The 72,089-nt window shown below is 41.3% G+C and overlaps 1 protein-coding gene across 1 annotated transcript; it reads right to left on the bottom strand.

The window, feature by feature from the left end:
- Positions 1–42,933: 42,933 nt before the first annotated feature.
- LOC104628305 (V-type proton ATPase subunit G 3-like) lies at positions 42,934–54,195 on the bottom strand. Its single transcript, XM_010296841.1, has 3 exons — positions 54,114–54,195; positions 46,337–46,437; positions 42,934–43,107 (listed from the first exon to the last, which is right to left on the bottom strand). Exons 1-3 carry the CDS (start codon positions 54,193–54,195, stop codon positions 42,934–42,936), a joined length of 357 nt encoding a protein of 118 aa, XP_010295143.1.
- Between the last annotated feature and the right edge of the window lie 17,894 nt (positions 54,196–72,089).

Raw genomic sequence — 72,089 nt, 5'->3', positions numbered from 1 at the left:
TCAGATTTGTCTTAAATAATCAAAGATCTTGAATATTGTACTGGAAAACGAGTCCTATCTGAGGGTCAGGTCCAAGCAATTGGGACCAAAAAGCAGAAACTGAGTTGGGACAAGTCAAGGTCTTTTAATTTACCCAGTATTTGTTTTGAGGGCTGCTACATTATGAATATATTTTAAAACTTGTAACATTAATATTATATCCAAGTTGATCATTTGGTGAATGTTTTAGAGAAAAACTTCTTAACCTCTCTGACATGAATGCTTGTAAAATTCTGGTCACACCATGAACGCATGGCTCAATTTGTCCCTGGTCCCTGTGTCTGGGTCTCGAAGGCTACCCACCACATCAGTATTTTGCCTTCAGTCTGCCATTAGCTGTGGTTCATGATGCTCTTCCATTTTCCAGTTCTGACTGTATGATTAAGCTGAAAACTGAACCTTTCAAAGGGGTGTTTCCCACGTCCAGCCCCTGCCAAAAAGGCATATTCCCTTTTAAAAAGATAAAGTTTCTCTCTGTTCATAATTTGGCTGTGCATCAGTGGCTCTGCTGTAAAAACAATTAATTGAGAGGTTGATGCGAGAGTTAGGCCAAGCCCTAGCACTGCCTGCCCATGCATGAGTAATAAGTTGAAATATTCTTTGTGAATTATATGTTTCTGTCTGAGAAAGAGGGTTGTGTTTCTGAGACATGGTGCCTCCAGTTGGTGCTCTTCAGTCTGGGTCCTGCTTTGCTGTCTCCTTATTTAGCTCCATTTGGAAGAACTAAGATTTGGCCTAATACTAGCAATGATTTGCTGGAGACTGCATGCCAAATTAAAGGGGAAAAATAAAAAGAAAATTCATTTGGAGAGGACGTGTTTGTTTGAGAGACCATGCAGTTTTTGTTTTTGCTGAGGACATGGTAATATGAGATAGTAAGAGCCTAAGGTTTTAATGATATTATGCACCTAAGATATTAAAGAGTCTGTAAAAGTGTGTCCAGCTCTATAAAGTAATTTTCTTGGTGAAGCTGGTACCAAGATAAATGACAGCCTCAAGTGCTTGTCAGCTCTGTGGGCTCAGTCCTCTGGAGTGCAGCTGGAACTGCCGCACCAGGAGGTTGATTATTGCCAATAGTCTCTGCTGTGCATCTGCTTTTTTTGGTGGTTGTTGCTTTTTTAGTTTTGTGGGTTGTTTTTTTTTTTTCTTTTTCCCTTGGTTAGGTCAGTGACTGCCTTTTTGTCTCCTCCTTTCTCTGTTTCTCATTTGTGTGCCGCAGGGATACATATTGAATGAACTGAGGAAAAATAAGGAAGAAAATCAGTAATCCTGACTAATATCCCCAGAGTATCCCCAACAGGTTAGACGACTTCTGTGTTGAGATTTTAGGAAGTTATTGTTAACTGGTTGCTCATATATACCCTTTTTTTTTTTTTTTAAGTTGGATTAAAAGTAAATATGAAGAATAACAGTCATTGTTTTTATTTCGGGGAGGGTTCACCAATTCAGCTTCTTAAGAGCAAAAAATGAGTTTGGTTAGAGCGTAGAAAGCCTTTTGTTGCAAGCTTCCTACGAGTAGGTCAGTAATACCACCCATAGGCTAAACCAAAAGCATCGTGCTACTTGCTTAATTAAATGAGCTCCTCGTTTCAGTTGCAGTATCTACCATAAGCTAAATGCAGGGAGCCCACCAGCTGTGTACTTGCTCGCAGAAAGTTACTGCTATGATGTACTGAATTTCTCCCAGTCATCCCAGTCTTATTAATGCCTCAGTGTGGCATAAAGCTTCATTCATTATTCATAATAATCCAGTCAGAGGGCACTCTGAGACCTGATAAATTCTCACCTAAATGACAACAGCTGACAGGGCCTAGGGTTTTATAGCCTTTCTCTTGCCATAGCAAGGTGCTGTGGGCAAAGGTCCAGAATGATCCTCTACTAATGACCAGTGTGATATATGAGCAGCTGCTGATTTTCTGACATGAAGTCTACTCTGCTGAGCATCCAACCCGCCAGCAGTGAGTATTGGATGAATATCTGACAGGCGATATACTTCAAGAACAGGTCACGAAAAAATTCTGTCTCAGGTGGGAGGGAATAAAAGGGTTAATCCTGTGCTGGAGCACTGCAACATCAACAACAACAAAAATATCCTGGGGGCAAAAAAAAAAAAAAAAAAAAAATCAGAAGTCTGTAAATTCTGGCCATGCTGATGTGGAAATGAGAATACGATTCCTACTTTTGAGAACTCTTCCTTTCTGGCACCCAGAGGGTTGAATAATCATGACTTTAGAAGCCTGTAAACTGCTTTATAAAAATCAATAATAATCTGCTGAAGGATATTAATTGCACTTTTCCACAAAGGGAAAAAGCTTCATAATATTTTACTTGTTTTTAACGGGCTCTTTGATACCACAGGAGGTAAGTGAAAAGCCTCTTTCTTTTGTTCAGGCACAGACTGAACCTTTCAAAGGATTGTGTGTACCTATTCGAGTTTTAACTTCTCCCTTGTGTTGTGGGTTCAAATTAAAAGCAGGTGGAGTCCTTTTATTTAGCCCTTCTGTTTTACTTTCAACAATGATTGAGTCTCTATTATATCATCTTACCTTTCCCGAAGTTATACTGATAAACGTATGTCTTTTCCTGTGTCTCATTGCCATGCAAATTTAGGGCTTAATTCTAGAAGTTTGACTTTACTGAGATATAGTAGAAAAATGAAGCTCCATGTGCTTCAGAAAGATTCAGGACTGACAGGGCCAAGTCTGGTATCTTTTGCTTGTTAAAATAAGTATAGTGAGTACTCAGTTTTCAGCACACCTCTTCCTTGCTTTGGAAGAGTGAGCCTTGAGGCACTTCAAGGATGCCATTATTGCATTTTCCACATCCACAGCATGTTGGGTCTCTAGGCCAGGAGGACAAGCGGTTGTTCTGTGTATGGGCTTTGCTCAATACGAATTTCTGTCCACTCCATTTAGCACCACTCAAGTGGCAACAACAGGCTATTCTGGCCTGAAATCGTAGAGAGCTGGAGGTGAAAAGGTGGTGACTGAAGTTGAAGGCCGGAAATTATGTTTGTTCAATGCTGTGTTTTGACCCTAATCTTTCCAGGTTTTGTGTCACAGCAACAAAGAGATACACAAGATCGATGAGAATGTTTTCCTCTCTTCCCTCCTACTGGTGCTGCCTTGTTAGTTAATGGAGAAATGGACTCTACCTGGTTCCCAAATTGAACTAGTAGATAAGATACCACCTGGCAAAAGTCATGTTAGTGCAGATGGGTCCAGTCCTGCAGTGATTCTGATGCCCACGTTATGTGTGATACATTGTGGCTGTCGGAATAATTCAGGACTCAACCACTGACAGCTACTTCCATTGTTCTAGTGCTGCAGTGCTGGGACTTGCTTTTTGGACCAGACTTTGAGGGCTGAAGGCCGCAGAAATTCACCACCTACTGAAATTATGGGAAGGCTTGGTTTTCCTGACTGAAGTCATTCTGACAGCCTTATTTGGACTTGTTTTGAGAACAAGTATTTCAATTAAAAGTGACACAGACTATTTACAAATGAGGTGTGCCTGAACTATATGAAACCTAAACATATTTCAGACAAGTTTAGGCTTTGTTATGTGCAAGAGCTGGGTGAAAGCATTCCTGGAATCTCCCATGGTTGCCAGAGCGACCTGCAACTGTAACCAAAACATTCATCACTCTTGCTGGGTTCCTCTGTTGGCCTCCTCAGACACTTCTTCCTTCTTTCCATTATTTTCCTGTAGAAATAAACAAAATATGTCATTTGCTGAATGTCAGAATATGGGTTTGTTGAACACAGCCTGACGTGCAATTTGTCAGGGCAAGGTGTTGGGTTTCGTAGTTGTCCTCTGTTGTCTTCACCAGCGTCTTGGTTCCTTCTTCTTCTTGCTGCTCCCCTGGGTGAACACAGTTGCCCAATGGGTTCTTTGCTTTGAGCATTAGGAAGGTGATGGGAAAATGTTCTAGTGGGTGTGGTAGACCAAGGAAGACTTTTACTTTTATTTTTTCTTGTTGAGATAGAATAGAAAGATATGTCATTAATACTCATGGACATGGTGAATCACCTGTATGACTTTTGTTGACTGTGCAGGTCCGATTGCCCCTCATGTGGCAATCCCTCACTCAAGTGTCCATCATTCAATATCTCCTAAGTTTCCAACAGCCCCCCTTTTTGTCTCGGGATTTACCAGTACAATTTTTCAAATGTTTTTCTACCAGTGTGAAAATGGTGGCTTTCTTTGTGTTTTTGTTTGTGGGTTTTTTTGGTTTAGTTTGGTTTTCTTTTTTTGGTAGAACATGCATGTTCCATTCAATCAGCTTGAAGGACCCAGAAGTAACTTTTGTTTCGTTAACTCAAAATTTCCTGCTTCCATAAAAGCAAGGGCAGACAAAACATGGAATGGTTCTACAAAATACTCTAAAAAGAAGCTAAAAAGCATTGCAAGGATAACTTTAATAGAAGATAAAGCTGTGTTTTTAAATCCAGTAATTGCAGCCTATGCTTTTGAAAACCAAGCTGTGTATTTAAGTGTGAACGTTCAGTTTCCTATAATTGAAAACTTAAGATCTTTTGTCCAAAGATCTTAAGTTTTCATATGAAGTAATTTAATAAAAATTAATGAAGCGGAGCAAGAGAGGAGAGGAACCTACACCCAACAAAGGTGTACTCAGAGGGAGAAGACAGTTCCATCTTTAATGCTCCCTTCAGGGTGAAGATTTTTGTCCCATCTTGCAGGCATTGTGTCTACCATGGTGCAGGAAATAACTGACTTCAATCCTCTTGTTCTTTAATTCCTGACTTATGGTAGGAGTCCCTGCAGAGATTTAATGGTAAATATTTAACAAGGGGAACTCCCCTTTCCTGCTATGATCTCATATTTTGTAAACTGATTAATCTAATAAGGAAAACAACGTTTCCCTTTGGTTAAAGCCCTCAGTTCCTCACAACTGGGAGTTCTGTTCCTCAGCTGTTTCCATTGCAGGGCTCTCCCAGTAGGCAGTTTCGTTTGTCTCTGAGTGGAAAACAAACCATTTATTTGACAGGAAGGAAGTCTCACAACTAGTCCTCTCACAATTGGGACAAAAAGGGCTATTTTAACAAGCTGTAAACAGTATTTTTACTTTTGATCAGTTGTAGAGCTCCTGCAAGACTCGGCCATCTAATGTGGTTCTGCAGTGTGCCCATGGAATTAACTGTGTTACACCGTGGTTCCCACCTTGATGGGAAAAGGCAGTAAAGGCCATCTAATGTGGTTCTGCAGTGTGCCCATGGAATTAACTGTGTTACACCGTGGTTCCCACCTTGATGTGTTGGCAGTAAACCTGAGCAAATGTCGTGCAGGCCCCCATAGCATTACACCACTATTCATCTTCATTTAAATTGAAACATTTGAGTCAGGTTGCCATAGCGTCAGAGAGATCAAGTGTTTCTGGGATGTCCCCGGGTATCCCTTTCCCTGTATGGACTCTCCATGTGGCTTTTTGTGTGAGTGTTTTTTAGGAGCCTCTCATGTTGCCATCCCAAGCACAGTCTGCTGGGAAAGACATTGTTTTCGTTGCTTCAGGTTTTTCCTCTCGGTAGTTAGGAGCTGTAGCTAGTTAAGGGAGCAGAGAAATTTCTGGCGCTCATGGGTGGGCTACTGCCATTTAAATGAGCACCTGTGCATGTGTGTGCATTTTTTTTGTTGTTTTCTGGGAAGCCATTGCACAACCTTCATGCACGAGCTCTGCTGAAGCTGAGCATTTTAAGTACATGACAAACATGATGTCGCTTCCAGCTGGTCGTGGTGTGCAAGCACTAGCCCTTACTCTCAGTCGGTGTGGACCCATGGGTCCCGGCGCATAGAGAGCTTACACCAGAGTGAGCTGAAGCTACAACGGGTGAACAAACTGATCACACACAGTTAAAGCATTGTTCGCATATGGGTCACAATATACTTAGCAAATACCATATTCTTCTCTACTGTATAGAAGAAAATATGGAGTAAAAATTGAAGTTAGTGGAATTGCCCTGGATTGACACCTGGTCAATCCGAATGGGCGCTTCTCTGGCTCTTGGTCATTACCAGAGATGGGATTGCTTAAAGTTAGGCTCTTCGATATCACAGTGTGTGACAGCATATAGCTGGGCAATTGGATACACTAGTGTCTCCCTTTGGTGCTTTTTGAGGGGAGCTGCTTGCCTTGTTTCTGTGGCGTGGTACTGCAGAGTGCTGTGATTGCTGAGCCGTATTTTTTGTGCTGTGAGTGAATGGGGACTTTCCATTTTGATTTCAAGATTCTGGGAGATAAAAAGGAGAGTGTTTTTTTGACAATTCTGTGGTTTATCTCTAGGCCCATTGGGCACCTATTTTCATTCCAGTATATCAAGGCAATTGTCTGCACTACAATCCAAACAGAAATTCCTGCAACAACAAACCACTAATATCACATATAGTTCCAGTTGTTCACACTTTCTTATGCTCCGTCTTTCCGTGAAATCTCACTTCCCCAACCTACTGCCTTGGGCTAATAGTTTGTAACAAAGCTCAATCTCTAAAATGTCCTATATAAATGGAGAAGGGAAGGTCATAAAAGAGAAAGATGAAAACATTTACCACTCCAGCTCCCACACTCCGAGTCTCTCTTGAGTTTCCTGATTCATCAGCCGGTTAGGAGGGCACGCAGTCACCCATGCTGCCTGGCTTCTGTTGCTCTCTCCAATGCTACTGGGTACCATTCATCACAGACTGCTAGCTGAAGGATACGGTGTCAATGCTGGCAATTGATCCAAGAAAACCTGCACATGTTATTGTATCTCACTAAGGGCCCTCTTCCTTTTCTGCTTTTCCCTGTAACTGAAAAATTAACCCGTGAGGTTTTTTTGTTGAGATTGGAACAGTAAAAATAGTACCTGTAGAGGGAGGAAACATTCTCTGCTCATCCCATCTCTATGTCCTAATCATTATTTGAGGCTGTAAATTAGGGTAAAAAAAAAAAGTACTTGCTCTCTTCTAGCGTATCTGATTTAGAAGAAAGGAGATCTGTGGGGATTATCAGCTTGTAACTGTATATATTCATATGATGAAACTGAATTACTCAGAAGACGAAAGAAACACTTGAGATACAGCATTCATCTTTTGTACCACTGTGTGCATTCATGTGTTACACCTTGGGGCAAATCCCAGGCAAGTGCTGTTTGGGGAGGGGTGTGTGTGGAAATCTTGCTTTTTCTAGATCAGCAATCCTAGATGTAATTATTGTTCACAATAATGTACTGTGCAGCAAGACCACTCATTCAGACCCATAAGCGTCTTCATGAAATAAGGTACTATTAAATAGGGGCTCACACTTTGACTCTGACTACAGCTGCATTTGGAAGTCTGTGAGTGAGAAAGGTAATTTGGTTGGTAATTTGGACTCCCTTGGAGAGGAACGGGAAATATGGAAGCAGACAGTCTATGGGGCAACAATTTAAGTCCATCCCAGTCAACCATATCAATACATGCTTTGGTGTCCATTGGCTTGGGTATATGCTTACTTCCAAGTAATTTGCTGAATCAGGACTGTAAGCAGTGTCCAGCCACTGGTACCATAATTATGGTACAATACCAAAGCAGGAAGTTAGGCAATTTTGAGGGGTTTTCTTTATAGGGAACTTTACATTTTTATAGGGCTTTTCATTTAAAAATCTCAGCAAGCTAAGCTACAGTGATTAATTAAATTTTACAGCTACCCTGTGCATTAAGTAAATACTGCATTATTATTTTTTGCTTTAATAAAGAGCAAATGCAGGATGCAGAAAAGAAAGGATTTTGAAGTGTGTCCAGTCAGCTGGGGCAGCTCCTTCCCTCGTTTGTAATCCCCACCTCTGACATATAGTAGGATCAGTATTGCTCTTTTTGATAACTAGAATCAGATGGACAGTTTCACCTTCAGCATGCTGTAAATCAGTAAGAGTAAATTCCTGAAAGACAACCGGAACAGATATAAATCCAACCCAAAGAAGAGCGAAGTCCCATTGCAAATTTAAAGAAGTATTTTGCTTAGTTTTTTTAGTCCTTTTAGTTCTTTTCTCCCTAAAATGAACAGATTTGTAATCAGCATGACTGTTTAGCCCCAAGGATACAGGCCTGAATAGCAGATGTTGGGGAAGCCTTTGTGCCTTACTGGATGTAGACTGTACCTAAATATTATAATCTATCCTTGTAGCTATTAAGAAGAACAGGGATGTTGTTTTCTTGCCTGCCTGTGTTCAGGCATGAAAGGTGCATGAGAGCGAGCTCCCATGTAACATCTGTCAAAGAGAGGGGAGACACAGGGCTTCTTTTGGCTCAGCAGATTCTGTGTGTAGAAGTCCTCAAATAGGGTATGCTTCTGCCATCCTGGAGAGAATACAGGAGAATTAAAAAACAAACAAACAAACAACAAAAGGAGGTTATTGAACATTTCAGAAATAGAAATGTTTTCTTTATAGTCTTTTGTAATAAGACAAGTGTACAAGGTGAGAAAACTGTTCTAGGTGTGGGAACAGTTCCTGTACTTTGTGCTATTTTGTATGATTAGTTAGGAAAACAGCAGATATTCTAAATGAGCATCATGATTCTGGTATGAGTGGGTATCTAGTGGTGGGTGTCAAAAGTTTGCATGGACTCAGAAGAGGCTGAGCACAATGTTGGAAGAAAGGTTCGCTAAAGGCTCTTAAATTAAAGGGCACAAAGGCCACTTACAGAAAAAGAGAGGTCAGCTTCTCATCTAACCAGATACAGTTGCTCTTTATGTACATAGATAATATCTGGTACCTTGTAACGGAGTCTGTAAAGCTCTTGCCTCCATGAGGAAAGAGTTGTATTTTTAGTGTATTTTAGTCGTTGCAAAGAACAACTTGAGCTGAACTTGCAAGATAGGGAGTGGCCAGTCTAGAGGAGCTGCTTTACTTTTTATTTGCTAGCTGCCATCCCCTCCTGCAGACTCTGTATGAGATGATGAAAATGGAAGAAAAGCAAGCTTCTGCCCCAACACATGCTCTTGCCTCAGCTGTAGCGACCTTTTGATTGACTTTAGTCTTCAAGGAAGCAAACACCTAGGCAGACATAACCAGCTCTCATCGAGGGACTTTTTTCCGAAGTCTGTGCAGCAAACTGTCACTACTAACGCTGTTTGTGGGACATTCGTGCTCTGCAGATGGCGTTTTCCTCTGTCAGCCAAAGGGAAACCTCTCCCGGCTGAGCCAGCAGAGCCGCATGAAGCGTGTCATGGCTGGAAGCTGTTCTTGGCATTATGTACATTTAGCTCATTGAAATAGCATACCTGTCATCAGGGGTGGTTTCTGTGAAACTCTCTATTGTGTCTGTTCATAACCAGGCCAGCCTGGCCTCTCCAGAACCACTCCTTTCTTCCACTGTGCCTGCAAGGGTTTTTTTGCCTTGTTTGTTGGACTTTGATGTCTTTCCAGAAAGCCCTGTGTGCCATGCCAGAGAAGAGCATGGAAAGATACAAAGGGATTTCGTAGAGCACAAGAAAGGTAAGTCCTTTATCACAGTTGAATGCAGCTTTGTCAGTGTGTGGGAAATTGGTTGTATTCTGAGTTTTGGCAACTCTTAATGGTTGCACGTTAATTGAGGTAGTGGAAATGTATAGGGTATGGCACTGGTTCAAATAAAGAGCCTGGAGGTGCAGCCATCTTTCAGCCAGGCTGGGGACAGAGGGAAGGAGGATGGCTGCCGCTGGCTGTGAGCAAGGGGCTTGCAGGCATGACTGCTGGGGAGAGAGGCAACAAGGAGTAAAGATCTGGAGTCAGATCCCAGTTTCCATGGGGTGCAGGTGTGCACAGGGGCCCAGTCCTGCTTGCTTTTTTCTGCAGCAGAAGTGAGGGGTGGGTGGGATCATGGGCACAGGGACGAGCATCCCCCAGATGGCGAAGGACCAAGTGATACTGAAAGTGGGAGCAGTTGGTAGCATCATATTGGAATTACAAGTCTCATTTGTCAGAGCCCTGTGGGTGAACTGCTGGAATTCAGAATGACTGTGGAAAAGCAGACTCTAAAGTCTGCACAGAGAGGATTGGAAAATGCAAAGCCCAGTCATCGGGTTTGACTAGCCAGACTGCTTTTTGGGAGGGTAGAGCATTTTTCAAATAGGAAATTGCCACTGAGGTCATTCTGGCCACCCTTTAATATCTCAAGCTTACCTAACTGAAATTTTATTTTCCATTTTAGTTGGTTATGCTCTTATTCATTCACTGTCTTAATAAGTGTTTGAGGCTGATTTTTACTAAGATGTGGCCCCAAGCTGACTGGCGCTTAGGACTAAATAGAGTGAGTGAGTCCTTTCAGTAGGAAATTTGAGAGCATTAATTCTTTAAATCTGGAAAAAGCCACAGAAATGCATATTAAAAGTTGTTTATGAAGAGAAAGATGGTTCTAAAAGTGGTGCTAGTGTCTCCTGTTCATCTTCTGTGCCAGTGCTGCTTTGGGGATGTGACTACCCATAAGAGTCTCGCTGCTTGCAGGGCACTGCAGGGCTGAACCTGGAGAGGTGTGTTTGCTATCACGAGGCCGTGGGATCTCTGTGATTTTTTGGAGCCAGGTTTCCTGGGCAGCTTTGGGAATGCCACGCCAAACCTTTTTACTTGTCTTGAATTGGCTTTGGCTGCTCAGAGCCTGGTATGTGGTACCATCTGCCCGGCTTATTGAATGCGTGAGGGTGTATAGCTGCTCTGGGAAAAAGGGACATATGGAAAATGATAGTTGGTGAATCCCAAGAAAGAAAAGTCACGGGAAACCACCTAATTACCAAGGCTTAATAGCCAGTGAATCGACAGTAAGGAGCTTGGTCGTGAGGTCCTGTGGCATAAATGCGTGATTACGTTAATGCCCCACTGCTACCGGGATACTTTTGTGTTTATAGGGCTTTCTCCGTTATTGCTAGAGGCCTTCAAATCCCAGATAGTCAAAATCTCTATTCAGTGCTGCCTGCTGGGCGTTTAACAAGGGTCCTTGTAACGGGACCCAGTACAAGTACAAACATGAATGAAGAGTGCAGGGGCCGCCGCGGCTCCGCGGGCTGCCAGGTAGCCAAATGGAGGCAGCCGCAGAAAAGCAGGATAAAGTAGACAATGACCCTCAGTGCCTCAAGGCATTGCTTCAAAAGGTGTCAACACCAATTAAATTGTAAAGGCTCTGTCAGCTTCTGAAAAGTTATCTAGGCAGGGACAGAAAGTACGGAATCAAAGGGCCTGCAACGCGGTTTTGTGTCGCTCAGCAGAGCGGGTGTACACATGCTCCTGACAGTGTGGGATCCGGCCGGCAGCTCCCAAGGGCAGGGCCATGCTTGGAGGGGAAAAGAGGCAAGATAGCTAGTGTGGGGTCTCCTGCACCGCTGGTTCTTGTCAATGGCGGGGGGTGTTTAATGGCACAAAACCCAGGGTTGGTTAAAGAAAAAGCTGAACGTTTCTCCCCAGTCTCTGTTAGGGGTTAATACAATTGAGAACTGGATGCAACGTCTTCCCCAATAACTTTGCTTTCTGTGTGCTATGAGCATTTTTAATTTCCTTGTTATAAATAGCCCCTCTCAAGTTTATTTTATTCATTGCTGTATAAAATTGCTCATTAGAAAAGCAAGTGGTGTTTTAGCAGCTAATTTCTGCTGTGGCTAGATATGTATACCTATTAAATTCTTGTCCTGTCTTTACCCTTTACTCGTGGGACTGTGACAGTCTCATCCTGTTCTTTAAAATGGTTGGAGGTTCAGGGTGAAGGTACACGGAGGCATTACTCTGCGCCTCATTGGCAAGGCTGTTGTTGATGCACGCAAACGCAGCTTTTTGGTGCGACAGTCGAGCTGTGGAGTCTAATGCAGAATGAAAGGGGGTGAATACTGAGTTTGGTGCTTGGGGGGGGCAGGGGGGGAAGAAGCATGTGTCTTCTGTGTGTAGGGCCTAAATTTCTATGCAAGAAGGTAAAATGCTTCATATATAAAATAGATTAAATGGTCGTGCTAGAAGAAAGCTTCTAACTATAATATTTATTCTCCTCTGTGGCTTATAAACTGCAAAAAGGAGTTTTTACTCTTTTTTTAAAACCAGCTTAAAAAGCTAATTAAAACAAGGAATTCAAACTGTTGCTTTTAATCTTATAGTTTGCTTACAAAGGATTGTTATGGCAATTCAAATGGATGAGTGATGTTGATATTAAGTCATCTTTGTAGGTATACACAGCAAATCAAAGAGACGGTTCATGGTTTTTGTACAGTGAGTCCTAAATACGGTATTTTACCAAATCCCCCTTGGTATTGTAACAAATCATTTAATGAAAAATTGGTTTGGGAGGAGGAATCTGAGCTGAAAGGTTTGGGAAAGCTGTTTAAATGAAAAGATGGAAAACTAATAGTGTATTGCTGCTTTTTTTAAAGCCTTTTCCAGAAAAGTAGGCAATTTGGTTGTCCATAATGTAAAAGCAACAATCAAAATTGCTGGAATACACTCATCTATCTACAGATAATTTTTTTTCTCAGACTAAGTTTAGACAGTGTTTATTTTTCATTGTCTGTTTATTATTTTGAAATTCATCATTCTTAGATGTCCTGATACCATGAGAAACCAAAAAGCACTTTCTGACAAAGTTGAAGGACATGTTGAAATATTCTGAGTCTCTCTGTCTGAGTAGCTGCTCTCTTTAGCATATACAATTTTCTCAAACACTAGAGCAGAAGTACTTTAAGGGGGTGGTGGTGGAAGTCAGGCTGCACGTGGCGGTGTTAAGCAAACGGCAAAGCAAGGGTGCTGAGGATCCCCGTCTCTGGCCTTGCCAAGACCACACACTCCCTGGCATCTGAGGGGACAGCAGGTGTGTTTTGTACCGCCCGTGAAGATGATTTCACAAGTGGTTTTGGGCAGCGAGCCGTGCCCCGTGGCTGTCTCAGCCGTGCCAGTGGTGAGCAGCAGCCAGCTGGTCCGGCCGAGCAGCCGGGTGGGCTTTGGCAGGAATACCCGGCTGGTCTCAGAAAACCATCAGGGAGCCGCCTGGAGCGAGGGGAAGAGCCCGTGTCTTTTCCTGCGCTAGGGAAGAGCTGGCAGGGGGGCTGGCCTCGGCGGCAGGTTCCTCTCTGTGCGTGAGGATTCCCAGGCTTTGAATGGGAGTCAGGGCAAGCTTCTGGGACGGGCACCGTGGTGCGCCTGAGGTCCTGGTCCTGGAAGCAGCTGATATTGTCTGTAGTCCGGCTCAGCTGCCATGCGCAGTGAGCAAGAGCGTGAGTACACGTGTGTGTCCAGCAAGGAGGTTGGGAGGAAAACAGGAGCATGCTTGGACAGATGCTGATTGGTATTTCTCCACAGATGATGATGAAAGACCGGACTGTGGCTGTGCTTTGTATTGGGAATGGAAGAGAGCAAATGTGCTGGAGCTGCCACGTCTGCCCTCCTCAGAGGTGCTGCTGGTGTGATGCTCCCCACAGGTGTAACTCGATCAGCAGTGATAGGGAAGGGGGGTAATTGCGTGAGCCATAGCACAGTACCAATTTCATCCTGTGCATTTGTTAACTGTCGCTAGGCAGCTGCCTGGTGGGAGTGGGGAAGTGAGATTCCCCCCCCACACCCTTAAAATGGCTTATTGCAAATTGCTGTCCTCCTGTGCCAATGGGCAGAATACCTCCCAGCGCTGCCCTGCCACCGGCCTGAAGAAAGGGTGTATGCGAGTGCGGCAGTGCTCCTGAGAGCCTCCATGCGTGGGAGGCGGCACCGGTGTGTTCGAACTGCCCGTAAACAGCTCTGGCTTCTCCAATTTAGAGGAGAAAGGAATCAGTGTGCAGAAGACCACTCTCCTGATTATGGCAGGAAAGTAAAAATTGGTAGGGTTTTGCTATGGTTTGGGGCAGGGTTCCTCAATCTAATGCTGGCTTGTTTTTCATGGATTCATTTTTCATGTGGAACAAAAGAACTCAAAAAGAAGATACCATTTCTGTGTTGCGTTTTGCTCTATAAAGCAAAAGCATTGGAGAATGGTGAGAGTATTGTTTCTGTCAGTAAATAACAACAAAATCAGCAGTGCAATTTTTGCCCTTCTGTGTGCATCAAAAAAAATTGTGCAAATAGATTGTGAATTTACCCCAAAGAAAAAAGTACTTTTGCTCTTTAAAGAAATGTCACAGTGCAGGTATTCCTCAAGATTTAGCAAAATTCATACAGTTCTTTCTGGCCAGCGAGAGGAGAAGCTTGACTGCGTGCTGTCCTGCAGCCGGCGAGTGAGTAGGCACTCATCGGCGTCTGAGGGGTGCTTTGACCCTGCCCTGTCTTTGTGCGGGCGTAAAACACAGAGGACATTTTACATGGCTGAATGCATTGTAAACTCTGTCACTTCAGGGTGTCGCCCACTTAAACAACATCCTCATCATTTTTCTTAGGAAATGATCTGAGACAAAATATTGAATTATTTAGAGTACCGCTGGGAGAGGGAATTGATTCCATGCTGTATCAGAGAGAAGTAGCTGCTCTTTTGAGGCTTGATCCAAAGCCTGGAGAAGTCAATGAGAGTCTTTCCATTGATTTCAATAGGCTTTAGATCATGCTCGTATTCACTCATCAACTATTTTCTCTTTAGAACAAAACAATGCATCCTTTCATTGCAAGATACTCAGTTTGCTGTACCTAAGAGAAATACATTCTGTCCCATTCTGCTGAATATAAAATCACTTATGGCCTGCTGAAATAAGTAGCAAACAGCTTCTTAACATCACTGAAAGTTAGATTTAGTCCCTATGCATTTGAAATTCTTGTAACATGTGCACAGCTACTTGCATATGTGCATTTTAAACTCAATATATGAACTTGTCATGCTGTCTCTTTTCTTTGCAAGTAATTCTTCTTGTTCAGAATGAAAAGATGCATCCTACTGTTTTTTAGGCTTTCAGATGCGTTCAGCCTCTTTGCTGCCAAAGGGAAAAGTATGGTACGCTTTCATCAGTTACCAAGTCCTATTCTGTTCCTGGGAAAGTCAAGATGCAGCAGCTATGTTGGACAGCACTGAAATTCCCGTTTTGACACTGAGTCTGAAAGGAGTAGGGCTGGGCAGGGCTCCTGCAACTGCCAGCAGCTTTTCCAACAACTTCTTTTAAAAAGAGATGCAAAAGTTATTTTCTTGAATGTCTGACTTGCATCTTCTTTTTCCTTGTGCCATGCGTGTTTAAACAAAATTTAGCCATGTGTGAACAACACTACTATGTGTGCATTCCAAAGGAGCCTGAGAGCAGATCAATAATCCAGTCTCAGCTTGGCATCTTTATAAAATGACTCAAAAATGGACCTAACACAAAATATAATAGGAAAAGAAATAAAAGTGAGTGCCACACTCAAATTTTGACTTTTTGCGTTGCGTTTGAGTCAGGAGCAAGGTAGATTCATTGCTCATCACGTACAGTGCGCCTGCTTCTGAGCTCAGGCTGCAGAGTACACCTGATGGCTCTTCTGGAGCGGATGGAAATAGAGCGCAGTGTAATTTAGATTAAAAGAAGATGACACTCCTGATAAGTGGCTCAGCACAGACCCTGTAGGGATTGCGTGTAGGTACCAGTTTGTAATACTTCAGACTTTAACGCATTGTGGAGCAGCCTCTGCTGCTGACCTCGTGGTGTGCCGTAGTCAGCCGCGGAGGGCCTGTGCCGGAGACAGAGCCGCCGTGCCCCGCGTGCTACGCTCGCGGCCTGCGGTGATTGCAGAACGCTTGCGCACTTCCCGACGCAATCTTTAACCCGAGAGAGGGGTCGACAACTCTGTCCAGCATGGGCTTTGCGGCAAGAGACATGTATTACAGAATTACATTCACTGCATAATTCAGTGGTACATTACAAACGTGCCATGTAACTTCCTGTCAGATAGGTTTTCTTGTCATGCCCTGTTTTTCAGTACAGCAATTTTTTCACTTTAATAATTTAATATTTTCAGTACATTTTGCTTCTTATCTCGAAGGAAATATTTTCAGCTATGTAATTATTAAGTCATCCACAGGGACTTCCAAACAGCAGATTTATAGTACTCCCAATAACGTTGTTCAGAAAATGGGTTGTATCAAATTGTAAACTTTTCAAAATGTTAGGAAATGATGAAAGGTTATCACAGCAGGGACAGGGACAGCGTGTTACAGCACCATCTGTGAAGTCTCCTGCTTTTGGAAGCTATCTCCACAGTCAAAGGCTGGTGAAGAGTTATGGACCCCTAAAAGAAAAAAATGGAGATATTGTCTATATTACTCCATGATTCCTACCTACGATTAGTGGAAAGGCCAGACTGGGTTGAGGTTATTTTTGTTCTTAAGATGACTGAGGCAAGAGTTGAAAGAGCAGCAGAGTGTGGTTTCAGAAAAATGCCACTCAATTTTCATAGCCATAGGGCTTCTGTCAGGGAAAAGGAGAAATAATAGCTTACATAAAATTCTGAAATTTTATAAATATTTACTAATACCAAAATATCCACCAGAATCAATCACAGAATCAGTAACAGGAGCACATTTAAGTCTTGGTACAATTCTACTGAAGGCAGTCTGATTGCTTGCATTGATTTTTGGGAAGAATGAGAGTGATCAAGATTTTGTGAAAGATTTTGCAAAAGAAACCAACAGATTCCAGCTAGCAACCCTTCCAGCTCTAGAGTCACGGGGCAAAGCACAAAGGCTATCATATCAGGAGACCTTGCTGAGAAATTCTGGTAGCCATTTTGGGGTGAATTTATGAGCTCCCTTTGTCAGTGAACTTCATCCCTCAGCTAAGAGTTAGCAGAGAGCTCATTTTATATATCAAATATGATTTTTACTGCAAAGACTGGATTATAGCCTACTAGTAGGTTATAAGCATGTTGGCATCTTATCAGTTTACCAACATGAAGGGAAAGTGTTCTTGAGGCAAATGAATTATCTTTGGATAGGCTAATTAATCCTTGAAAACCTAAACTTGCCAGGATATGATTATTTAGGTGAGTGAAGCAGGCAGGATATAAATTGTTAAACAGCACAGTAATACAATAGAATGCTTAATTTTCTATGTTTTTAATTAAAATAACTCTGAAGTAAAGACTTCATTTTTTTGTTGTTTTTTGTTTTTTAAATTCTTTAGCATTTGAGAAGATGGTTACTTCTAATCAGAACTCTACACACTTTCTGAAAACGGTTTAAATTTGGAACTTACTGACAGGAATCTTATTGATTTTTGTAGTTGCTTAAATCTACTTTCTGTTTAAGTAGGTGCTAGTTTAGAAGATCCATAAGAGACAGAATTTCTTTCCCAGAGCAAGGGTGAGCAGTTATTCCACAGAGTGGTGGGTTTATTTTCGTGCCCCATTCCTGTAAGGTGTCTCCTTCCTCTTGCTTGCTCCCCTCACATTGCAGTAGAGATAAAGGAAAGCAGAACAGCTTTTAAAACAAGCTGAAGAACCTGGTCTCAAAAGCAGGCTGCTTTTATTCTTATTTTCCACCAATTAATTGTCTTTTATTAAGAATTTTCTGTTGATGCTGATGACTAAAATTTACAGTATTTGAATAACCATTCTACCTGGATACATAAGCAGACTGAATTTGGAAAAAAAGGCTTTATTATTAATCTTGATTTATTATTTCCTTGAAATATGAGGATAACAAGAAGATTACAAGACCTAAAAATTTGGAGATGTGCATGTGTGTGTGGATTACTAGTAAAGAGTCAAACTGAATTTACTGGGAATCATCAGGGTTGGCTGAGACTGAGTAAGCTCGGTGCTACCAGCTCTGCTGAGATTTCCTCTTTGGATAAGAGCTTGTGGGGCCCGGGTAGTTCTTAATTCTCTTGACGGCACAAAGCCGGTCTGTGATTCATCTGCTTGTAAAATTTCTCCTTCCAAAATAAAAAGTTCAGAGCATTCGGTGGAATTAAAAAATTTGTCAGTGACTGATATTTTTGTAAGTATGGAAAAAAACAAAGATAATATTAGACTCAGAGACACATTTTGTGTTAATTTTTTTCCTTTATTTTAATCTGGCTGTATTCTAAACTTTAGTAAAACTGTGATTAGCCCTGGCTATTTGCTTATCCTGACGACTATAGATAGATACTTTGTTATCCATTTGTAAGTTTAAAACATTTAATAAATGAGCTGAAAATTAGATGTTTATGTTACTAATGCCTACTATACATTTGTAATTGGTTAGGTGGAAAGCTATCTGGGTTTTATTACTTATATTTTTAGGTAAGTGTTCCTCCCCGCATTTGTAGAAATTAACTTTTGTGGTTACCATTCCAATTTTAGAAGGAACTCTTATTAGACAGAAATTTTGATAGGGATACAATTACCTTTAGTTCCTTCCTTCCCATATAGAGTTAAATTTTACTAGCATGAATGTTCTCTTAAAGATGTAAATACCTCTCTATAGCAGAGAGAGCCATTCTGATTTAATGATGTTATTTTTTTGCATATAGAAAAGAAATTGTATGGGGAAGGTTTAAAAAACCTCATTGAATAGATATTTGATGCTTCACAATTAACAGCCGTGATTTTACCTGTGAACAATGGTTAGTGTTGTGAATTGTGATTGTTGTTATTAGAATAATTTTTGCTTAATTGTCTGTTTCCTTTTGTTGTCTTATATGCAATCATTGTCATTAGAATCTAGAAGTAAGCAATGAGTTTGCTGAGTTGAGATGACTTGGTCTTGGAAAATGTTTCATAATTACAAATAAGCATATATTCTTCCCCCCATCTTTGGCAAGCTCAGCTTAAAAATTTTCATCATTATTTGTTGATGAAAAATAGTCAGATTAGGTGGGGTCAACAGTGCTGATTTGAACCCACTGCAGTCTTGAAAAATACAACTATGAATTTTTTGCTGCTGGAGTCCTTTTCTGGAAAGACAATGAAATCATTAGCTGGCGGGAAATGGCATAGTTACATTGAAAACAATTTTCACTAATTGATTATCTGGCTGATTCCATTTCCAGTCTTGGCTCTCACTTGCACCAGATGCAATATTATCTCTCAATATAACTCATGGTTAAATTTTACTGAAATTATATCCCTACGAAATTTCTGTTTGTGCAACAGACTTCATATCTATCTATCTATCTTTTTAAAATCTAAAATAAATTGGGGCAATCCCATTCCACATTCAGGAAAGTGTCCTATTTTTGGTCTCCATGCCAACTCTCTGGAGAAGTGTCTACTATTTTGTACCATCATTATGAGTACATTCTCTTGTTACAGATAATAAACCTGCTTTCCTTTCTATCGCCCTAGTCTATTCATTTAAAAATTGTTTCATTTTTACAACACTAATGTTATTCTCACCAGCTTGGTAACCCTGGGATAATAGCATAAATCAATGAATTATTATTTTTGTTTAAGGCATTTCTAATTTTTAATTAAAAAGAGAAGTCAGACTCTTGCTGATCACCTACAGGATTGTGACTCTCCATGGTTACCTGTCACTCAAAGAGATCTAGCTCTGAGGAATGCTAATTAGCACTGTTAAAGCACTGGTAATTGAACTGTGAAGACAGCCTGCAGAAGGAGGTTGTTTGCATTCAGCACTGCTTTGCCATTTAAATGGACTTGTACAGTCATGAAGGTATGGTGGATAAAAGCGAAAAAAAGCACTCAGGCTGTAATTTTTCATTTTGACTTCAAAGTTGTTTACCAAAGTGTTTCCTAGAAACGAGTGCCCGCACCAAAAAAGTGTCATGCGTAGCTACTTCACTGACAACCCACACCTAGAAAGTGCACAATGCCCTTCATCTCTTACTTTGCTTGTTGCCTGGAACAGCCACTTGTAGCAGTGGAGCTCAAGATGGTGCCTTGGATGACCCACGCCGCTCCCCATTCAGTGCTGGGATTCCAAGCAAGAGATTAAAAATTAAGGAAGCACCAAATTTAAAACAAGCTGAAGAAAAACCCTAAAGGAAACTAGTGTTAATGCTGCAGTTGATGACTGACTCTTTTCCAGATATTTATATGACTCCCAGTGCTGTGATACCCACATGCCCTGAAATACTGCACCTTCCGTCATAGTATTTTACAGGTTTGCTGAGGTGAGGCAGAACATCTCTTGGCACAGTAGAAGTGAAACCCAAGTTTTCTATTGCAAGGGCAGGCTTCTTGTCTGGCACCGTCAGATGGGCTTCATTTTTCTGTGAAGGTAAATATTCAGCATCTCCTGAAGATCTAATACTTTTAAGTAAAGTACCCCAAAAGTGAGATAGCCATGTCACACTGATCTAACATGTCTTTGTCATCTCTTTGATTGCTCATGAGCTCTCTTTTCCCATTATACAGCTTCATGTCTCAAATTATTCTCCATGCCTTCAAAGAGTTGCATATTTGTTTAGTTAGAAAATGAGTAATCTTCTTCACAGGTATGAAGTTGAACACTTACCTTGGTCCTTAGATTGTGATGTGATGCATATACAAGGCATACATTTAGTTCCTCTTGAGAATAATAAATACTGATTTTAAACTCTGTCCATCAGCTAATAGATGAAATGTGGATTTTTTTCTGTTGATCAGATAAGTGTGTGCACATTTTAGTACCTGCAAGATCATCAATTGATCGTTTGATCATGTAAAATGAATATTTGCAGCATGACAGCTATACTTTAGTAAGCTGTGAATATTTGAGCCAGATGCTAGCTTAAGCTTTTGGGATAGTATCCTCATCCTTAAGCATGAGGATACTGATAACTTTTGTCTTAAAATGCAAAGGTATGATAATGCAGAAAGTGTCCAAGAGTTATCTTCACTGGTGAGTTAAATTGAAATCCCTTTTCTCTTACGTGTAATGCTATTACACCTATTCTCAATGGATAAAACTGACTCCAAATCTCAACGAGTCCAGGACTTCATGCAGACATTTCCGTGTGTGAGACTAAGTGTTAGATGGGCAGCATGCAAGCACTATCTTTATGTATCGCCACCTTACTGTTTGTTTAGCCAAAGCTATTCCTGTGCAAGATATTCTCAATTTTTTTGTTCTTACTGCTTTGTGGAGAACAGTATAATGGAAATTTTCCATGTTATGAGGAAAAAAAACCCCAGTAGTTTCATGTTACTGAAAGATTATGATGGCAGTTGAAATTTAACACTTTCCTGATCATATTATATCTGGAGAATAGTAAGGCTGACCTGAAGGACTGTGTGCTAGCACGTTTCTGCCTTGCTCCATTCTTTCTAATGGGATGCATTGACATGTTCACCACATTTTGTTTCTCACGGGCGCTTCACAGGATGTGTCATCTCTTTTAGCCTCCTGACCGTGGCCTGTGCTGGTTAGGTGGAGAAGGATCCACATACCTTTTCATGTGACTTACACTTTGTTATTCGAAAATACTGGGGGAAAAATTTATATCCCAAGGTGTGCTCAGGAGTATAATAGCACATCATCGGCTTTTAATCTGAATCATCTCAGACGATTGCCTTGGGAGCACTGGCTTTTTTCACTTATTTGCAGGTTGGGTTAGAAGGGGTACCGTCTTTCTCTCGTTTATGTCAAGCTGTTATCTTCATGTTGCTTGTGACTTTGTCTTTGAAATGCTTCCTGAATGCCGGGACTCATGTGCAACACAGGCAGAGTGCAGTGTGTAGTCGGTGTAGGGCATCATGCAGGGTCCAGACCCGAAGTGGAGGACAGAGGGCAGCCGTGCTCTTGACAGGGCCCTTGCAATGTGGCATGGTGCCCCCAGCATGGTGGAGACATGGCTTTGATGTCAGGCTCTCCTGTCCCCACTGTGGAGCTCCCTGCCCAGCATGCCTCACAGGAGCCATGGAGAGGGAGGGATGATGGCTTTTCTGCTCCTCACTGGGGCTGGGTACCTACCTGCTGGAGACTCCAGCGTCTGTGCCCCCATCCCTGTGTGCTGGCAGGTACCTGAAAATAAGAAGAAAGATTGTCCCTAGCTCCCACCTGTCAGTTAAGCAAGCAAAGAAAATCAACCTCAGAAAAGATGGCTCTGACTTAGCTACCCCAAAGGAAGCCTGGAGTCATTTTGACAGTCCAGGCATCATCCAGCCCTCAAATACGTGACATTATTGATCCCCTAAATTTGAAATCCCACTAGTTAGGGCCTGCACAGTATGCTGAAGAGCGAAGGGCAGCACACTAGAGCGGTTTCTTCCCCTCGTAGCTGACCATATTTTTGCTTTTCTGCCACAGGCAAGGTGGCCCATCCCAGACAAGCAGACTGCTATGCTGCACCCGCTTGATGCTAATGGAGCCTGAGAGAGGGCCTAAGGAGAAGCACCTCAGACTGGTGCCTACAGAGACCACATAAAGCCTTTACTGGGAGCGGGGAGCCATGGCAGAGGCTGATAAATGAGTGGGAGATGCTGTATTAGGGTCTTCGGAGGCACGTGGGCTCCCGTGACCCTGTGCCTGGCGGGGAGGTGCCGCTGTTTCTGCAGCAACCCATCATGCTCTGGAGCAGTGTGACAGCACAGCTCTATAGTTGTCTTTTAAATACACAAGTGTGGGTTTTGAGACTAAACCAGCACTGACCTATCAGCAAATAAACTTTAAGGTCATTTAAATGAAGTAGTGGACCTACTGTGTATTCTGTTTGTTTAGCAGGGCAAAATAGAGTTGTAGAATCTATTTTTGGACATCTGAGACAGCAGTCACCGCAGTACATCTCTGCAGCACTGCAGGTAAAACACCACGCTGAAACAAAGAACTTCTCCTTCCTCTGTGGCTTCAGAGGAAGTTTATTCAAATGTGTCTTGGCTCTTCCTCACCTGTCTCGAGAATTACACCAGTTAAATTCACACAGAAGAGCTCAGTTTTGAGCTCGGATGGTTGTTTCTGAATGTGCAAACCTTTTGCAAGTGTTGGGACCAAATACATTGAACAGAGGAGTCGTATTTGTGTGGGGACCGTGGTAAGGTGGAATGCCGGGGCAATAGATGTTTTGGTTTATTTTAGTCAATGTTAAGAAGAAAAAGTATCAGAGTTGGGGAAATTAAACACTGACTACCTTAAACTGTCATTTCTTCTCTGACTTGCCAGAAAAAATACCGGTGTTACCAACAAACCTAAAGTCAAGAACAGGTGGCTTACCTGGTGTCACTCAACATGTGAAAACCAGAGATGAGACACTAGTTGTCTTGAACCTGTGCCCCCTTCGTTAGCCCAAGCTGCCTGACACGCAGGCTGCTAACAGACACACAGATAATCACAGGAAGAAAGAAGCTGATGATAAATTATTTGTATCGTCCTAGTCTTTGCCAGGGCAGAAAAGCCTTTCACTTCTTAGAAGCTGTCTGCAAAGGGATATTTCCTCGTATAATTATGCCAGTATAATAATTATATTGCATCCAAAGCAATTTGGTCTGAACTGCAAATAAGTACTTTCGTATTGGGGAGTTGCATCAGCGTGACTACGGAGGTTCAGTGCTCGGTTACAGCAGTGTAATCGCCTCAGTAAATCTCCCCTATGTAGACAAACCCTTAGACAAGCAGAGTAGTACAGATTTCCTGTAAGTAGACACGTCTCAGAGCACCAGCTTGTCCCCAGTGCCGATGACATTTAGATTGGGATTTTTGGAGCAGTGGTACATGCAGACGCGCTCAAAGCAGCACGTGGCTGAATTTCATACCCGCTATGCTGTGTACGGTCAGGTGCATTGTTTATGAGTTGGGCCAAGAAAATGCGTGCAATATGCTCAACAAAAATCTAGTACAAAGGCACGGCTGGTTTTGAACCAGCAGTGTTTTTTCAGTACTTTTTATACCAGGCTACGCTCTTTTAGACTAAAGGTTGCGGTGTGTCCACTCTAATTTGAAAACACAGAGGAGCCTGGATGCTGGATCCTCTGCTCATGTAAATTAGCATTGCGCCATTCTCTTCGGTGCAAGTGACTTATGGCATCGCCTAATAACATTTGTTTTACTTCTGTGGCAACAGAGCTATAAAAGCCATCCACTTTTGCAAGTGAATAGTAAGTAACCATACCAATCAAAAATAGCTGCTTAAAAACACTAAGAAACCTTTCTCTGCTAATTGTAAACAAATCTAGGTTTGCTTACGTATATTGTGAGTATATTTATATTCTCTTTTTGTTGGAAACAGTTTGAGATGAACTGGATTTCAGTGTCTGTACAGGCCACGCTTAGCTGCTGGATGGCAGTGATACCGCACAGGTACACCTGAGTGTCTGTGTCTCATCCTGCTGACACCCGCCGGGCTCCGGCGAGGCGCGCGCCTCCGAGCGTGGAGGGTTATTGCCTTACGTGCCAGCCTGATGTAACTCATTGCCCTGTTCTAACTGAGTCTGCTCCAGCAGCGAGAAGGAAAGCACAATATGTAGGGGTGCCACGTCTCTTAAACTACTGCTCTTTGGGGTCTTCGTGCGATGGGAAAATGTTCCCTGGTGAATAATCTTGCTGGAGACTGTTGGGCAGCCAGAGTTTATTGCGGTGTGCTGGGGGTTGCGTGCTGCAGCAGGGGTGCTGCTCCCCTCGTGCATCGCCCACAGCAGCGTGTGGTGCTGCGTGGGCTGCCCGTGGTGTGCCGGGAGAGGGATGCCAGCCCCAGCCCCCTGGTTCTCGGACCCCCAGGAGCTCCCCTATGGCCTTGTTCCCCCACCAGCGTCAGCAGGCAGAACCGCGTGACTTCAGCAGGCGCTGGACCATGCACAGCCGCTCTGCGCTAGGCTGTTTGCATTTCATTCTTCCTTCTGTGCTATCAGAGCAGGTCTCGCCCCATCACCTTTAATTCTGAAAAATTTAGCCGTTTGATTTGAATATCACATTTCCTTTTCTGATTGTTAAACCGTTCATAAAATAGACTTGGGAACCAATTTGCAGTTTTGTCCCTGGAGCTCTCACACTGGTAGTGGGACAAGGGGCTTTGTGTCAAAGAAAGGTGTCTACCTCCAGCACCGGGCTCGAATAAAAAATGATAATAAAACACTTTTAAGAATGCATTTCACAGTTTATCCTTAGTGTGAATTGCTTCTTACACTGTGAACTTTTCGGACTGTAGGGCTGAGAATTTTCCTTCCAGTCTGTCCTGGGTTACAACCAATAAAGGTCTGGGAGCAGTGATGGCAAACCTTCTGCTCCGAACTTCAGAGAACGTGAAAATGGAGCTCTAATGAGAATGTCTGTCCTGTGACAGCTTTCCCAGCAAAACAACAAACTGGCCGTACTCTTGTTGAGCACCAGAAACCCTTAGGGGATGCTAATGTGGCGTGTACTCACTTCCTGATTAACTATACCTGCTGAAAAAGCTTTTTTGTTCTCAGGATCTTATGAATTGCTCCAGTCTGAAGGATTACATTACAGAGCAGTTCATGAGCATGGCATTTCCTGGAACATATTTAAAGAAATATGGTACAAGTGCATATATTGGCATACAGTCTTCAACCTTCCTGTAAATGAAATATTACCAAACCCAGAAAACAACCTCCACCAATTAAAAAAACCCCCAAACTATTAAGGGCCTTTGAGGCATCTAAAACTAGATGTGGACTATGTCATAAAGTGCATTTTGTCAGTATAATATTTTCAGCTTGCTTCTGAAATCTGAGTTGAGATTGCTGTTATAGAGCTACACATTTCTAGGTTAATGCTGATGAGGAGTTAGATGCTTCTTTGCAGCAAAATGCAAAATTGAGACAGAAGATTATCCACAGCACCGTGGTTTCAGCGTTTGAAATTGTCCACACCTATCGGGTTGAATTCACCAGGCTCTGGTACTAATCTGAGGTAGAGCACCTATGGTTTTGTGAATACACGTCAAACTTCTGGCTGCTCCACAGCCCAGGTACACTTTGAAGATTATTTTTGTTTTACTAGCAGATGGATGCGAAGCCTGCCAAGGCTGGGGGGATTTGTTTCCATCATCATCTGCAGCTGGTGGGATGCAGTCAGGCCTGGATCTGCTGCCAGGTGACTTCTTTCCTCCCGTGCCTTGCGGAGTCCTGCAAGGGGAGGTCCAGAAAAGCACGGGCGACGGCAGTGGCAAGAGGCGTGTGAGGTGAGAAGGGCCCTGGAGGGACCGTGTGTTTCAGAGTAGGGAATGTGAGACGGAGAACTTAAAGGAAAACTTAGCTACAAATCAAAATATGTAATTAAGTTCTTGAGAGAAGGTCTGGTAACTTTAAACAGTGAGTGAATTGAACAGAAATGTGGACTGGGTGTAAGAGCCATGTTGTTTATCACCAGAGGTGATGGTTAAATTGCAATACATATCTGATTAATTTGCCTTGTTTTCTTCATGTGAGAGAATAATAAAAATTCACACATATTGTATTTACGTTCGTCAAATAAAATTCTCCCTGAATTACTTAGCTCCACTTATAAGAGCTGAACGGCAGTGCTTACAGTGAAAATACTCCTTCAGGCTTAAGATCAGTCATTGCTACCCTGTAATAATATAAAAGTTGTCTAAACAGCAACCGTCTGCAGGTATGCAGAAAGTTTGAAATATCAGCAGTTATAGAAACCACGGAGTGGAGCTAAAGGCACGTCATTCTGTGGTAAGGGAGGTGGGGTGGCAGGGGATGGCAGAAGGACAGTGCCAGCCTCACGGCTGCCCTGTAGGAGCAGCAGGCATGCACCCTGGGCATCTTAAAGGTGCCTTTTGGTCGCTAGCGTGAACATATTCGTTCTGGATAACTGGAATTCCTAATGATATCCTACTAATACACCGTGGCACAAATAATGTTAATTTTCCTAAGCCATGCTGGAGAGAATAGTTTTCTCCTTTTAAGCAGCTAGTTTAAAAAGGATTTTATCCAACTTGAAGCTGGGAGAAAATTGCATAGAAAATGCTGTTTTGCAAGGAGAGAAATATATAGGAAAGAATCCCACACTGATAACAAGTGTGAATAACTACGTAAATATGTTAATATTGTTGCTGTCCACTTTCTTCTTGCTATTGAATTGTGTAGCATTAACTCCCCCTTTTTTTGTTTGTTTGAGCAGAGCAGCAGGTTGCTGTTTTTCAGATTGACCACCAAGCAGGTAGTGGCTCTTGTTTCATAACTTACTCTTCTGTTATAAGCAGGCACCAGGAGAGACTGGTTTGGTGAAGACATTGCGAATGGCCTGTAGACACTTTGGCACCTATTAAGGATCATGTCTAGCACTGGTGGGGGTTAGAGGCCTCAGGTTTTAATTAAGACCCCACAGCCCTTGATATCATGCAAACATAAGCTAGTGTCTTGCTGTTGCGTGGGCACAGCCCTGTATCCATGGAGAGCATCAGTGGCATGGAGGAACCTGCTTGCGAGCTCAGAGGTTTGGCAATGGGACGCTGGCAACAGGACTATGCTAATTGCATCCTTTCCTGCCCTGATGTTTTTAATCTAAATAAATAACAAGGAGACGCAGGACAATAAATAACAAGGAGACGCAGGACAATGGATTCATTGTACCTGAAGCTCTTTGGAAAATGGGGCACAGGGAGACTGCCCATGAATGCAGTGAGTTTTTCTAGTTTGAAGTAGTTATTGTCACTCCCATTTTACAGGCAGGAGATGGAAAAACTAAGTAAAAATTCCAGATTAAAGTTACAATGTCTCTGACAGAGCTCAGAGCTGACCACAAGATTTCTGAGCTTTGTACCAACTCAAGGGATGGTCAGAAGAGGCAGGGGAGTGGTGGCCGCACACCAGCGGGAAGAAGCATACAGATCTGTAAGTGAGCAGTGTCCATTGTCCCCATGTATTACTGCATCAAAAGTAACAAGGGACTTCCCAAATGTACAGCCTGCCTGGAACATTACTCCCCAGAAGTACGTATTTCTTATTTGCTATAATGGAACAGTAAGTTGCTATAACTGGATTTTGACCTTGTTTACCAAGACTTTGAAATGTTGCTGTTCACTCTTGCACAAGCTTTTAGACTGCTGCCAGCACAAATCTGGGAAAGAGTATCAAGGTTGAAGTTTTCTGTCTGACTCAGACCAGGGGTTTGAGCAAAGTTGTCTCCACGTTGGCTTGGGAGGATACGGTAGCTATCAAGCTGCTACGGACTGAGCTGGTCGGTTCTGGTTTCCCTGTTCAAGCTCCTTCCCTGTCTGTGGAAAACTTAACTCTTCCCTGGCACTAGAGCTGGAGCTGAGATTGTGTCTATCAGGTGAAAATCCTGAATCTCTTGTTACCATCTTCCCAGACAAAAAATGTTTTCCTGGTTTGTGTCAGCTGGAAGACCATCCAGACAAAAAGATGCTCAGGCACAGTGTACCCTGCTGCGGCGATTTGGGCACACCGTTGAAAGGGCAGGTGTGGGTTCAGGGTCCCTCCCATCCCTCAGCAGAATGGCATAATTACCAAGTTAACAGTGTGCAAGTGGCCTACATAACCTCCTTCGATTTATAGCAAGCAATTATTTTCCTTTCTTATTACAACCACTTGGAAGCAAACTACACTACTGCAGCAGGAGGGCAGGCAGGAGTTATGCTCCTGTGTAGAGAGAAAGAGTAAAAAAAAAGTTGGACTTGAAGCAATCCTACTGTTGTTCTCCAGTCCAGATTTCAGATTGGAAAACAGGCCGAAAAGTGAGTGTGCAGGTGGACGTGAAGCTGCACGGCCCATGATTTTTAGAAGAGCTGCAACGGATTTTGCAGGTTTTCCCTAAGTGTGTTGGTACAGGCAGCGAGACCCCTGCGGGGACTCGCCCCAGGTCCTCCCCTGTGCCTCTGGCAGGTGTTGTGGGGAAGCCTGGAATATCTGAGCCTCAGGGGTGATTTAATTCCGTGATTCTGCACTGTCATTTAATCTCCATTGTTCTGCCTTTTCCCTGCGAATATGGCTTCTGACAGTACGTTCACTGCCTTCTCCATCAAGCTCACTTGTGCCTTGCTCTAGGGACAAGTGACATAAAGCCCTTCTTGCTCAACAAAGCGAGGCCCCTTGTGCTGCCATTACAGAGTTCTGTCTGAATGCAAAACCCAAGCTGGTATTGCTCATACTTAATCAATTGTGTCACTGCTGATGGTATTGGTAATTCCTGAGTTGTGTCTGCTAGGCAGGCTGAGAAAATAATAAGTAATGGCCAGGAAGAAAAAAAATACTTTGCAACAACCAGACGTGCAGAGCCAGAAATGGCAAAAAATGTACAGCATCTCCTCCTTGGGCCTGAGACGAGATGACTCCATGCAATGCAAGGTAAGCTCATCTTTCTACTGCTGTGCCGCTTTCCTCTCTAAATTTTGAAAGCCAGTGATTTCACTTTTGGCCATGGTTGAAACTGTTGCTTGAACTCTCTCTTCTGTCGGCAAAGTTTCTGTGCTTCGTGTGGTAGAGCTATTGCTTCTCGGAGCAATACTTTTGTTACTGCAGGTTTTAATTCCGCTCATTGAGAATGAGATAAATGGTGTTTGAAGTCCATAGCGTTAAAGCTGTCCATAGACAACCTAACTGTGCCTGTTACTGTGCTTAGATGATGTCAGCAGCATACTATTTATTTAACCTATAAATGTCACTGATGTTATTTGTGCCGCTGCAGAAGATTTGGGGAGAAGTTCTAACACGCAGCAAAAGAAAGAAACCTTTAAGGAACAGATGGACAGCCAGGATTTTCACACTCACTGTTCATATGTAAGAGCATGGAGAGCCCCTATTTAAGGCAGCAGATTTTTGCTGGGGGTGAGCACATCTTTGCACATCACTTGGCATGCGCGCAGGAACGCGCCTTCTCTCTGCGCTTCACACCTGCCAGTGAAGCCCTGCGGCAGCCCGATGGGCGTCCAGAGGTGCCGGATGGGTGCCAGCTCCGTGCCTGTCAAAACAGTTATCCTACCGGTGAGGGCAGGATGAGCGCGGCTGGGCTGCGAGAAGAGTGAACACCCCGCTATGCCGAATCGCTCCTTTGGCCGGAGCTTGCCTCCTGGCAAGCACCCGCGGCAGGCAGCAAGGCTGTGCCGCGGAGCTGCTGGCTCACGCCGTGCTCCATCAGGGGTGCAGGGCGCTGGGGAGGGAGGGGGTGAGGCTGCCTCTGCCAGCCTTCAGATCCCAAGTAGAAATTTTGGTATTTGGGTGGAAGAAAAAAAAGTCTCAGACTCTTCTCCACCTGTCTGCTCTTGGCCTTGAAGTTGCCAACAGCCTGCGGTTGGACCCACGGACCCCCTGCACGCTTTTGTACACATCTGCAGCATCAGAGCCGGGGGGGTTCGCCGGTGGGGCCGAAGCCCCAGGCGAGGCTTTCCAAAGGCCAGCTCGACCCCTGGGGCTGGACCTCCCCCCTGCCTGCCAGCCTCTCCGAGCTCCCTGTGGGCTGCCCGGCCCGGGGCAGGCCGCCTCCTCCCGAGATGCCGCGGTGCAGAGCAAGGGGAGGGCAGAGGAAAAGGGGTTTGTTGGTTGTTTGTTTGTTTTTTAATTCCACAGGAGGTCATGAGACAATGTAGGTCAGTGACAGGGCAAGGCTGGGGACATTTTACGTATAGCTGCTGCTTGTGCATCGGGGTGTAACACAGCGTGCTCCAGAGCTGATTTTATTTTTGAGTGGGTGGAATGGGGAGCAAGTTACACCCTCTGGATTTAATTCTCGATTTATGTTTGTCAAGTTGGGTGTATGCTTTTTTCCCTCTTTTTTTTCTTTATTTTCTTTCTTGTTCTTATACTCTTCCTGGTGTCCAGCCTGTTTGATGAATTCATGGTGCCATCTACTGATTAGAGATGGAAATAGCACTGAGTTCTGGCCGGGGATAGCATTCTGCACTGTATTTTAAAATAAAATTGAATTATGTGATAAAACAACAGCTTTAAACATGGAAAGCACCAAATACCTCTGATTTTTTTTTTTTCCACCAGAAGAGCTCAGCATCTCTAAATCAGCCTGACTACTTTGGGATACTTGCCTGTCTCTGTAGGAGGCTGAATAAGGGCAGTACTTTAGAAATCTCATCCCAAATGTACAGCAGAGCCCAAAGGGTTTCTCCTTCCCTGTATGCTCAGAGCAGTTGTATGCCTCTGCCGCTGCTCTGCCCCTCAAAACGAGAAACAGTTTTCAAAAACATTTTGAGCTTTTTGGAAAATGAGAAGATTATGTTTTTTTTTTTCTTTTTAAAAAAACAGCAGTAACCAAAACCAGATCAAAATGTTGGGTTTTGAGTTTGTTTGTGGAGCAAAAAAATTCTTTCCCCTTTTATCTGGAATCAGCGATGTTACACAATCTGATCACACAGCCAAATCTGTAATTTGAAAAAAACCTAAAAAACTACCAGTGAGAGGGGAAAAATTGATCTCGGCTGTCTTTACAGATGATATTTCTGAATTTCAGATTTTAAAAAGCCCCAAACATTTAGATTGGAAAATAAATAAATAAATAAATTGGTAAATAATTTACTGGTTCTACCTGACGGTACTTGAACAAGGATGAGCTTTGCTCCTGCAGATCTCTCCTCCGTTTTTAACTACTGTCTCATGTTATTATTGTCTCTTTCGTGCTGACTGCTTTTTCTCTCCCAAACTATCCATTTCTCCCGAAGCATCCTGCTCTTCAGGAGTCTGTTTCCCATCCCCAGGCAGATGCCAACAGCATCGCCAACCGAAGAACCTGTCAGTCGACCTGGAAACAGGGTATGGGGCTAGAGTTAGAGATCCAGGACATCTTCATCCCCAGGTAGCTCTTGCCTTTTGAAGGACTCGTTATGAGGAGTGAGCAACAGAAAACGTATGGAAAAAATATAAGCAAGTAGGAACATCTTTAAAAAAAATATGAGTACTTCACCGAATTAAAAGATGCTGAGGGGCTTAATTGAGATACATTGGCTTTGCTTCTGAAATATCTAGTTCTTTTTCCTTTAGGAGAAAATGCAAAATATATCCTAAATGGCAAACAATTTCCACATACACCTTTAAAGCACAGCCCCTTTTGTGTAAGCACAGTGATAGCCCATAATAGCTTGCCAGTGTTCCTAAGGTTAATAGATAAAATAGATAAGAGATAATAGTGTTCCATGTAGTGGTGCTTTAGGGAATACTGTGAATATTGAGGTAATTGGGAAGTCTGTAAGGGTGTGTGTGTGGGGTCACCAAAGAGGAGTCAATGTAAGATTAGAAAAGATGAGCTGCAGATCTTGGGAATACTTGATAAAGGTCAGAACCAGAGGCCACTGGATCACTTTCTCTTGAAATACTGAGTCAAATAAAGAAAGGAGAGGGTAGAACTAGCGCAGTACCCATTATTTCTGACATCTAATTATTGTATAGATATTGTTATTTTAATAAGATTAGCCAACAGTAATGGCAAAGCAGTAGACCCTTCCCTTCTTTGTATATCTGACAGACTAGCCTGCCCACCAGCAGTGCAGTGGCATGCTCAGAGATGGGCATGATAGATGATAGGTTGGTTAAGAAATAACTTTGATGGTTTCTTCCTCGTACAATTAAGTTCAGCTTTGCACAAGCTGTTAATGGCAGGTGGCGGGGAGCCAGCTACAAGTAAAGAACTGGCTGAAATTATGTTATAAAGGGACAGACGGTATTTATATGAAGAAGGTTTGGAATTTGGAGGGTCATTATTTTTAATCCAGGTCAGAACTGTTAAATTAAAGTCTTTCAGTAAAAACAATGCAAATGGGATTTTTTTCGGTTTGTAATGTGCCTTTTTAATCCCACCCCAGGGATAAACATAAGGAATATTCTTGCTTTCTACCAAATGTAAGAGAGAGGGCTTAGAATTTCCTACTGCTGCTCAATTTAAAAAAGGCTAGTGCCCTGGTTCCGCCTGCCCCTCTTCACAGCCTGAGCTGATTTTAGCAAACATTTTGTTCAAGTCATAAGTGATTTTGTACAGCTGTGTCAACATAAGCAGGCTGTAAAAAAGTGTTGCATGATACTTCATGGAAGTCCGATCCACATGTGCAATAGTGGGCGACGCTCTGAACGTATGCATCGGCGCTCAAACGCACGCAGCAGACTTGCAAACCAGCTCGAGGCTGTTCCTCAGTTTGTGTAGAGCTCGGTGCAACAGAACCACAAACGCTGTTGTTTAATAGTAATAATTTGTGTTTGGTATCTCCTGGGCACCACAGTCACGGACTGGGACTGCACAGAGGGTGGAACCCAGGGCTGAGATTGGAGGAGAGGATGGCTCCTCTCTCCAGGAGTCTGTAGCACAAAATGACAGCAGATGAGTAGGGATATGAGAAAACAAATAAATTATTGAGATGTTATTGGGTAATATGGTAGTCAGTAGTCTCATAACACAATTTGTTTTATGGTCGTCATGCTTTTTTGCTAGGATTTGTGGCAAAATTAAGTTTGTGAGAGTCTGGAGGAGGAAAATGAAGCGATGCAGTGTGTGTCTATGAGGAATTCCTGTTAGAGAAGGAGGAAGCATGAAGATGCTGATTTGAAAAAGTAATTAGAGGGTACTGGAAGCTGGATCCATAAAATAAGCAGAAATTAAGGAGGTTATGGTGGGGGTAAATTAGAATACACATTAGAAGTAAAACAAAGCAGGTTATATTTGGTTTGAGAGAAAACATTGGCTTGATGAAAGTAAGAGGCCAGGAAAGTTTTGGGGTATTTATGTGTTTGTTTTTTTCATTCCTCACAATGACAGTAGTGGCTACAAGAAGGAGACTAAACAACAAACTGATTACTTTAGCATCTGCACTCCCTTGGTGTGGTAGATATGTTTAATTTGAGCAAGAAACCTGTGAAAGGAGGTGAATTCAGTATCTAGAATTATGGTGAGATGACTTCAAGTCCTTCAGTCACAGCAGCACCTCTGTGTCAGCTTTGGAAATTAGACCTTCTCTGCCTCATGAATGTACTAGAACAAATCCACAAAAAATATAGGGCACCCCAATGGTTGCTGAGAGCTACTGCAGTGGAGAGGAGCTGGATATTGTGCCTCTAGCAATTTCCTTAGGGCATTGGTCTGAGGTTTTGGTCAAGAACTGGACCTCGTACAAACCCATGTTTGTTGGTGTGTGCTTCCTTTCATTTATAGGTTTATGTTAACATTGCTCTTTCAATTCCCAGCTCTTTCCTAGACACGCTAAAGTCTGAAATCCAGTAGTAGCCTATAAGGTCAGCAAATGCTTGTGCAGGTACTACTAATGTTTTTCCTGTGCAAACATTTGTAGCTGCTGCAGTGCCAATTTATTGGTTGGCTTCTGAACTGGGTTGCTGTTAGGACTCCGCAAGACTCCAGCCTCACAAGAGCAGCTGAGCGGAAGCAAGGCAGTGAAACACAAACTCAGACACGCTTGTTATGTTATATGCACCTTCAAATTGATCTTCACCTCTCATGGACCTGAACTTTACAAGGCAAAAGAATAGTTAAACGAGTTGGAACAAGTCGCAGGGGGATGAGAAAACAAAGAGGCTCATTAAACTTTATGCCTGCATCTCACCTATAAACAGCATAGTGCAGTTTTTGTTAATGCTTTGAATTTTAATTACATGCTGCCTTAACTAGTACACATCTAATCTTATCTTTTTCCGCCTGGTATTAGAGAATGAATCTCAAGTTTAATTTAAAAGCTGCACAAGATTTTGAGAAATGATGGAGTACATGTTTTTGTGTAGGATACACGTTGGCTCACCATTTCAAAGAGAGGAAAGATATTTTCGTTCTGAAGCACATCAGGGACTTGACTTTACTATCCACAAAGCAATTAATAACATATTAGTATATATGACTGCATTCAGTGTTTGCTGACAAGTCCACATGCTTCTGTGTAGAACATATTTTCTTCTGAACATGACATCTTTCTTAACCACCAAAGAGTATAAATATTGGTCTTAGTGCTTGAACGAGTCCCATATCAAACAAGTGAATCACAATTCTAAAGCGTCACGCTATATTGTGGAATTACCGAATTTCTGTACAGATCAAAGCTGTGACAAATTTTCATGTTGCCTTGAACATGGCCATATCCGTTTGTCCTGTCCAAGAAGACAGTATTCCAGGGCGTATCGCCACGTCTTTCAGAACAAGTTCTCTTTTTGAAGTTATTCTCATTGAAAATAATAAATACAGCATCACAATTTAAAGCTTGAGCCAACTGAAAAACTTTTCATGGGAAGTTTTCTTAGAAAATGCCAATTTTACTGAGACACACCCCTGCTTTGAAATTCTCTTTAATTCTGTGGGGTACTCTGCAGCCCCTTTCATTGACAGCGGGCTATTTTGGGAGTCAAAGTGGCTGCACACAGGCCTAGCACAAACAATGACCAGGCACATCATCCTTATTGTGCCTTGCTAGTCTAGCAACTCCCTCCATCAGGAGGTGTTTTTCTTACTGAATCTGGTTTCAGATAGGAGCAGCAGCACCAGCAGAGCAGCAGAAGTGCTGGGACGTTATGGAGCAACACAGCACAGTAAATGCCAGAGACATACACTGATGCAGAGCTCAGAAATCTTCACAAAACTGAGTTGGCTGCTGCTCCGTTGGTGTCACCTGGCTTATAGCGAGTCCCAGCAGCTGATAATCGAGTCTGAGGTGTTTTCCTCACAACAGTTCTACAGAACCAAATGTTTGGAAGGAATATTTCCAGAAAACCTGTAATTTCTTTGGAGAACACTCTCCTAGGTCAGGTCTAAAAATCTTTCTGGTGAATATTGGCTATTTTTAGCAGTCATTAAATGGAAACTGATGAATGACTCAGGCTTGAATTTGACACAAACAGGTAGGAAAGTAGTTTTTAAAAATTTTTTCCAGGGTAGATAAATAACTATAGTCAAAACCAGAAACTAAATGAATAATGAAAATTACGTTAACTTTTTTAACGTAAAGTGTATGTATGGGACATATTTGTGCTCATATACATACATAACTAAGTAAAAATTGTGTTTATTAGTAGGAATTGGAGTAGTTACAGAAATGTGTGAAGATTCTGCAGATACTTTATCTTAAAAATAAGTAAATTATTGTCTCAGTGTCACCTTTGTGGGTGACTCCAAAGGGTATTGAAGAAATGATATGGAAGATCAATGGTTTAAAAAAAAGAGAAAACTGCTGAATGTTAATTTACTTACTCCAGAGCTGAATGGAAAAGCCATTAGGGAATATGTGCTGAACAGGTTTGGCAGCCTGTGCCACAAGAAACATTTCCCATAGCACATACAGACAGAGCAGTTGAGTGTTAATAGGAAACAATGCTGTTTTTTTCCTTGAAACTAATATTAGTAGATATGTTGTTAAGAAGTGTTAATCTGATATGAGACACAATTATTTCATTTATTAAACGTTCTTCACTACTGCTAACATCTGGGAAACCACGAATAAGAGGTAAAATACACCCTCCTGATGCATGGGGAGCCAGGGTTATAAAGTAGGTTATAAAATGGCTCCTGAGGTTATTAAAGAGTGACAGTGTATGTTCCTGCGATGGTGGAATAGCGGTGCCGGTGCGAGGCAGCGGGCAGCCGCCGGGTGCAGAGAAGAGACGTGGATTGAATTCACGGCAGGGGGCCACGGCGGGAGCCATTTCCAGCACCCTGCGATGCCCTGGCAGCCTGTCCTTGCTGGCAGGTCTCACTTCTGCTCCCCGAGCTGCCACCGCACTTCACCTTTGCTTAATTTTAGGCACAGGTATGAACTATCCCACTGCCAGCAATGGGATTGCTCATGTATTTGCACTACTTCCCACAAGTAAATCTGAATGGAAAGAGGACTGCCATAAAATGCTAGATTTATTTTCCAAAGTGACATGTGCATGGTTAAATTACATTTATGTTATATATCTGTTTTTATCCATCTATTTTCTCTAATAAATCAGTGCTACAGGATTGTAAAACAAATATTTACATTGAATATATAGAGGAGGTTATACAAATTAGGCTGTATTGACATTGCTGATCGGTTTATATTGATATTTATGCTCTTTGGTTTGTTACAAGTGAGTTGAATTATAAATACCATGTTTCTTAAAGCAAAGTCTATTTAATAGCAAGTATTGACGTCATTCTTCTGGCATGATATTTCATGGAAAGCTTGTTTTTAACCAAATTAGCAGTTTTTGGAGCACAGCTCTACTCAAAATTTCTGTATTTCAAAAAGTGATATGCAAATTTGTTAGCATGTTGGAGTCTGACGTACCTGTAAATAAATCAGTTACCTGGGGCAAAAGAGCGACTTTCAGGAATCACCCTGGGTCAGGTAATTCAGTTGTGGCACATCTTTCATAAAAACAGCACGGAATCTCAGGAAGTTAATAAGCTTGCAAGTCATCAGATTTTCCACATGCAGTCATGTCCTGTAAGTGCAATAGAGTGTATTAATAGTACTCCAATGTAACATTTTCCAAGTGTTCTGTAGTAATACTGGTTGGGCCACGTACTTCTAACAAACATTAACATTCCTCGGGGAAGACTCAGAGTTTGAAGTGCCTTATACTACCATAAAATGCGGAATAATCAAATCTGTGAAGGACAGGCCACTGTGAACCTGGCAGGAATATATGACACTTGTGTACTGTGTAACAGGCATTTCCTCTATTTCTGTGGCAAACTGGAGAAAATTATTTTGAAGTATATGCATTGTGTACATGAAGTATAACGTAATGCATGAAGCAGTTACATAAAATTCAAGTTTCCTACTTAATCAACACATGACTGTGGTGGGTTCCTGGAATGGAAAAAGAACTGGAATTGCTGCTGTCACCTCAAAATCTTTCCTCCCCTTGTGTTTATCTTCAGTAGCATCCGGCTTCCCATTAGGTTGTTGGACAGTCATGGAATGTTCTTTGCCCCAGAGTATGGAGAAGGTGACGATGAGATGCCACACAGGTATGATTCTCATGGGTTAGTCTTTTGGTGAGGACATCCTAGAGGACTGTCGTGGTTTAGTCCCAGCCGGCAACTAAGCACCACGCAGCCGCTCGCTTGCTCCCCCTCCCCCAGTGGGACGGGGGAGAGAATTGGAAAAAAAACCCATGTGGGTTGAAATAAAAACAGTTTAATAGGACAGAAAGAGAGAAAGAAACAACAATGATAACAACAATAATAATACCAGCAAAGGAATGTACAAGAACGAATGATGCCCAATACAGCAGTTGCTCACCACCCCGTGATCGACAGCCCGTCCCCGAGCAGCAACTTCCGCCCCGCGGCCAACCCCAGTTTATGTACTGGGCATGACGTCGTATGGTAGGGAATATCTCTTTGGCCAGTCTAGGTCACTGTCCCGGCTGTGTCCCCTCCCAGCTCCCCGGGCACCCCCAGCCTCCTTGCTTAGCAGGCCAGCACAAGAAGCTGGACTGTCCTTGACTGCTTAGCAACAACCCAAAACATCAGCCCATTATCAACAGTTTCTTATCCCAAATCCAAAACAGCCTCACACTAGCTTCTGTGAAGAAAACCAGCTCTATCCTGGCTGAAACCAGGACAGTATCCACCCCTTATTCCATACCATTTACATCTGGGGATGAAGTAGGAACCTAACAAGTGGCTGGGACTGAAGAAGAATTGTGTCTAGATAGCATTTGATTAATCTGCATGCTACTATTTGAGAAAAAACAAATCCATAGTCAAAAGGTGCAGCATGCTTACACAATTTTAGTTAAGAGAAATTCCACTTGAAGGTAATGTTTTCCCATTAAGTGGACCACAGGGGCAAGGGTCATTCTTTCTTTTTGAAGAACTGTCACTGTTTCACAATAGCTGTATCTTTAATTGATGCCAGTATGACCTGCCTGTCGATATAGCTAATAGTCAATAGCACTGCAAATGTTGGAAGGTATTGCTTAGTAGCCTAAACCCATGTTTATATTTCATCCCCAGATTCAGTCTGAAGTGTCACACAAAGTTTGACACAGCCCCCTGCTGCAAGGGTGCTCGATAAATCCTTACACGTAGACGTCTCTCTTGCTTTGTCTGCAATTAAGGATGCTTCTGGGTAAAGCTGCTTGTGAACATATGGATCTGTGGGTTCACATTTCCAGTGACCGTACGTCCTGGCAGCCTGTTGTCACCTGTCCTGCTGTAGTTCCTGAGCTCTGCAACCGCAGGTCATCTCATCCCATCGTATGGGGAGACGTTGCTCACAGCCCTTGAAGTACAAAGCCTTTTAAGCTAAGGACTGAAGTATTTAGTTCTGTTAAGAGGATCACACATACACTTATATCCTACATATGATCATTTACAAGAATGATTTATGTTTTACAGATTACATGAACTTCTAAGTATATTTTAATATGGAAAAATAATTGATGCAACTATATACAAGGAATGAAATCTGATTTCAGTTAATATCATCTATGTAATAGATGACATCTGGTACTGACTTGTCAAATCTCAACTTCCAAACTCTTCAGAAATTAATGGGAAAGTCAGTGGAAAGCCTCTACATAGAGCATGGTATTAATTCTTCATGTCTGTTTCATTTTACTTTATTTAGACTTGAAAGATATGTCTTACCTGCATGAGTTCTGATATCTTCCCTCATCACCCATGAATGGGAATCACATCGCTACGTCCTCATATATTATAACTCAAAGGAGAACACAGAGGGAAAACAGCCAGAGGGATTCAGCCCAAACCATGTCATAAGTTGTATAAAACAGCTCTTGTACTTTCCAGTGGTCTGACCTTTTCCACTACTTGTTATTTGAGGCACTTTAATCAGTGGATTTAGAATTTATTGTACAATACAGCTCTTCTTTTTCAGACAGCAAAAGCCTTGTTAACCCTCTCTTCTAAGTCAGTGTAGAATTTGGCCAATCTAGGAAACTCCCTGAGATTGTTGCTTAATATCTGGCACTGTGTATTTTTGCAGTTGATTTTGACCAGATCAGACATAGACCTTGAATCATTCATTTTATTGATTAGTGATTTATTGATAATTAGAAGATACCAATTGAAATACTGAAAGTGCTGATCACCGTTGCTATGTACAGGTATCACTGGGCAGGGATAATCATTGTTATTATTATAATAATTATTATAATATCATAAGCATCATTACTCAGCAGCCAGGGCCTGTCCTACCCCAGCCAGGGAGTGGGCAGGCGGGGGGCAGCACTGGGCACCTCCCTGGGGACTAGGACAGGCTGAGGACAAGCTGGGAACGTGAGTCATGATGAGAAGCACATCATGGGGGTAAGGGACGTCATGGTCAAGGCCCTTAGAGACATCAGTGAACTGGATGGTTAAACCTCAAGGGCTGGTTTTGCTCAAGGGTGAGTAACCAGCCATTTGTAATCATCTGTGGTGCGTAACTGCGAATATAGGGTAAGCGTTTTTACTTTTTTATGCATTTGAGAGCATTTTGAAATTAAACCTCCCAGCTTTTCTTCTTTCTTTTTCTTTTGTGTGGAATGATTATTTGGCATTATCCTGAATATGTGAGTGTCACGTACAAGATATATTGTGTACATGTAAACTCAGCAGACATTTTCTTGGCACCTCAATATTCCATTGATGCAGGTTGTACTTTACACTCTTCATTTAAAAAAAAAAACCAATATCTTGCCAAATTACATGAAGTCTAATTTGGCTTTTACCTCTGTAGAGCTATAAGCGGTGGTATAACCACCCTTGCCCTGTCCAGAAGTAGGAATGAACATAGAAGAGAGCAAATGCACAGAGTGCTGAAAGCTCTCAGATTTATATCTCTCAAGATCAAAGAGCTAATCATAACAAATTCATTCCTTTGTCATGAGTGGTAGCTTTTCATTCTGGCCACGGTTCAAGAAAATAATCACATTCAGAAAGTTTGAGTACTTAAGACCCAATTTATATCTCAGGCATGCAAGTGATAGCAAGGGTACAGGCAGGTCATTGCTGTGATTGCAGTGCAGTGTCACCATGTGAGAGATGGCACAGGGGCACTGCGCCCTGAGACAGCGCTCGTCCACGCTGCTGGGGACTTCTGCTGTCCCCCACCATGCGCTCAGGTTTTTGTCAAGCAAAATTGGCTTTTTTCATGGAATAATGTATTTTAAAGAAGATTTAAATAAGTGATGTGTTTGTGACCTTGGGACCAGAAGGGTAGAGAGTAGCCTTGAAAGGAGGGCAGAAGCTTTGCAAGAGAAGCAGTTGGTGACAGAAGACAGATTTTGGCAAGAATGAGGGAAAGGGCAAACGTCATAAAAAGAAGCAGGGCAATGAAAGAAGGCAAAGCTTTATTTCACCTAATCTGGGTTGCTGGCCTCCTCAAAAGCCACTTCTCTAGTTTGCTGCCCACCACGCTGTGGCAATTCTGCTCTCACCGTACAGGGGTGTGTATCGCTATCCCGTAGAGCTGGCAATGGATCCCCCATTGCCTTCCTTCTGCAGCTGAGCCGGCAACATTTCTGTATGTTTAGGCTTGATAACCGGTGCCAAGGGTGCGGAGCTGGCCCGGAAGGGAAAGCGGAGCAGTCCTCAACGCTGCAGCGAGTTCTTGTGAGAGATTAGCGTCCATCTTGGTGGCTGTTTATGTTCACAGAAAATACATGCTTCACAGCTGAGCACTACACGGGGACTGCAGCCATAACCCAAAATGGAGGCACGTGCGCCGAGGCAATGAGGCAATCCCCACTGCCCTGTGCCGTGCGGGACGGTGCCTGCCTTGGCTCGTGCACATAGGCTGGGACTGGACTTCATCCCCTCAGTAAATCAAAGCCCATCACAACTTGATTCAAAGCACTCCTAAACAAATGAGCCTTTCAGCTGATGTCAATAGGATTTCTAGTCTCTTGCCCATTCCTCAGCATCCTTGCTTCCCCAGAGAATATAATCAAGCACAGGAGACACTAACAATCCGGGCTTGGAGATTATGTAGCATCCAGGCACAGCCTTGAGGAGTCATGTTTGCTGACATTAAGTTGACTACAGCTTTATGGTCATTTTACACATGACAGCATGTCAGCTGTGTAAACCTCGCTGGAACAGCAGATTGCCTATGACTAGCTGCTGTGAAATTGAAATGATTTGTCTATGTCTGCGTGGACTGAAAATCCTGGCTATTGTGTGCTAGGCATTGCGATTTCTCAAGCTTCTTTTCTAATTCTGTGTAATTCTGTAGTGGAGACAAGGCATTAAGGGGGTTCATGAAGCAGGTGTGTGCCAGACCCCCACTTCATCAGTGCCTCCCATCAACCTCTCATCAGGTTTAATGGGCTTCACCTTGAAAGCACCAGATCGTATTGTACTTCCGTAACTTCAGTAGAATTTATTCCAAGGGAAATCTGTGCCATTACAGAGGGAGGTATTACTCAGGGTCACTTAGGGTAACAGAAGTAAGCTCTAACTGTTGTGATTTCGGTGAACAACCTGTGGATTAAGGTACCATTTAGCGTAACTGGTGTAGAGTTTGAGCCCATGGATTCCTGTGCTTTCGGTGTAACTGTATAGATAACGATGGATGCGCTCGTCTGCACCTTGAACCAAAGCAATTTCATAAATAATGATTACTCCTCATTTTTCAGATTTAACAAAGCTATATAAAGTTTGTGGTGTAGTTAAGCAGCAAGACAATACCCTGAGTAAGACTTTTGAATATAATTCTGTACGTCAGCTATATTTTGCTTTAAATCAGCAGACAAAAATTGAAAATATTTGACATATTCTTTTTGACCAAAAGCTGTACAGTTCCTGTATCGTCCATAACCTGACCACTCTGTGTGTCACAAGCAAAAGGGAAATGCTTTATTTTAAGTTTTTGTGATACTCTATTTCACATGACTTGAAGTACAATAAATATTGGGATAAACTTTATGCAACACCACATCCTAGTACAGAACATACTATAAGAGAAAAGGAATAAAGACTCCCACTGAAAAGCTGCTGGTGTGAAATAATCATTTATTCTGCTGTTGTTGACTTGCCCTTGTCTAAATGACAGAGACTTAGCTATCAACAGGAAACAATATTCCAACAAATGCTTGTGAAACCCTGTATAATTCTTGTCACATCAAAAGCCTGTGTGGCACTCTGTGCTTTTGGCTTTAGTGTTCTTTTTTCTCACACATACGGAAACAATAAATGAGGAAATATTTATGCTTATCAAGAAAGAAGGCTACCTTTTACAAACATCCTTCCCCAGCATATCAGTGGATCTTAAACTGCGTGTCTGAAGTTTGGGTGAACTTCAGGGCTGATGTCACATACTGTGTTCAAAAGCTTTTTCATCATGCTCTCCATGTTCTTGTGGTAGCTGCTAGTGAGGTTTCGGATGGTTTCCGTTGTTTGCTCTTCTATTTTAGCAGAGAGGTTACCTTGGGACCCCATTACCTGAAAAGCAGAAGTCCTCTGAGCAAAATAAAGCATTGTATATGACTGTGTTTATTGTACTTTCTTCATCATCTAGCATAAGCATAATGCAAACATGTCACAGTGCTTCCCAACAGTAAGGTTATGATCTAGGTTGAAGTGTATGCATAAAAACAGGATTAAAGGGAACTCTTTCATATGCTCATTAGCAATGGGAATCTCCCCATGTAATGAACATTTCCCAGCTCACTGTGGGAACAACATTGTACATTTTTTGTCTTTTATATCGCTCATTTTAATTTGTTTTCTATTTTAATGACTAGTCAACTAAGTTCTATCACCAGTATGCTTCGTCTGGCCTCACTGAGAATGAATGTGAGTGCAGCTAAGGAGCAAAACATGGGAAAGCCTTCCTGGCAATGCATAATTACAATTTCAGAGTACTTGAAATGTCTTCAGCAGTTAGTGATGTATAACCCTCAACAGGCCTCAGACAAGGTCTTTTAATGTTACATTTTCTTATCTGGCGAAATACCAGACAGCTTCTGGCACAGTTAATATCAGGACATTCGCTTAGAATTTAATTGACTCTGGACTAGCTGAACATTTTAGCAAGGTTATGTTATAAACAGATGCACGCGTTCCAAATCTGTGACTTTGCTCCCGCCTCCCCCACAGCCCCAACATCCCTTGAATTCTTCCCTTATGGAAAAGTCCTTCAGATAGAGCAGAGAAATTGGTTTCCAGCTAAAGAATTCCATGGGGGAGAGCACAAGACATTTCTGCACGCTGACATCGTAAGAAAGGAATAAGAAACATATTTGTCCTGTTCCTGCCATGGTTCTCTGGGGTGGATTAGCAGCTGAAGCTAACCTGTGATGTTAGTGGGATACCTAGAGGATGACCAGAAACAAGGGAGGAGTCATTAACTTTATTTCCCATGTGATTTCAGCCCAACTTAGTCCTTAAAAGAAGGAAGAGTGGCTGAGTTAAGATCTTTTGCACAAATCACCTTTGCATTTCTATTTATCAGTACCTGGCAATGTAGTAAGAAGTTTGTCCATAATCCAGATGTAAAATACTTTCTGATTTGGAAGAAATACAGGATGTGGACATCATTGTAAATATCAGGAAAAGATTATAGTTTTCTATAGTAACTATTTTTAGTTGGCATTTTATTTTAGCTTTTAGACAACTTGTAAGGGTCTCATGTGGGAAAGATTGTACAGCTTAGACCAGATTTATGAAGCTGATTTTTTCCACTGGGGAAAATAACTTTCTAGAGATCCCAGATGGTTGCATGTTATCCAGCTACTAAATACTTTTGAAAAACCTCAAGAAGAGTATTATAATTTAAAGAAGAGCCTCTGTAGACTGAGACCCTGCTCTCTCATTTCATGCTAATACTGTAACTTGAGATTGTAGATTCTTACTGTTCTATGTATATTTTTCCCTTTTTCTGCCTCTGAGTTTGAAGACTGTTTTCTTGTCAGAATGCAAACAATACTCTGCTTAGTCTATGAGATCTGCTGACCTTGAAGTTCTGTTCCTTATTTTGCCCATACGGGTTCTATGCTAGTGTCATTCCAAAGTCACTAAAACGTTACATTGACTTGGAAGCCACAAATTTCAGAACTAGGCTGTGTATGTCCAGAGTTTGGCGATCTCAGACCCCGAATACAAACACCATGAGCCCTAGCAAAATTAGTTTGAGATCTGGGCTTAAATTTTGTATATTTGGAAAAAAGATCTTGCATATTGACACTCTAACCTCAAATTAACTGTTATTTTCTGTTACTGCTGTTGTTCATTCTGGATTGATGTGGAACATCTCATAGTATAAGAAAATTTATCCCAGTTTGGATGCAGTAACACAAAGTGAGAGAAGGAATAGCATTAAATGAGGCTGTGACAAAGAATTAAAAATACTTGTGCCCAAATACCTGAGCCAGTAAACTGAACTGGTCATCAGACTTCCCTCTGCAACTGGCTTAGCTGGAACTCCTGACTGCCTTCCAGGCACAGGTTAATGATGATGACATTTGTCTGGGTAGATAAATGTTCGACATAATGGGGTCAGGGAACGTGAAGGAGGACTGCGATGATCTTGTACAACATGCTGTCATTTGAGGAGCAATATGTGCTCTGTCCTGCTTGTGTGAAATGTTCAGTCGACAAACAGTGGCCTTTCCCTGCAGCTTTAATTTTGTTTCAGATGAAAAAGTTGAGTTCACACCAAAGCAGCATCTTTTCCCTTCTGCTATTTCAGACCTAGAACACAAAGTCTGGCTTGACTGAAAAGGTGAACAAATTTTAGAGGTGTTTTTACTTTGTTTTACTGTCAGTAAACATCTGAAATTGAGATGAGACAGTTCCACCTGGCCTGGCTGTGTGACAGTGTGTCTGGGGGCTGGCAGTGTATGTTAGAGACTTTGTGTGCGTATCTTTTCCTAAGGCTTGTGATCTCTGCTGGAAAACGCTTTATGTGAAGTGTGACTGAAATGACAGGTTTGTAAAGCAGTTTTTATTTGACTTCTGGCTTTTTTTTGTCTGCTTTTGCACATGTAGTTTTCTTGCCTTTGCACAAAACAAGCAGGGGAAAAAACAAGAACAAAAACAAAAACATAAGAGGAAGGGTCACCAAGTAAAAAGAGAACAGTTTGTGAACCTGCATGAAAACACTAGAGAAGACTGCAAGATGGCATACATGCATAAAATGTACTGTAATTCAGATATGAAAATATCAGCCAGACTACTTTTACTATAAAAATGTAGTGAAAAACTCAAAATTTTGGTGATCTCAGTTCATCAAAGATATGGTCTTCTATGCAGTCAAAAAAGTCAGCTAAAGTGGAACAGAAATAGAAAGAAAGATTTTAAATCTTTGCTTTTACTGAAACATCCACCTTACTGAAACCTCCAGTCTCAAGACAGGAATGAGGTCTGTCTGGAGTTAAAGGAGGAGGACCTAAAGGTATTTTTCCTTAAGGAAGATACATCTTCAAAGGACAAGCATGAACTAAATACAGAATCTGGATAATTTTAGCGGTGAAAGTCCACAATGCCTTCTACAAATGCATTCAAAGCCTATGAAGAAGTCAAAATGAAGTCATCAGCATAGATGACATCTCTGTGTTTAATCAGTATGATCATGTTGGTTTGCAGAAGTCTCCATGTAATTCTGTTTGAAGCAATTTGTTTCACCATTGAGCAGACTGACGCTACAAAAGAACATATGCAGGTTTCTTACATTTGTTTGCTTGTTCCTAAATTCCTTCTCCCTCTGTAACCGGTAGTGGTCTATCTCGGCTATGGCTTCTTCTTTGGCCTGCTTCAGCCTCTTTCCCCTTCCTAATGGGGGAAGAAACAGGGATTTACTTCACACTCGTCACTGTATCCCAAAAGATGAATCTTTCTAAATCGGAGGTATTTGACATGGCATAGTAAAATGGACAAAGCTTTGAGCAAAGTCAGCAACAACTTTATTTGTACAAGAACGGTCAGAAGAGCCAAAGTGATTTAGGTAGAGTACTTTTTGATTGAAAGCCAGTCACACAAGTACCCATCTTCTGAGACCAACTCCCTGTCCGAAAGCACACATCAAATGAAAAACTTGTTGGTTTGCTAACAACAGAAGTCTTTTTGCAACTACACATTTTCTCATAACACAAATGCTGATTTTTTTTTTTTTTTTGGTAATCACAGCTTGGTGTTTAAATAAATATCTATCTTTCCTTCACAGCAATAGTAGCAGCCAGATAACAGATTTTAGTTGTCACTGATGGGAAAAGATGTTATTCTGTAAGATTTGCTATATTGATTGGTTGCCAGCATCCCTTCATCCCACACCAACTGGATTCTGCTTAGAGCTGGCAGATTTCCAAAGCACTGCAAGATATGTCTCAACCACTACCAAACTGGGTTGCAGCCTTCAGGCTTTGTCGTCTTCTCCCCCCACCCTTCTCCCCTAACATTTGTTAAATGCAGAGGTGAGTGATTAAGAGAAAAATTAGGTCAATGGTATTCTCTACCAATGCACAGAAAATAAGAAAGTGATGTAAAAATCTTTTTTTTCTCCTTTTTCTTTTTAAACAGGACTTAATTTTGTTCTCTGTGAATTGTTACTTTTTCTTAGGTAACATGCTAAGGGTTTGTCAAATCAAGGCCACGTACGTCATTGCAGAACTGGGCATAAGGTAGTTCCTGGGTCTAGCAGGGCTGTTATGTAAAGGGTGGGAGTAAAAGGTTTGATGGGAATGAGATGCTTCAGTTTTTACATGAAGCAAGCATTGAACATGCCATAACCACCCCACAGTGATGCATCTCTGTCTGCCTATTTTATATAAAGTTGGTAAAGTTGCGTGAATCTTCACAGGACTCTGCTATACTTTGTGAGGAAAAAGTGACTTTCCAACTGATGACGGGGCTGTAAACCTCTTGCACTGAAAGTTGATATGTTGTATGTGAGATATCTGGGCTGATGCTGATTTTTGGGGTCTCTTTCTGCTCTACAGCTAGAATTTTAGGGGTGGGAGGAGATAAGCTTGCTCCCTTTTCTTAACGGGAGAAATGTCTTCGATGGCTGAAAAATCTACTGCTTAGTTGCTTAAAGTAGGATATCACAAGAATGAGAAAGTGGAGGCTAGGCAACTGAAAAGGGCATCTTGATGTCATGTGTGAAACATCCATTTATTTATTTACTTACTGTAACCATCTACTTAACATCACTGATCAATATGAATATTTCTTTAAGTTTTTTTTTCTTTTAAAATCTTTCAATTCAAGCATGCAAGCTTGAAAACAGTACCTTTTTTGAAATCCTAAGGAATATTCTCCAACTAGGCTAGAAAAACGAGCATTAGTATTTCTAATTTATTTTCTCCAGGCTGCTACATTGGATTGGTTGCACCTGTGCTGGGCTTCTGAAGCCTTACGAGGTGTGGCATATAGCAATTGGCTTCCACTGTGCATGGCATAGTGAGGAAGCTGAATCTTGGGAGGAAGATTGTTGTCTGTGATACATCTGAGATTCAACAAAAGCCTAGGTAAAATGCCCGATCCAGCAGTAAATTAATTGCCCAGTTGATGGCTCCTTCTGAAGTCATTATCTGCAGATGGGTGAGTAGAAGCAGAGATGCCTGAAAGGTGAATTTCCCTTTAAAGTCTTGATTCCTGGGCTGTTTGATTTTGTGGGTGTGCTTATTGTGGGGCTCGGGGTGCATGACAGTATAAAGGCTTTTAACATTCCTGTTAAAGCAATCCCGTTAAAGTTCCAGGAGCAACCTGGTGAGGAACTAGCTAGCTTTACTGACTCTCAGTTTATCAGTGCAGTGCTCTCTTGTGTAGTTAATTACATTTCTCAGAGTCTTTCTGCCACCTAGGCACCGTGCTTACCTATAAAGGGGCAGAGAGGCAGTCTAAAACCTAGTGTGTGCTTTCCCAGAGATTGTATTTGTTTGATAAGGGCTGATTCCCTCAGCTTCTGCCACTCACTGTATGAAGTCTTGGGACCAGTATGCATAAACTGACAGATTTGTGTTAAGAGCCTGACATCAGTCTGGACAACAAAATTAGAAAGCAGGTTTAGGTCTGTATTTTGAAGTTTCCCTTATTCATCTCTCCAAATTTGGAGCTGAGCAGCCTTTTACAGAGTTTTCCTCTAGGAGCGGAGCCGCCAGGGATTCTCTGGAGCTGGAAGTCGGGGGGAGTGACTACGATGAAGCTCTGCCAACTTCACCAGCTGAGGAACTGGATCTCTAGAGCAAATTAAATTATTTCAAAATCAGTGGGATTTTAATTTCAAATTCCATCTGGGGGGCCATCTGTAGTAAATATGTTGCATATTTGGCCACCAGATAGACAAATAAATCCATTTAAAAAGTACAAAATGGAAAGAGATTAACTGTACAACAACAGCTCTGACAATGTAGCTAGTGAACCAAAAGTGTGTGTGTGTGTATATATATACACACATACATGTCAAGCTCTTGACAGTGCACTGGAGTAAGCACAATACATAGGGTGTCACTATAGGGTGGCAGCCATTTCATTTTTCCATGATGCCTTTAGGATTGGCACAGCAGGAACCTGCTGCTTCTTAATTAAATAAGTGGAAAAGCTGTGAGTAAATTACTGCTAGTTCAACAACGTTGTGGACAGAATCGGCAACTGCCAACATATGCGATAGTGCATATGCTGCACCTGATTAAGTTAAGCAGAAACTAGAGCTTAACCTGCTGTTTCACTAGAGACAAACCAAAATTAATTAATCAGTCTGTTATTAACCACTTGTCTGCTACCTTACTTGTGCAATATGGGATTGCCTTTTCAAAGTCTTACTGATCTTCTGGATGGGATTCTCTACAGAGCACAGCAGAGTTGAAATTGAACCTTACACACTGAAGGGTGTCAGAGCATTGAAATTCAGCCAAGATCGTGCAAAAAGAGGGAAGAAATACAGGAGGATGGGCAAACCAACCTGTCCCAGAGAGGTGGTAGATGCCCCATCCCTGGAAACATTCAAGGTCAGGTTGGACGGAGCTCTGAGCAACCTGGTCTAGTTGAAGATGTTCCTGTTCATTGCAGGGGGTTGGACTAGATGACCTTGAAAGGTCCCTTCCAACCCAAACTAGTCCATGATTCTCTGTTCCTATGACATTTCCTTTAGGATCGTAAAGTGAGGTAGAGAAAGCTCCAAGTCTGAAGAGACTTCTACCCCAAAGGGCCTACCCCTGGCCCTGGGGGCCAGGTTTGCTGCTGCCCCTTTGTCTCTCCTCCTCATCCTTAAAGATGGGGAGCAGCAAAGCAGCTGTGCTATGCCTGGGTTCCTTGTCCACTCTTGTCCATGATTACGCTAGCTGGCAACCTAGACATTTCTAGGCATTGTGTTAAATTGGCCAAATCCTAACCAACTTTCTCTAACAGGTCAGCCCTGTGTTAGATTTTCTTACCTAACCTGGGAAGGCATTATTAGCATGGAGAAAGGTTATATTCTTCTTTCTAGTCATTTCTGTGGTGTTAATGAAATACCTAGATCTGGTTAGGTCCGAAAGAACTGGTGAGGTTTTTTAGGTTGTTGAAGGTTTTTAGATCTTGCAAGAAAAAGACAGTAGAAAGCAAAAATGTTACATTCTAATTTGCTCACACACTGTTATCCTACTTTCCAAAACCAACCATTCTAAAATTGGCTTTGTGTTTTCAAACACAGCATCTAGGCTTTTAGCTGAATTTCTGCACAGAAATCATGTCATATGAAGAAGTTGCCAAAAATTAATCATATTTTCTTTAAATAGGACCATTTCAGTTGTCTTTGAGAGTGTTAAATTGTCTGCAAAATGGGATTTAAGGATGCTCATTTTGAGACAACTATTTTGCACTTTTAATAAAACACAATAGAAGCAGCTGATCAGTATGTATAGCTCTTTCAGCAGATAAAACATGTCCTGGATATTATCCAAGTGAGCACCATGGACATAATTCTGTTTATAATATCTTATTTTGATTAACTTTTATTTTTAATCTGATTTCCTGAAATCTTTCATCTGAGTTTTCATTTTATTAGGCATTAGATATTCAAGCCAAGATATAAAAATCTGTTGGAAAACAAGTTTTGCTAAACCTAGTGTTCATGACACATTTGTTTCCCTTGTTTTACCCAAAAGGATTTTCAGGAATTGATGTCTTGGCTCTGACAATGCTCAGTTATTTCTGGGATCCAAATTATGCTTAAAGCAAGAATGATAGATAAAGCAGTGCTGTGTATAAAAGGCCAAAGGATCGCAGACTGTTTTGGTTTGTGTTTAATCTATTTAATAGTTTCAGCCTTGCATGTGTGCATTTACCAACAAACTATTAATAATTTGTCAGGTAGAAATGACATCGGTCAAATGATACAGTAAATATACTGGAAGCCAGGATAAAGCGTATTGAGCAAGAAGTACGAAAAAGCATGTACAGAAGAGTTTTAGCACTGTATTTTTGCTTTGCTTCATGTCTATAAATGTAATTTTATTTATTTCCTAATTTTTCAGTTATCTGAAGCGGATTTTGCAGCACGAACAGCTTCACATACGTCAGCAAAAACTAGGCCATTATCTGTTTATATACAATATTATGTGTGTTCATGCTAAATTTGATCTGGTTATCTGAGTATCAACTGTAAACGCTGACGGGTTTACGTAAAGGTAGTTTTGCTGATCACGTTTCCTTGAAAATGGCTTTTCCTGGTTGTCCCCCATGAAGGATCTGCCTTTCATTCTTCTCGCATCACCAGGTGCACGGAGTGAGCGGGCTCATTCCTGCAGGGGTGTTGCGCCGTGGCCGCTTGCGGTGACGGAGGAGGTCACGCGTACAGTTTGGCAGGGACGGGACTGCATCGGCACTGGCTGGACGGGTTCATTGCTTTCGCTTGCAGCCCAGATCTGCAGAGTGCCAGGCCCCGAGCAGGAGCTGCTGGTCTGAACTGGTACCAGGTGGACCTGGGCTGATGTTTCCTGGGGTGAAGCAGCGTGTCCTCGCCTTGTTTGACCGGACTGTGTGTGCCCAGGTTAACTGATTGCACTGGATATATTGGGTGCATTTCCTGTGTTTCCTTTTATCTTAGTTTTTATGCTGAGAGGCAAAGTATGCAATCCTTTATGCTGTTCTAACTGCAGAATCACTCTGGGGAAGAGACTATTTGAGTTATTCTGACCTGGCATAACTGGATTTGGCACAAAAAGAATCCCTTATATCTTGTAGCTTCACTGCAAACCTACTGTAATGTTGAATATAGTAATGATTTTCTAGGTATAATTGTTCTGTTAGATTAGCTACAATGCTTGGTTTAGCACAAAATCCAGGGTGGAGTAGTCCTTGGAAAAAACAAGATTTTTTCAGATTTTTTTTTCAGATTTTTATGTATGAGAAATTTTTCTTTTCCCTCATAATATTTTATAAAGGCAAAATAAAAGTTTGGTTTTAAAAGTAAAAGAGAAGAAAGTCATACTGATGAAATATTTTTACTCTAAATATTTCTACTGATAGCAAAATTCTTAATGGCTGTTTTTCTGTAGCTGCTGAATAACTCCTACCTCAACAGTAATACACTGCTAGGTATAGGCAGTGGTTTAAGTCAAGTTTCTGGCTCAGAGGTGTCTGGAAGATGCTTTATCTGTAAGAAGCCCTGTGCTTATCAGAAGCACTCGCTGTGGGGCTGAGGTGATGACAGGGGAGTGTGTTTTTTGCAGAGGAGAGTAAATGCACCTGTAACCATGTCTGGATTCCGCAAGAAACTCATCTTTTGTCGTTACTTTTATGTCATCATGATGCTTTTCTTTTTCTGAAGTTCTTAGTTTATGAAACCTCTTTTTAACTTTTTTAGGAAAAGCCAGTCTGACTTTTCTGGTTTTACAAACAAAAGCAAACCAAATGAAAACAAAAAAGTCAAACCCAAAATTAAAGGGTAATCAACATCAAGCTATCATAGCTGGAGGCCTAATTCTGCAGCCTGTGTTCAGACCAAACCCCACTCCCCCACCAGGGGCTGTGCCTTCCCACGTCATACGCTCTCTTGCTTCTTGCTCTGGGCAACCGTGCGTTTCCTCTGCCCTATGTGAGACGGGAAGAAGCGTCCCACTGAGGGCACCTCGTTTGGCTATACAGGGTCAAATCACTTGATTATTCCTTGCTTTCAGGTTGGGAGCAGTAACCCCAAACACCTTGTCGTGAGCCTTCTGTTTTATGAAGACGGGAGACTTTCTTTTTTCTTTTTTTCTCTGTGTTGCTTCTGCAGGGCACAGGCAGTGGCTGGGTGCTCAGGGGTGGAGTATTGCCTTCCTACTTATTTTCTGTGTGCTGTTGTACAAATTAACATGTTGCACTAATAATTAATGACAATAGAGCAATGCTGATTTCTGTGTAGAAAGGATATGGGAACTACACAAATTATTTCTGTTTAGCTTCTATTTCTCCATGGAAAACAAAATATATTCCTTCATCACACTCTTGCAGCACGTGACATCACCTTCATGCATTTTAGTTGAGTCCTGCAAGACAACGTTGTTTCCTGCTGCTGGTTTCTAAATCAAAATAACTTCATGAAACAGTATTAATGTTTCACTGCTAATGCATATCACTGACTCACGTTGGTTGGTACCTACATTCAGGAGAATAAGGTCATCATATTTTGCATTAAATCACAGGGGGATGAATGCAGAAAATTAAGAAAGTGCATAATAGAAAGACTGCCAGGGGAATTATTTCTTTGATTGAAATTATTCTAGCAGATACGTTCATTTTTACGTTTGTTGTTACTACTTTTTTGCTTACGTTTGACTAGAACAAAAATATATTAATTTATTGTTATTGGATAGCTGCACATGCTTTGCCCTGGGCATTTAGGCATTCAGCAAACAAGATATTAATTTTAAATCGAACATTTAATCGCTTGCTGATTCTTTGTACCATGTAATAAGACTTACAGGAATGACCGACCACAGTACTGACAGTTCTTGTGATTGTACTGTGACCGTCATTACTACCATTGTGCTGAAGTCTCCCTGTGTTTTCATTTAATTTTTTTAAGAGATTAGAAGCAACTTACTAAATTTCAGAAGTAAAGAGGAACACTGAAAAATGTATACAAGACCTATAAAGAGAAATAGAGAGCTTGGAGACTGGTCCTCCAGAGCTGGCAGCCAGGGGCATGTAGGCTTCTAGTTTAAATACCTAAGGAAGCCTGTAACGGCATTATTGGCATTGAGATAAAGCAAGAATAAATCTTAGTGGCAGGATGAATATAACAAAGAAAACCTTGTTTAATGTAATGAGGCACGTGCAGGCACGCACACACGTGCACACAGAATTTTAAGCAAGCTCTGAATGTTCAGGCTGCAGTCAAGGCACAGCACTAATGCAGGTGAGAAGAAAGCATAGAAGCAGTACAGTTGCGATGTACATAGATGAAATAGTGTTGTTTTTCTGTGAGCCACTGTAATTCTGAAGAGCTTACAGTAGAAAACGACAGTAAAACCAGGCCAGCTACTCACTTTTTTTGGCTTCCTCCAGTTTGTCCTTGGCACGTTTTTCTGCCTGCAGAAGCTGCTGGATTCCCTGAGACTGGCTGGTCATGCTGATTGCCAAGGCTGGCGCACTTCTGTGGGGACTGGAGCTTGGAGGGAGTTTTATACGGCCGCCAGGCTCTTCCCTGTGCTTTTTGTTCTGTCTGTTACTACAACAGCCTTCCAGATTGCGCCAAACCAGCCGGCTCTGCCTGGATTGCTGCTGGGCAAAAGGGCCTGCTAGTGTAATCAGAAAAACACAGCAGCGAGGTTGAAAGGAATGTTCTCCCCTCCTCAGGGTCACCGAAAAGCTGAAGTATCCGATTAACACACTGGGAAAAGAAGAGAAGAGCACTCCAAGTGGCCCGTAGTTTAATGTAGGGTTTGTTTGTTTGTTTGTTTTTTTTTAATTTTCTATTGCTGAAGCAGAATATAGTTAATCATGTCAGAGGAACTGAGGGGAAAAAAATTGTTTCTTAGAATATCCTTTTAATAAAACTTCCTGTGACTGTGAAGAATCAGCCTCAGTCAACAAGTAGTTTTGGTTGAACACAGTGAACTAGTTATAGTCTTCTGTTTGGTGTTACTTCTTAATGTTATTTCTTAGAGTTTTTTCCCTTAAAAAAAAAATCTTCATTGGAAGTAAATTCATCGGGGACTAAAGTTTAAAAAAGCATGTGGTGGTTGAGGTGTGCTCTGTGTTTTAATCTGCCACGAGAGAGAGGAGTGCAGTGGTGGGAAGCTGTGGGATTAGCTCCAAGATACAGACTCTGGGAAGGTATGACTGGTGATTAAGGTCTTTCAAGTTTTCTTGATTGAAGAATCAAGAATCTAACACATACACCCCAGTCAAATGAATGTGTGAGCGTGGCTGCAGGTGCACATCCCGTTGCTACTTCATAGCATGAGCAAAGTGTATTTACTGCAAGTTCTTCTGACACAGTTGTGTCAGCACCAGAGATCACCTTCCGATCTAAATGGGTATTTCTGGCTTCTGTGATTACAGATATATTTATACATATATGTAAATACATATGATTTCTGCATATATATTATAAGATACGTACATATAACAATTACGTCGTGCTCTCTGCTAATGGCCCTTGCTGCAGGGCCCTTTCTTTTCTGTGCCATGCTGCTTGCTTGCTGCAAGGCTGTTACCTGGTCCTTATGAGGGAATGCGTACTGTTATTACGAGTTTTGTATTTTTCCCCCCAGATAGCTCCAGCCTTGAGGGGAAAATGGAGGGAGAAGCCTTTTGCCCTATTACTGTCTTCAGCTGTGCTCTGAATGACAATAGCACTGGCACTTTGACAGGGAAGTGGTTTTGTTTTCTGATTTGTGAGATCTCGGAGTCAAATTCCACCCAGGATCCCTCTTGAGAAAATGTCTATTTCTTACAGCGTATTAGTCACAGTGTTTCTTCCTTCATCCAGAAACCTTCATCCAGAGACGCTTCCTCATCTCCAGCACTGAAATCTGCTCTAGCTACAAGAGAGCAGACACGGCACACTATTTTTAGAAGATTTGAATGCATAGCCTTGAAGCTTATTTTATTCAGACATATAAAAGGATGTGATGATCAATTCTACAGAAAATGTAGGAACTGGAGGGTTAGGAAGCCTGTTGTGCCACTGGGGCTCAACTCCAAATGCTCTGACCAGCAAAGAAAAGCAGAAGTGGAAAATGAAAGTAAAAAATGAAAAGATTTGGTTTACTTGGGGCAGGAAACTTGAGCTCAGAACTTTAAAGCAGTAGTTACTTAAAAATTAAATAGGAAGTGGAAATGTCAGGCTTGTCTCAGACATCAAAAGTATATTCCAGGCAAAGGGTCTCGTCAAGCAAATCTCATTGCTACCAGAAATATTACAAAACTGCTAGCAAACTAAACTGTTTCGGAGTTTCTGGACTTGGCTGCAAGTGTCAGGAGTCAGACCGTTTGATTTTTTTTCAGAGCAGTTCTCAATGCTGTAATTATGTTACGTGGGCCTCAGCAATGATTTGAATTTTGATATTTACAATCTGTTAATTTTAATTAATATTTCACAGAAATTATTTCTATAGGATGAGTTTTTATGGAAAAAATCCACCCTTGAACAGATTACAAAACTCTTCCATTGTTTAAAAAATTCATATATTTCTTGAGCAGATCATTTGAGCTGCAGATGTCACAGTTCACATATTTCAATGTTTTTCTGATTAAAAAAATATATCTCACTTTATAATTTTCCTTGAAGTTAGTTCATATACAGTGTGATAGCATGCCATGCTGGCACTCCTTACGGCATTAGGCAGATACTGGTATGCCTCTGCAGGGGAGAAGATGATTATTTTGGCTGGTGCTTATACACATTTTGTTAGACTCCACACAAAGTAATGCCACTTAGAACTAATTTCAAAGCTTGTCTGATGGTGACTATCTCAGACTGCATTGACATGGCACCTCTGTGTATCCCACTTCATGGATAACTCATTAAAATAAAGTAGGTTAAGCCACTAACTGACCAAACAGGCTCCTACTTCATCACACAAGCTAATAAGAAACTTCTCTGTGTCATAGTCGCCGGCTTTCTTTCCAAGTCAGCTCCAGACTCATTTAATTAGAGAAGCCGATGTGGTGACTGGTGGTGGGGGTGAAGAGAGGTGTTACCAGAGGGAGAGAGATGTTTGGTTTCTTTGGGTTTTTTTTAAAGACTCCTCCATTTTCTTCTCACCATCTCATCCAGCTATCTCAGTCCCCAGAATTTCCTGAGCCTTTTCTAGTTATCCCCACCGACAGAAAGGGAAAAAAGGGCTCAATTTTGGCATACTCGCTCTCCCAAAGCAAAGCCGTGGAGCAAAGAAATGAAGAGTCTTCCAAGGGATGAGAGACCCTGCGGAGCTCCCGTGGCTCATCCACAGCTTAATGGGCAGAAACACTCCAAATCAAGCATTCCTGTTTTAGACGGAGGCTGTGCAGCTGCTGCCTTCTCTCTGCAGCAGGAAGCTCAGGGCCAGGGGGTAAGTTCACCCCAGGTAGTTCAGTTTATTTTATTTAGAAAAAAATCTGCTTGCTGTTACTCAGATTGAGCTTTAGCTAGCATGAATATGACAACTTCTCAGTCTGTCTACCACTGAGCAGTAAAGGCAGTGCTGTGACATCCTTTTATTGTGGTTTAAGTGTGCACAGACTCTTCTGTATGTAGGAGGGCAGCAGGCAGAGTTTCCACGGAAATGTATTTAAGTTGAAGGTCTCCCATGCATTGCTTCTGTGGCTGTATTTCCCAAAGCACACACATTTTTTTTTAAATCACTTTTTTATTATAAAAAATATTCTTTCCAAATGAGCTGCTGGGACTGCTAAGCAGTACGCTTTGTTCAGGCTACAGCTTCAAAGCAGTGACATTGATTCAATGATAAAGCGTTAAAATCAGCAGCGCGTCAGGCGGGGCGGCTGGCGCGGATGCTTTTGTGTGTCAGTGTGCGCCTTTTGTTTTCTTCCTCTAGAAAGGCCTAAGTAAGGAAAAGCAGGGTGCACACCTGCATGGCTTCCTACACCACGACGAAGGCTGCTTTTCTGATGAAAATGGAGCACCTTCAAATGGCGTAAGATCTATCATGTTGAGAAGGTGTATGTAATGTCAGCATTAATGGCAACAGGTCTTTGTGCGTAAATTAAAATGTATGCAGTGAAAACCATCACAGGTTTCTCAAAATCATGGCTTTTTGTCTCTGAATTCAACAACCATGTTTGCTTGTATTAAAAGAAATATAGTTATGAACTTTGTACTGAAGTTGTAATTATGTCTGCAAGCTAGGATTCTTGCTACAGCGTTTTCTGACAGTGATGTTCTCGCTCTGTTGACATCAGCGCAGTTGACCTCAGCAGCCTGAATTTCACCCAGAGGCTTGAAAAATATGGGAACAAATAGGTAAGCAAAGATGAATAAATATTAAAATATTGCCAGAGGCGGGTTGCTGCCATGCTGTCTGGGTGAGCTTATTGACTGCTAGCCAAATCTGTTGACACAGCCCCAGCTTCAGCTGGCATAGCAGACTGCCTACCCTGTACTGAACACCTACTTGTAAACCAACTCCTATTTTTTCCTAAATTTGGCCTGTGTCTAGATATGAGTAATTATGTTTGTAACTATAGTTGGTTTAGCATTCAGAGAAAGCCAGTGTGAGCTGTGTATTTAAATTTTTTTTTTTTCTAAAAAACTCTTCAACTCTCAGGAGAAAAATTAAGAAAAAAAAGAAAGGTATCTCTTTTTTTTGAATACCCGTGTGATAAGGCAGATAAAGTAAATAATAAAAGTGAAAAAAAAAAAAAAAGAAGGAAAGGAAAGGAAAAAAAGCACCATAGTCTTTAAAACTTCCAGGTTAATTTATAACTTGACCACCAGTATGGTTGTGATTATTTCCTCTTCTTAGTGTACGGTGTGTTCACCCCAGCCAGCAAGTCAGCCCCCAGCCAGCAGGTTGCTCACTCCTCACCAGTGGCATAGGGGAAAGAATCAAAAGAATGAAAGCGAGAAAACTTGTGGGTCATGATAAAAACAGTTTAAAAAGTGAGGGGAAGGGGTGGGGGGAGGTGAAGTGATGCAAAGACTTTGGAAAGACCAAATTCCCAGTTCTATTGCTGAGCCTGGCGTTACATGGCATGCAATATCCCTTTGGTTGGTCCCGGTTGCTGTCCTGGCTGCGTCCCCTCCAGCCTCTTGCCCACCCCAGCCTGCTCCCTGTGGGGACAGAGCAAGGAACAGAGAAAGCCTTGACACCCTGCAAGCACCATTCAGCAACACTTAAAACATCGGTGTGCCATCAACAAAATTTTAGTCAAAAGCCCACAATGTGTGGGCTGCAATGAAGCAATTAACTCCATCCCAGCCAGACCCAGCACAAATTTTTCATTTCAAATAACGTTTCCTCTTTTTCTTTTCCAAGTGCAGCTATTTGCTATCTTCTTTCCCACTCTTCTGCACAAAGAACATGCCTCTTCCCTTATTACATCTTTTTGATTTTTAGCATTGCTGCCTTCCCCAAAAGAAGTTTGCAGCCTCATCAGTGTATGTGTGCAGGCAGGGAGGGGAGGGGAAGTGGGGAGTCATGTAAGTGTATTTTGAACTATGCAGGCTAACCAACAACTCGCGTCCGTGTCACAGCTAAATGTTCGCTCGAAGAAAACCAAGTGTAGTATATCAGAAAATCTCAGTGCTGTCTCAAATTAGATTTGCCAAGATCAGCAAAGATGCCACAAAGAAAATAGTTCAACTTTGCAGCCTAGAGGAGCTGAACCTGTGGTCCTCTGTACTGTACTTATGTGCTGCTGCTTTGTATAGAGCTCAAGATTGTTTAACCAATTTGCCAACCTTTGACAAAATCTTCATTTTCTACTCAGTCATTTCATTATATTTCATTCCAGCTCTGAGCAACACCATCTTAAACTGACAGTGAATAAGAGGAACAAGAAGAATTTCCTTTCTTCTAGTGAAAATATTAGTACTACAATATGAAGAAGGAAAGCTTTTTTTTTTTTTTTTTTTAGTCCTCATAAAGCAAGTGATTATTTGGAAAGGTAAGACACAAAACCTGGGGTGGAAAAATGATGAATACTGGCAATCTGTCTTTAAGACCAGAATAGATATTGCCTTAGCTAAGCTAGTCCCTGTAAAACTTTCTGACATTATTCCTGATACAATTATGAAGGTGGTGGGGGTGTTTTTCTCCTTATTTTGTAAGACCTGCTTTTGAATTAATGTTCCTGAAACAAGAAACATGTACTTATGCTAGTACACATATATGTACACAAGCATGTGTTTGTGTACCAAGATTTAGAATCTCTATTTCTTCACTTTCCAGTGTCTTCTAGGATTTTTGGTTTAATAAAAGAAATCGTAACATTAACTAATTTTAGCCTATTCACCACTTTACATCATGTGTCCGGTATTTCTGTTCTCTGTTTCTCTTGCTCCTCATGTGGCTGTGAAAGTAGCAAGTCTTCAGGCAGTTCCTCAGTTTAGAAGGGGAAGGACTTTTCTTCTCAAGTTTTCATGCAGTAAACACACCCTTTTTTTTTTTTTTTTTAGGCGTTGGTAACTCATAGTGGTTTGAATTTTGCTTTGCAGAAAGTAATTCTGCTGGTGAGGATCTCTGTATGTTCTATGTAAAAGCAGTTGTCCCTCTTATGGACTTGGAAAAAAGGTCAAAATTCACCATTAGTTTTGCTTTTACTTCAAACACTTCACTTGCAAGTAAGTTCAGAGCTTAGCTAAACTAAGCACAGTTATGGCACGTTGGCTGTGTCCTCACTTCTAGTGTCAGACTTCTTTGTAAAAGCTGGTTGATTTATGCTGCTGCGTGCGGAGCGTAAAAAATGCCAGTAGGTCTGCGTGCAGCATGCTTCATGTTTTCCTAATGTGAGGAATTTTGCTGCTTTATCCAGCAAGGATATGTATCTAAGGCCTTCCTGACAGATTTTCCTTATATTTTCAGGGGTGCCACTGCAAAAATCGCATCAGATTATTTTCTCTAAGCCAGCTCTGGTGAATATTTTAGGCAATGGCACAATGCATCACCAACTGGTCAGTGTTTCTAACGCTGTACTATAATTTTTAAAGCATTACTTTATGCAGATAGTACTCTTTAAGATGCAAATGCTATGGCAGAACTTGTGAAGGAAAACATGGGAACCGCAGCCAGAGGGTTAGAGCTAGCTAATGCTCGCAGCTGGCAGAAGAGAGCAGTGTGTGTGGCTGTGAGGCCTTGCACATTGAAGGAAGCCGTTGCTGCTGGATCCAAAGGCCACCACGTAGATTATCTGCCCTCGGTTGAACGCAGGAGATGACCAGTCCCACAGTAAAGCTTGGGGCCCAGCAGAGACCCGCGTCTCCTTGCGCTACCTGTGGCTCCCCCAGGCCTGTTTCTAGGGCGCCTCGGGCCCCCCTGCCGGTCAGCCATCATGCTGCCGGCCTAAGCCGGCGGGGAGGAGGATATGAGGTGAGGGAGCAAGATATGGGGTTATGGGCCTGGTTTGAGGTAGCAGGACTGGGATAAGAAGATGAAGCTGGTGGGAGGCAGCTGCAGAGAAGTTGGGGCCCTCGTAATGCCTTTTCAGAGGGAGGGTGAGACTTAGCTCTAAACTTTACTTTTGGCTCAGTATTTTTTGAGATTGTCTTTTGTGTGGGATGGAAAATAGCAGGTGTAATGATCCAGAGATAGGTCAAAGATGATGTGTATCGTTGTCCTGGAAGTGTAATAGACTTAAAAGGTACATTTCTGACAGGAATTGTGCTTTTAATGGTGGATCTTGGAACAGGGGCCACCATGGAAGAACTCCTTGTATGTCCCCCCTCACAGCTCCTGTGTGAAGATGGCTCTGTATTTCTGTGGTTGTTGCACAGAAGTTTTATGGGTCAAACTTCGCCACGGAGATGCAAAGAGCAAAGAGGAACGAAGTATTGTGCAGTAGGAATATTTTAGCAGGGAGTATTTTCTGGCCCTGTGGAGAACCATGAGATTTCTGGTATCATGCAGCATTTTAAAGGGCAATGTCTGCCCCCCAGTCTGTGCTGTTTTGAAGTCATCACAAGAGCAAGGCAGATGACTTTTTTTTAGTAAATTATTTATATTTGAAAATATAAAATGGAACATCATTAACATGCAGTTAATGTTAATATGAAATGTTTTCTCTAGTAAATATATCATCATACAGAAGCTGCTGGAAATGACAATATAGACAAATTATTATCAATAATAATTATTATTGATCAAATTATTATAGGACTGAGCGGCTGCCTAATTCACCCTTGAGAAGATGAATTAGTCAGATGCTGGAGAAAAAATTGAAATTATACCACTGTGAAAGCAGGAAACTATTCTCTGTATTTCTGTCTGAGGATATTGTGAATATTTGCATTGCTCTTTTTTGACACTATGGGTAACAGCAGAAGCAGCATGGATTAAACCTCCTCTCATAGAGCATGGCACAGGTTATAATAGAAGTCTTTCAAATCATTGCTTTGAAAAACCTCAAAAGACACATTAAAAAAAGAAGCTCATTTTTATGGTAAGGTAACCCTTGATAAAAGGCTACACAATATTGCCTCTCAAAACCCTCTTGAAATTAAATTAAATCCATTGAAATTCTTAGTAAAGACCTAGCAAGTAATAGCTTTTATTCTGTCAGTACGCCCTACTGGATCTTTTCCTTCCAAGCCACCTGAGATCCTCCTCTTAATAGCAGAGGTGATTGTAGATATGTGTCCTAGAATTCAGAATATTACAGCAGTTCAGCTGTTCATTTCAATTCTCCCCCTTTTCTAGGTATGGGTGAACACCTTACACCACAGTACTGAGAATCTTAGAAATTATTCTTTTGCTACCTTTTTCTGGCCACTCGACTCCTCCTTGCATTCAGAACAAAAATGGCTCTGGCTTTATGAAATAACCTGTGATGATACCGAGAGTAGTACCTCTATTTTGTAGGTGCCAGCAGCTTCCTCTGAGTGCTGGCTGTCCAGAGCCTCATGTTCAGTACGAGCATCAGGCAGGCTTCTGTATCCATCTGCATGCATAGCAGTGCTGCCCCTCTTGCTCACTCCTACAGCTGTATTTCTATGATTCCCACCTGGGAAGGAGAGGGAGAGAAGTGGTGATGAAAAGTCCTTGTGAACTGCAGTGAGATGGGGTGTACACTCAGCTGTGTACATCAAATAACTGTGTTGAGTTACAATATCAAGCTTTTTGGATGTTGTGCAAAGTGACTCTAATAGCAACAGGTTGATATATTTTTCATAACGCGCATACCATGTACTTTATACTCCAGAAAGAAACAGGAATATATGTTACTACACTGGGCACTGCTTTCAAACATTACAAGTAGAACACTATCATTTCCCATAATTTCCCAGTATAAATTACCTCTTCTCATTGTAATATCTTTGATATCAGTGTTTTCTTCTGAACCTCTCACATTTCTGTTTTTGCAGTGCTGCAGCATGTGAAACGCTTGTTATTACAGCAGTGATGGTACTGAAGAAATAACAAGGCTCTACAGCATAGAAAGTTGTGTCAATAGGTATGTGAATTAAAGGGTGGGAGGGGAGCTAGCGGTAAGAAGTTCAGAAACCTGACACTTTACAGTAACTTTGACTTCCTCTATACAAATTTTTGCTGTTTTGAAGTTTGCAGATTAAAAATATAAAGGGATGACATGGTTATGGGAACTTTCCCCCTCGCCAGACAGTATCTGATAGGCTTGTTACCAACAAACCAAAGGTTTGTGTGAAAATATACTTATGCCTGTGGCTAGAAGTATGTTGTGCTGTTATTTGGCTCACAAATAGTAATAACATCATAACACATTCCCTTGTCAAAGAAGCTATGTTTATTTTAGAAAACTGACCTGAAAAATAATTTTGCAAGGGGAACCTTCAGAGTTTGCTGCGGGAGCATGATCTGAGCTTATTGAATCTTACCAGCATTTGAGGATGAAGATGCTTTAGTTCCTCGTCTACTAGCAGTTTGCTTGAGCTCTGAAGGAGCAGGTTAGTGGTGCAGCAAAGAGGCGTCCTCAGTCCCCAGAGGCAAGAACTATGGGTGCTATAGCATGACGGGACCTCTACTACACAGTCTATGCACAGCCCATCTGTGTCCTGGCCTAGAGAGGAAGCAGAGATGACCCAGTCCTTTACTGTACTGCATGATGTCTTTCAGGTTGTCTAATAGTGGAGAACAAGCAGTGCACCCACATCACTTTAACAAGTGAAGTTGCATTTCTAGCGTTTGTTCAAGGGACGTAAAGTGGGAAAACTGCTGCATACATCTAGTCTCTAAATGCTTCCTAGAGCTAGTGTTCTCTAGCTTGCACTAATATCTGCCTGGGAAAATGGTGAGGCCTGAGAGGCTGTATTTCCTCCTATGAAATCACCAAGAGCTCAGTGAAATGTTTTCAGGCCTATGGCTTTCAGTGATGCTACTAAATCACAGCCTCTGTACAGAAACCTTAAAGTGGCAGCCTTTGCAATTTGAGCAAAGGAAAGTCTAAGTATCAGGAAATGGCTGGAGGATTTCATTGCATTTACTGCAGTGATTACACAGACTTTTACTGCTCAGAGTTCTAGTAGAAGGTGAGTGGCAGTAGGCTATGTGTTTGGAGGAAACCCTCATGTTAAAAAGAATGTTTCAAAGCAGAACTATTTCATATTCCCATTAGAATGGAATGACTGGGTAGGGGAGAAAAGGCAGTTAGGGTCACTTTGGAGTAGCATAAATGAAGACCTTTGCTTCACTTTTGAAATCATAAACTAAAAAATTTCTTCTTCAGAGACTGTTCATTCCAGAGGTGGGTTTTGTTGTTCTTGTTGGTTGTTTTCTAGTGAAATGCCATAAAAATTTAAAGAATTTCTAACACTTTCATTATGGAGTGTGCCCAGGTCTCTATCAGTGATTGGTACTGACTTTAAGATCATGTTACTTATCTTTCCCTCTCCCTACAATTTGATTATTGTATTTGGCTGTTATCTTAAATCATATGCCAGGTTTAAGATATTAGTTTTAAAAGTCTTTTTTTTTTTCCCCCCCTACTGCACAGTTTGTGGTATTTGAAGTTCCTCTGGTGTCTTTATATTATCATCCATGGTATCATTATTGACAAAATAATGGTGTCAGAAATATATACTTATATTTTTGGAAACAAAAAAATATTGGAAATACTTTTATCTCCAAAACACCATATTAAATAGGCAGGAAATATCTATATTTATCTATTCAAAAATCAAAAGAGCAAATTGAAGTTTAAGGCAAAAAAAACCATAGTATTAATTATGGAGGACTGGATTTTTAGAAAAAAACCCCAAACTTAAGATGTCCCAAACAAACTTTATGCATAATTCTGCAACTTGCTTTCAGTTATAGCTCTGTATACAAATCTGCAAACTCTAGATATTAAAAGAAAGATGGATTCAGTTACTGATTCATAACCATCAGAATTCACCATCCAAGTGTCCACAAGAAGTAATATCACTTCAGAGTCCTAGCATTTCTGAGCTAACCTGTTAATTATGCAGAGAATAATTAGGAGTTACTTAGGAGCGAAGAAGTATGTGATCTTATCTATGTAGATATTTGCAACTACAGAGCCTTGATTTTTTTCATAGCATTTGTATGCTGGGCACGACATATATAAAAATGGATTCTTATATATTTGTTCTTCAAATATGCAACATGATTTTAAACAGTAAAGCATTCACCTAGCATAATTGATTTAGTGGGAACTGACTGAAGGATATTAATATTTTAAAATTATTTAAGATAGTTTTAAAAATTAATCAAATTTTTAATTAATTAAAAGGAGGTGAATGGGAATGAATGCAGATATTGGGTAGCCTTATTTTACTTTTTAGGTGTTCTTGCCACATTGGAAAGCATTGCCAGATTAAGATATAAAATATATCATCATGTGTAGGTGTAATGATAACAGAGGCAGTTTACAGTAGTGGGAAGAGATTCCCTTGATGAAATCTAGAGAGCTGCTGTACAATAATAGCAGACACCCGTTCTACCGTGTTTTTCAGTGTGGAATTATTTTCAATCCTTTCTCCTAGTTACAGATCAGAGAAGAATCTTCACTGGCAGTGTGGTGGTTAGTGTGTACACCTGCACACACCTGTTGATGAAAAGCTCTACCAGTCCTACTTGGTGCTGCAAAAATATTTTAAAAATCTCTCCCTGTCTCCCTGAAAGCATCTTAGGGCTAATTGCAGAGATAATGAGAAACATACATGTGGGATGAAGAAGGCAGCAGTATTTATATATAAACCAGAAGGGAGAAAAAGCAGAAATAAATCCAGTGATCACTTTGAATTGCCTAACTAGACACTACTGCTTATCTGTATCTTTTCTTTTCTACTCTTCTCTTCCTGAAATACAGTTTTAATATGTTCACAAAGTTGATTTGAAACATGCAGCAATAGGAGGCTATAGCACACTATCTCAAGGAACTATTAGCTAACAATACCAAAGAGTACATAGGTTTCAATGTGTTACGACTGAAAATGAAAAGTGGTAGGCTTTTTAATCTGGGTAGCTATGTGTGGGATGAAGTGTGTTTGTATACATATGCTTATATGTGTCTGTATAGACCTATACAGATAGTTATATAAATGGCTTCAGGAGCGTGAAAATTTCAAAGCTGCTCAAATACACTGTAATAGATCTCTAGTATTTATTGGGTGCATTTTAAATGCAGTTTTTCTTTCCATATGGACTGCATTTTCAGGCTCCTTTTCTTTCTGCCCTTCACCTCATTTGAGTATTAATTTTCTTTGTGCAGAAGACCAGCAGGAGGTCTGTAAAATGACTTTTTTTTTTTTTAGTAAAGACTACAGGATTTGGCCTATAGTTTTTAGTGTATATGAAAGAAATAATGGATTTCTTTGAAAAAACAAGGAAAATCAAGACCATTTTGTTGAATACTACACCACTGTTTCCAGTAATTGCCTTGTACAATTTGCAAGTCTTTCCACTTTATGTAAATACACTAACTTCCGAAAAATTCGCTTTTAGCTGTGAGGTGGGGCCTTTTGAAGAAAGTGTTCTTTTGAAGGTTTGTGGGTCTCTTAAACACACATTTTTTTTCTTCAAAGTAAATCTTCTAGACTCCCTTGTCACAAATCCTTCTTGTTAGGGATTCTGCTTGTAGAACTTTTGAAAAAAAACTGTTTGAATTTCAATATCAGATATTTCAAACAAATATATCTAATGACTCGATACATTTTTCTTATGGTCAGTCAGTAGCCCTAAATGAGAAAAAGAACCTCTGAAAATTTTAAATCTATTCCTAGCAACCCTTTGAAGAAAAAAAAAAAAATCAAAGTTTTTTATAGTTACTCCTGGAAACTAAGAAAGGGAAAGTAATTGTAAAATAAACTTTCAATTGTTGAAGCTGTTGAAAACAAAAAAAATAACCAGTCCAACAAAAAACCCAAATTTCAGAAACCAACCCCTCACCCCCTTCCCCAAGCACTTGGTGAAACTCTTCTGGTTCATATTTATGCAACGGTGTTACAGAGTTACACAATAACCTAGGCTAGCAAAGCCCTCAGGACATCATCTGCCTGTATCCCTTGCTTAAAGCAGGGCTTATTTCAATGTTAGTTGCTCACAGCCTTTTATAATCGAATTTTGACTCTGAGGTTGGATGCTCCACAGATGCTCTGGGTACCTCATTCCACTGGATGACTGACTGTCTTTGTGAAATTTTGGCTTTCAATATAGAGTCATAATTTTTCTTTATGCAGTTGGTGCCTGTTGTTTCTCATCTTTTCATTTTGCACCTCTGAGAAGTGTTTGACTCTCTCTTCTCTATAACCACCCACCAGGTAGTTGAAGACAGCAATAACATCCCCTTTTAGCTTTTTTTTTTTTAATCTAGACTGACAAACTTAATTTTCTCGCTCTCTGCTGCTTCATCATGTGCTCCAATTCCCTATACTTTTATAAATAAGATAAATGAGAGGTGCATTTACCTCTGAATTTCTTTTTGTAGCTGTTGGCCGTTTTGTTTGATATAATTTTGAAAATTCTGATATGCTATAGTGCAAAGGTTTTGTAGGCTACAAATCTGGAAAGTACTTTAGAAGTTTGGATATAGATAAAAAGAATATCATAATCTCAAGAAAGCTTCATTATAGAAGTTAGAATTTTTGCTCACTGTCTCTATGCAGTTGTGGACATAAGGAAGTACATACCTCATCTTGTATTTAAAGTCGTTAGCTATAAGACAATTAAGGGAGCACACAGATTACTTTAAAGCTTGTCTGGGTTCTGTTGAATTGTTACAAGATTCCTACAGATCAAGGACACCATCTTGTTGGTAAGAAAACCATAAGTGAACTTACTTCTTGAAGTCCAGCCTCATTTTTACAGTCAGGGTCTCTACGAAGGAGAATCATAAATCTGGAATGTTATAAAATCTTTTCCCATCATTCAAGGTCAAGCTATAAATCTAAGTTACCAGGTTTCTTGCTAAATATGTATTTTCTCTGGTTCTTAGAGCTTAATGCTTCCAAGAAGTGACCCTTTAAATGCTATTGACATTAATTTTAGCAGCAAATGTGAACATTAACCTTGCTGAGCTGGGCAGTACGAGTTGCTTAAAACAAGTATATGATCAAAGGTTTTTGTGAAACATGGAACACAAAACTTGTTCCGTATTACACAAACATGGACATGTAAAGGATCCTGTCAGACTGATAACGCTTCCAGGTAAAAATGACAACTATTTTGCAGCTTCATACATATGTACATATTCATGTACATGTTCCTGTATACACACCTAGACACACACACTGAGGATCCTCTGTATCATTGCCCCTTTGGAACGCTCCTTCAGACTTTCCAAATGCCTGTAAAGCTGAGTGTAGAGCACAACCACCTGACACCTACTTGGAGCTGGATATAGTGAAGCACATTGTACCAGCGTTCATGCTTTCTCTGCTGAGATTATTACCAGCATCTTGCTTTCATCCGCAGTGCTCTGAGTGATCACCACTTCTTGCTTCATGATCTACTTTTCTGCTCTTCCCCTCCCACTTACCTCCCACACACTTTTGCATTGTTTGTCCAGAACATGTATGCTGCACAGAGCTGAATTAATCAAAGTGTGCGTTTCCCTGAACAGTAGTATGGTTAGGGGACATCCGGTGAAAAAAAAAAGTTGCTGTCAGTGCTTATCCCCAGCTTAGGAGAAGGACAGCATAGATCTCTGCACTATAGATTGTACATATGGTATGTCTTCCAAAGATTAAAATGTTCAAATTATTCCAAAGAATAACGCAGAAATGGCCATAAAGCAACCGCTATGGATTTCTAAACATAGAAAACCCAACCTCACACCTCATTAACTGGTAAGGGAAGGAGGAGATGCTAGCAATTGTGTATACAATACGTAGCTTGAAATGCATGGTTAAACTACAAGCCAAAACGCACCGAGACTTAATACACATCCCATCGAATGTACTGCTGAAAAGGGGTATTGGGCAGGGCTACCTAATGGAGCATTTTGTTCCGTACAACATGTTCAAGTCCTATCTTGTCAACCAGAAGCCATCAACAAGCTGAAAGAGCAGCCAGGGGCCAGGCAGAGCGAGATATGTGCTCTCAGCACTTGGACTGGACAGAACTTCAAATTTCTGCACGCTTCTGCAACCCTTCGACTGCCCCAGAGCAGGGTTCGTTGGTCCTGCAGGACCTGGGAGTCAGTGTCATGTATGCTTTAGTTCAGTGGAAATTTCAAATCACCCAATGTATCGTGACAAGAGCTAAGAAACCAGCTTATCAATTTAGAAGAACCTAAGGCAGCTGACTGAAAAAGTTTTGCTGAATCTTTAAAGTGGTCCTTAGATGAGAATTTGGGTAGTATTTATCTGTTGCTGTACTTTTCTACTTCCAGTAAGAAAGCACTGGCTCCTGTAGCACTTCAGATACAAAGCCAGATTGATGACAAGGAGCCCGGTACCTCTTGATGTACAAAATGAAATCTGAGATATTAATTAGATTGCTCCCAAAGGACCAGCCTTTTCATCCAAACAATCCAAAGGTAAGAAGGCATGCACTGACATAAAAATTTTCAATATGTTAAATTGAGATTGGGCAGCCAGGGGCTGGATATCAACATTGCTTTTTTTCAGCTCCCAGAGTATTTCTTAACTTCAGGGACTTTGCAGTGGGCTGCATCAAAACACCTTAGCTGATGTCCAAAAAGTCTATCTTCAAAGAGTTCTACCAGAGACAACAGGAGCGAAATTGTGGCTTCGCTGATGTAGCTTGGATTTTGCTTAGCCGGAAAAGAAGGTTATATTTGGGCCCTGTTATGAATTTTGCAACTCTGCCCCATTGCTGGGCCTTGGTAATTATCATACAGGAACCAGAAAGTGAAACCAGCTTGGAAAGTTGAGAGTAGCATTGCTTTGCAGGCCAAGTTGAGGCAAAAGCAAAAAGCAACAGTTGGAGTTTTTATTGTCTTTCAGTTGTATCAACTTCAGTTACAGCTTTTTTGGGCCTAATAATCTGACAGCCTTGAAAATACTGCTGCTGCTGTTTCATAATTGACAGTAAAAGGCATTACATGTATCTAATGTTGCAGTTAAACAGAACTTGCTTCCAATACATAAACTATTGATAAACACAACATAAAAAGTAGGATCAGCAGTTTAAGTGGGTATTTACTTGGAATCAAGATAGATAATCTATTTGACAGGACTTTTAGTTTCTGTTTTTCCTTTTGAGCTTTTACTTGATCGATAGCAATTTTAAGAGGTTTTGAAGACTGGTGTAGATAATTTATAAAACTGGTTTTACACAATTTATGTATTGTACATTGTGAAAAGCAAACTATTTTTCTTCCCTTAATTAATCTGAATATAATAATAGCATAAAACTCTTTAAAATAAGTAAATAAGTAAAGATGTGTGATCTTCAGAGAATTCAGATGATTGGATGGTTGTACAAAGAATATGTACATTTTCAGCCTGATCAATTTTCTAACACTGAGCTAGGACATATATCAAAACCAGTCTTTCTCAAAAACACTTTTTCTATTTTCTGTTACCCCTTGGAGCAGAGTACAGGCCACTGTGGAAACAGCAGAGAAAAGCTCTTCCCATCTCTTTTTGGAACTTCTCTTTCCTAACCCTGCTTGTGTTCCTAGTGCAAACAAAAGAGAATGAAGACTGAACTCCTCACCTCACCCCAAACTCTCCAAACTTCAGGGTTTGATTGGAGCTCTTTTTCCTCAGGACTGGTATTTGGCACTCTCACTGTCCAAATATTGTAGTAGCATGCGAAAGATATTATTTCTAGCTAGAAGGAAGCATCTGACCTCAAACATTTATGATTTAAGAAAGCGAGCTATCGGTGAACAGTAGTGAGAAAGTTTAGATGTTGATAGGTATTTTTTCAGGCTAATGTGGGAAACTTGGAGAAAGGAAGGTTCCAAGGGCAAGGAATAGCACAAAGAATTTTCTGGGTCAGAGGCAGTGGGAGGGCAGGCTGGTCTTACTTTGTCCACTATCATCACCTGTCTTTAAATTATGATCCTGTTTACAGTAGAAGGGAAAGGAAAATGAACGGATTAATTGCTTTTCTTAGAAAGACTTCTTTGCGAATCTGTATTTTTCCATAGCGGTTGATCTCTTCCACCTAAAATGACAGTGTGCTGGACAAGGGAGTAAAATCTGTCAGAAACTTCACCCCTCCAGAATTCATGTCGATTGATCAGTGTGGGGCAACTTGCTGAATGTCAGCAAACTGAAAATAAAGCTGGGATGTCAAACTGAAATGAAGTTGATAACTTTCTCAGTATACCTTTGTCTGAAGGAAAAACCTTAATTTTTACCAGTTTATAGGCTCGATAAACTGACTTTGCTCTAGGAACTGGCAATGTTTAGCTAACAAGCTTTTCTTGTTTTGTGTAAAAACCAGTTTTAAATAATGCCTCCGTATTTTAACCCAGAATTTCATAAATTCTAAAGCAGATCTTACAAGAAGACGATGACGACACACAGAACTTCTTGCCAAATAATTGTTGCATTCTGTGATATTTCCTAACTTACTAAGTATAGGAAATAACTCTCGTTAGAAGGCAGAAAGAGGATGTGCAAATATTTTTCACTGATCTTGGGAGGGGGAGAGCACATTACCTCAGTTATTATGTCAGCCTGAGCTTGATATGGGAAAAATGAGCTATGCCAGAATTTATATTGTTAACAATTTATCACTTTTTAAAACAAACTGAAGAAATAATAGTGATAATTATGCCTTTTTTTTTTGACAGACTAGATTTTTGTCAGTGTACACATGAGCACAAATTATAAAATTAGCTATTGTGAAATGGTGATATTTCTTTGTGAGACACATGAAAGGGTTTTTTTTCTTGAACTAAAGGAATCTGATACTGGTTTACTCCTGTTGTGATTCAATTGT

Source organism: Phaethon lepturus, unplaced genomic scaffold (assembly GCF_000687285.1).
Source record: "Phaethon lepturus isolate BGI_N335 unplaced genomic scaffold, ASM68728v1 scaffold22291, whole genome shotgun sequence".
NCBI classification, from domain to species: domain Eukaryota; kingdom Metazoa; phylum Chordata; class Aves; order Phaethontiformes; family Phaethontidae; genus Phaethon; species Phaethon lepturus.
This window is presented reverse-complemented; position numbering and strand designations above follow the sequence as displayed.

Excerpts from the sequence above, each read along its gene's own strand:
- LOC104628305 (XM_010296841.1), bottom strand. The coding sequence starts at position 54,195 with ATGACCAGCCAGTCTCAGGGAATCCAGCAGCTTCTGCAGGCAGAAAAA. Across the intron at positions 46,438-54,113 it reads ACTGGAGGAAGCCAAAAAAA|GAAGGGGAAAGAGGCTGAAG; the intron begins GTGAGTAGCTGG and ends TTCCCCCATTAG. Across the intron at positions 43,108-46,336 it reads TTAGGAACAAGCAAACAAAT|GTAATGGGGTCCCAAGGTAA; the intron begins GTAAGAAACCTG and ends TCTGCTTTTCAG.